Source organism: Pyxicephalus adspersus, chromosome 4 (genome assembly GCF_032062135.1).
Source record: "Pyxicephalus adspersus chromosome 4, UCB_Pads_2.0, whole genome shotgun sequence".
In the NCBI taxonomy this organism is placed as follows: Eukaryota; Metazoa; Chordata; class Amphibia; order Anura; family Pyxicephalidae; genus Pyxicephalus; species Pyxicephalus adspersus.
In genome coordinates, this window is record NC_092861.1 from 133,249,881 (window position 1) to 133,316,945 (window position 67,065).

The following is a 67,065-nucleotide window of genomic DNA, read 5'->3' on the forward strand; positions in this document are numbered from 1 at the left end:
CTATTCTGTCCTTTCTAAATTAGTAATGCAGTCAAACAACCAACAAAGGTCTCAAGTACAGTAGAACCGCGGTTAGATAACTGGAAAACTTAGACAAGTCTCCCCATTCAAGTCTAGTGCTGAATGGCTGGGAAAAGGAAACCTCAGTTATCCGGAAACTACACTTATCAGGAATCGTCCATTCCCTGTGGGTGCTGGGGAAATGAGGTTCTACTGTAGTATATAAGACCAGCCAGATTCCCTATCAACCATGTCAGGTATATAAGTAAACTATGAAAAGTAATAATACAGGCTGGAAAGTATGTAAAATTTCCTGAAAGCTGTCGCACTTATGGACGGCTTTAGGCCTTTCCTTTTCAATGTAGCTCTTATCAATAAACAGTGACCCCCCTCTAGAAATAAAATCAATAGATAAAGATTTAGCCGGTCAATGTAAGAGAAGCAGAGCACACATTGGTCAGTTCAGGAGAAGAGAAGCAGCACTTACAACAAGCGATCTGGAACTTTCTTCTTCCTGGCCATATAGATCTCCATGGTTTGGTACATAGTGCTGCACTCCCAGGAAATCACAGCAACAAGATCCCAGGAGTTCCACTCATACAATCATACACAGCTGTTACCTGGCAACCATTGTCTACACATGCGCCAGGCCCTTCCCTGTGACTCTGGGGAACTTGCTTTGAGACTTTGCAGGAGGGATCAGTCATTAGGAAGACTAGCAGAGATATACAAACCCCTAACATAGTTTAAACAATATTTAGATTCTATACAATGTATATTGTATACTTTAATTTACCTATTGTTGCCAGCAAACAGGATAAATGTAAATAGTAGAGAGTGACAAATTACACCTATTTGTCAGGGACAGTTTCTGGTGGGACTGGTTTTCTCTATTAACTCCTTTGCTGCCAGAGCAACTTTTTTTTGAAAAAAAAAATGGTAGCTGAAATTTGTATGCTGCACAATGTGTATTATTATTATTATTATTATTATTATTAATAATAATAATAAAAAGGATTTATATAACGCCAACATATTACGCAGCATTGTACATTAAATAGGGGTAGCAAATGACAGACGAATACAGACAGTGACACAGGAGGAGAGGACCCTGCCCCGAGGAGCTTACAATCTATTAGGTGGGGGAAGTCTCACACAATAGGAGGGGAGATATGTAGTGGTGGGAAGTAGTGACAGTTTTAAGAGACAGAAGAAGATGGGTAGGCAAGTCTGAAAGAGATGGGTTTTGAGTGCTTTTTTAAATGAGCAAAAGGTAGGAGCAAGCCAAATAGGACGAGGAAGGCCATTCCAGAGAATTGGGGCAGCTCTAGAAAAGTCTTGGAGCCTTGCGTGTGATGAGGTCATGAGTGAGGAAGTGTATACTACTTATTACCAAATCTGTATTGTTAGAAATACATTTAAATCATTTCTGCTTGCAAAAAGCATGTAATCTCCAAAATGAATGTAAATTATAAACTATGGCAGTAAATTGAGTAAACACAAACTTAGTGTCGGGCTGTCGGTGAGATTGTAGTGCGGTTACCACTTCCTCAAACTGCTGCCTGTTGGGAGACACTACTAGTAGCTTCTAACTGTAGCAGCGCCATGTTGAATGAAGGGGAAAATTAATGAGGGCTTCAGTATTGCTTACTGGTGCCCACTGTCAAATCTGCAGACATTGGTTCTTTAGAAACACTACTGCAGCGTAATTGACCAAGCAGCAAGGTGCCAGCCACCAGGGAGCACCTGGAATCACTTAATTGGTCTAAACCTAGCCAAAGAATGCCAAGTCTCAACATCGTGTGTGAGTAACGGGAGCAAACTATAATACCAAAAATTGGCCATAGAAGATGCTTTAAAAAGCTTTATGGATTGTCAGCTGCTAGGACCCTTTCCCACTATATGCACTGAAATGCGATTCACTGTGTGCAGTGTGCAAGGACTTCGGACATTGTTCTCTCTGCCCCATTTATGAAAGTATTTCTGTCCATTTTTGTGGGCCATCTATTCAGTGTAGTGAAAGAGGCCAGCATTGCAAAAGACAGCTATGGTGCCTGTAAGATTTCGTATAATAAAAATAGTGGGGATGAGGCCTTAACATTAATTGAAGAGCCTAGAATGATTGCTCTCAGTCATGCTCTATACCTAATGTGTGTTGCACAGTTGCTGCTTACATGTGTGCCCTATGTGTGCATTGGGTTCGTATATGCAAGGGTTGCTTTAAACATTTTTTATTTTTAACAAAATATTTTATTATTAACTAGTATTTATATAGCACCAACATATTACACAGCGCTTCATAAAGTCCATAATCTTGTCACCAGCTGTCCCTCAATAGTCATATGTCATAATCATATTCTAAGGTCAATTTGTGTGGGAAGCCAATTAACCTAACCACATCTTTTTAATTATTATTTATGTCAAGCGTAAATTGTTTTAGCTTTTTTTGTTTTGTTTTTTTCACTCATTTGTAAGATCCAATGATATAGAGTTACCACGAACAAAAATCTCTCTAGCTGACACGTGGTATAAGATCATAATGAAAAAAAGAATGCAAAGGATCCTGCTTTTTATGTAGTGGGTCAGGTTAGAGGACCAAGAAACACCCTTGCTACACCTGCAATTCTTTTAAAAATTACCTCCCTACCCCAAAAAAAGTCCCAAATCAGTACTCAATGTCTCAATGATTTAGAGCTATACCTAATGCCCTCCCATGGTTTCAGCCACCACTCTAATTCAAGGTTGAATAACGCCCACAAAAAGTGTCAAAAAATGCCAGCTGGAGGCTTGTTATCAAGTCACACAATGATCATAGGAGAATACAGGAGAGAATGGTACCCATGTTATTACATGGCAATGTTCCTTGAGGATCACCCACTGCCACAACAGAAAGAAGAGGAACAAGACTCCACGATAGTACCGGTATGTATTTGTACTAAAGACAGTGCCAAGACAGCTTTATGCAGACAAAAATGTAAACACCGTAGTTTTTGGATGTTTTCAGATTTCTATTACTTAATAGTTTACATACAGTTTAAATTGTACTTTTTTATACATATCACTACACCAGGGACTTGGTATAAGACACAGACAGGCAGAGATTTAGGAGTATTGTCACCTAGCAGTACTGTGGCCATGGGTTTAGCTCAAATTAGAGATTTTCTGATGCTAGGTATGTTCTTTTTGTTTATTTGGGTTTGCTTTGGGTCAATATGCTGTCAGGTTGACTGGCTACTACAAAATTTTGGCCCCAGTTTGTGTACGGAAAAGGCATGAAACTGTTTCTTGATTGTGAACCAAAGCAAACAAATAAATGTTCTCTGTAAAGTGACATAGAATATATTAGTTTAAGAACAAATAATCTTTGACCCCCAACTCAAATATAAACATAAAAAGTCAGTCTACATTATTCAATTCAGGATACATGTGTGCTGCAGGTCAGGGACTCAGTTATGGGGGTCTCATCGGGGAAACATATAAGTCTGTCATCTTCACAAGGTTGTTTAAAAGCCAGAGGATATATTACGGTCACACAGGGACAGTGTAAATAAAGAAGGGGCACGGCCCCAAAAAAGGTTGTTATTCAATGCCCAAGGATTTCCAGGATTAATATTTAACAAAGTGAATTAACTAAATGACAAAAATAGCCATGGAATAAATCAGCTGATTCTATTTGTATCATAAGAAAACTTGCATTGAGGTTTTAGCGTGGAATGTTGTGTTACACTGTCATCACATAGCTAGCTTGTAAAAGCACTGTTTCCTTTTGTCTCTATTTGGTTCTGTGAACCTGTTATGCTTTTCCTCTTGGTAGACTTCCAGTCTCATTGTTACTGAATAATTCCATTAGCACCAGCAAAGGTAACTGGAGCATGCACTATTCAGCAAATACAGGGTGATTGAAAACTACTACTCAATTACTGGCATAACATTCATTCACTTAGTGAACACACACAGTGCTAAAACAATAAAGCAAAGTATGTTCTGTTAATGCAGCATAAAAATATATTGGGTAAAGAAGGTAAATAGGCTGATATTTTTACTTAAAAAAAATTTTTTATATATATATATATATATATATATATATGTATATATAGTATCTTCTAATGAAAGAGTTAGTAAAAATCTTATACAATAGCTGTGTATTATTGATTTTTTTTCTACTTTCAGGGTGTCGATAAGACTTCTTGGCCTTACAAATTTAGATTTTGGCTACGTGTTCCATGTGCCAGTATAACTGACAGCAGCTAGTTGAATCACAAAAAAAGCAGAGATACCAGGTAACTGCTACACCAGTGTCCCATGTCATACATCACATATACTTTATGCTAATATCTTACAATTGTATCCTTTAATGAGCAGATGTGGGAAGAAGTAACTTGTGTGGAACCATGGAAATTGACACTTGTTGCTTACCCCTAGGATTTTGAAAGAAGATTCCTTAGCATCTTAGTGGTGTTTAGTGGCATGAGCAGTAGGAAAGGATTACCTGTCTTCTCTTACAGATATGGCCCAATAATTAAGTTTTTTTTTAAACAACAACATAGTTGCTTTGAACTAGCCATATACAAGTTAGATGTATTCTATATGATTTGAAAAATGTTACAAATAACTTGTTAGTGCAAGTATGTAAAAACCCAACCTGACCAGACATTCAACAAGCATCCTTGATTCCAAAAGTTCCCAAAAGCAACAAGCATACCATACTTCTCGGAGGTGGGCCATCAAGGCTCCCAGGCAAGACAGAACATCTATGTTACATTCTATGTTCTGACAGGGTCTATAGGGTACTTTGCATAAAAACAAATGCAGCAAATATGCCCCAGAGAGAACTGACCTCCCCCAGTCTACCATGAAGATCCACAAGCCCAACCCACCACCATACACCCCTGATGACCCCTTCACTTTACTTACAGGGTTCTTCCACGTTCCCTGTAACTACCCACTTGGGGATTTTAAAAAAACAATATTCTGGCACACCATCCTGAAATAAGAGGTATTCACAGAATGCTGAGTGGCTCGTTTCAAGTTGGTCATAAACATCTTTAGTCCTAAATATCCTAAAAGCTTTTGTACAGCGCTATAAAACCTGGGGAGCACAGCAAATACATATCATTTACCCAGAAAAAGGTTTCCTAAAAGAGTGTCCTATATAGGAAAAGATTTCCAGGTCAGAAGCTTTTAAAGTTTCCTGCCTTCCACTTTAATCCTTGACAACCTAGGATTATAAAAGTGGCTAATGGAGTTGGACCTCATTCAATCTCGAAGAGGATCGGTGCTGGAGACGAGGTGAGTATGGCAGTGAGTTTGCTTTTATATTTTCCAATATTATATATGCCCTGCTGAATATTAGATTTTACCCTGGAGTTCCCCATTACAAAGTTCTTCTTTCCAATTCTTCTCATCTAAGGGCACAGTATGCCATGTTGATAATGCCTCTGATAAAAGTCCATACTGAATTAAATTATTATATTCATAAAAAATCTAGCAGTGAAGACTGTAGTACAATTACGTTGTAGCATGATGTTCTTTCCAAAATCTAAATCTCTTGGACATCTAAAACAATCTCGGAATGTTCAGTGCTGCTTACACTGCTAATTAATCATTTATATGTAGCTTTTTTTGTGAAGGTTGGTGGTCAAAGAGAGCCAAGAATAACCAAGAGTTTAGGAATCATGTTCATTGCTGAGAAAAGACGGCAGAACACAGTTACCTGGAGAGCCGATATGAAGGAACAGGATTAAAACTCTTTTTATAATGAGATGACTGCTAAAGATTTTATATCACAGCCAAATGGAAAATAGTGTTGTGTGTAGAGAAAAAGAATCAGTAGCCTCTCATTTTTGCAAAAGAGATTTGATGGGTGATCAGGCTTTTAACCAATAATGTGGCACATAGCCTTATGATTGGTATGTGTTATCCTGACAAACAGTAGGTACCCCTATAAGTAAACACTGTGTATCACAAATGTAAGGCATGATCACCTAATATCCCCAACTTGTAAAATCCTATTGGTAACTGTAATGCTACAGATACTACAGAACTGCTAAAGGAGATGGTTTTAGACTACAGGTATATTCTAGGATATTGTAGACTAAGAACATGATTTAGGACACATTCATAGACTGGGGATACAGTATATATGACTGCTAGAAATAACCCCTGTCTTCCATCCCATTACAAATAATAAATAGTGAAAAGTAACAGACAGCTCAGAGAACAGTAAGATACTGTAAAAGAAACAAACTTAACCATTTAATTGAAATAATATACCCATATATATATTTAAATTTTTACATACTCTATATTTTTGTTTTTACTTTACAATCCCATTACAACATGAATTTTGGTTTATACTTAGATCACCCCAGTAGATGGCACTGTGTCTTTATAAAGTTTGTTACACACTTTACATGATGACACAGCACTATCTACTGGTGGCACAAAAAAAACATGTCAGTGACCCATCATAACCAAGTCAAAAATACAAACTAGGCTAAAAAAAAGCTAAACCAAGATAAAAAAACCAAAACCCACTTGATTTAAACTTTTTCCACTTTCAAAAAAATGTTTACAAACAGCACACCAAGGATGAAATTATTAATATTCACATGGCATTTCCATTGATCACTGTTTTAAATGGTTTGTACTTTGGGTTTATACTCAATTCAATGTAGTGTTCCTTTTTTTTTTCAGGTAAAAGTAAGTACCTCTGTTTTTGTTCAAGTCAGTTTATTCACTTGAATAAGCACCTAGATAAACATAGACTGCTATTTACTACTATGCTCTGAAGGGTTCACAATAAATGCCAACGGCCACATGTCCAGGTTGCGCACCAGGACCCTGGACCTACCCTAACTCTTAGAGCCTGTTTGAATATTTATGATGTTTTTAAGCATGTGTGTTTTAGAATGGCAACTTACTAATTTTAAATAGTCTGCCGCAATGCATGTTAAATCACTCTACCATGCTCAGCAAAAGCACATGACCCTCTTTATTAAACATAACTTACCATGTTGCGCTAAGACATGCTGTGCCTTAGTGTGTTGGGATGTCATTCAAAATAAAAGGCACTGCAATGTATTTTACATTTGCAGCTGTGCATTGCAGTGACTTGAGTTGGGCTTAATCTTGTAAACGTTAAAGGACAAAATCACGATAATCTAGTGGGATGGCCATTACTGCATTGCTCCACTATAGCAACATGAAATTGTTCACAAATCATAGGCATTACAATCACTGTGACATGCTACAAAAAAACTACATGACATTTATTTTATTTCATTTTATAAAAGTCAGCACAATTGAATTTGTGCGTTCTTGGCATCCGGCCATCAGACCAATGCAGCTCATATAACAATACATGTCTTGTTTTGCTATTTATTAATATGACTTTGTTATGGAGTGGGTGTAAGATGCATTAGCCAATGTTCTAGTATTAACCCTTCTACAGACTGTTATTATTTGCTTAACAATTAATGGTGTGGGGACAAATATGCTTACATTACAAATCCTGATTAATAGGGCATAGTGTAAAAAAGTATAAAAATATGTGTCACGGTGGCTAAGGCGTTAGCACTGTGGCCTTTGCAGCACGAGGTCGCAGGTTCGAATCTCGGCCAGGGCACTGTCTTCATGGAGTTTGAATGTCCTTCCCTTGTTTGCGTGAGTTTCCTAACACATTCCAAAAACAAGCAGTTTTGGTCAGGTTAATTGGCTTTCCCTTAGAACATTGTAATGACATATAACTATAGTATTAGCCCTGTGAGGGACAGTTAGTGAGATGACTATGGACTTTGTTCAGCCCTGTGTAATATGTCGGGGCTATATAAATACTATGTAATAATAAAATAGGATTTAAGTAAGATAATATAAATTCTTATTGTAATATCATATTGTTTTGTTCCATCTATAAAATGTGCCTTCACAGTACAAACTACAATTGCTGATTTCTAAATATTTATATTAAAACTAAATATTTTTTAAAGCATGTTGTTATTGCCAGATTTGATTTGCAGTTATTTCTGCTGACAGTGAACCTTGCTTCATGCAGAGCAAGGTCTAGAGCCAGAGAATGGGCAGAGAGGCTCTTCTGCAGCATGGACTCACCTTATAAATTATTCACACACTGAGTGCATTATGCTTCTCTTGTTCTCTAGCTGAGGCAGACAGAAAAAGGCAAAGAACTAGATGGATGAGTGCTCAGGATGTGTGGCGCCTTACAGTCACCCATGCTTCTGTGGATGCTTCTCTAGTTGTACAGACATTGTCCTGTAGACCAGGGTCACCTGCTACCTATGCTTCATGAAAGGTTCTTGGATATATTTACGTCTTGTATCTTTTTAGGTAACTGGGTCAACAAACAGGAGTGATAGTGTGCCAGAAATAGATCAGAAAGCTTAAGAAATAGATCCCTTTAGGAATGGAGGTGACCTGCAGCGTTGTATATTCTGTTCTATTTCCTTGTGTTCAGTAATTTATAATCATAATTAGACTTGGTGTTTGTCAATGGCTGCCAGCTGTATTCACTGAGCTAAGCGCTGTACTTGTCCTTGGCTGGTGACATTTAAGTAGAATCAAGTAGAAATTTTTCCTGTAGAATCAATTTACTGCTTGATTCTACCAAAATTCTACATAACAGTGGTCAATTTATATTATTATTATTATATTACTGTAATATGTGTTCCTGCGGTTAAAAGTTCTAATTTTACAATAATTCCTCTTTTAAAAAAATGTATGCACCTCACTAAAGTGTGAGTATGTGCACTCATTTGACTTTTTTCCAATATAGTCTATAGTTTAAGCTACCCCACAGCATCTCAATAGCCAATTTTCATTTGGTAGAGATGTTTAAAAGGTCAGTTTGTTTAAAAGCAAAAAGTGGATCCTGGTAGATTGAGTCAGGCCCCAGTTTCTTTTCTTTGATAGTTCAGCAGAATTAAATCCCTCTGTCTGGGCTGAGCCAATGGGTGGCAGAATAGGTAGCATTTGTATCCTGCAGCATACTGCTAATGTAGTTCACAGCTTATATTAAGATGCATACTGCCTGATATCCTCCAGTAAGCAAATGGCTGAAAACACTGAAAATTGTGAACATCTTTATATGCATTAAATGTTTTAAAGGGCCAGCCTATACACAGGAGTCGGGGTCCTCACCTGGATCTCTGGCTGCAAACTGGGCTTGGTTTTGACCAGCCTGCTGCAAGTTTGTCTTTGGTTCCAATGTGCATTGATCAACTTGGATGTGTTTGCATATCTACACAGTTGCTATAAAACAGTGGTGGTGGTGGGGTGTGTTGGTCATAAAGCCAGACCTTAATGATGAGCTCCTGAGATCTGGAGTCATAGCAGGCAGCAAGAATTCAGCACTCCTAGAATTGTCATATGCCAAGGTCTCTGACTTTGAAAGAGAACAAAGACTGGATGCAATGGAGGTGCTAACTATAAGCATTATATAAGTATTTTACAATGTTCTCTCCAATGTTTTCTCCAATGTCATGTCCATGGAAGGATCCATTCACACCTCACACCTCAACACACCTGTGTTTTGCTTTCTTTTTTGGTTTTCTTTTATTGCCTTAATGGAAAACATTAAAACTTTGACCTTTGCACTACATATCAAGATCTTATAACATATATAATGTGTAAAATAATATATATGATGTGTGTTTTAAAGTAAACTTGTGAAACCAACCCAAATGTAATTCGTAAAAAGATGCAAAAAACAATTACCCAATGATACAAGATTTAACTGAATGATTAAATGCTATAGGCCTACAGCTTTTATTTTCTGCCCATTCAAACTTTATTCTCATCATGTTCACTCTCTGGCATATGTGAAGTATGTGTGAGTATTGGACTATTTGAGGCCTATTTGAGGCAAAACTTCCAATGACCCAAGAATCTGCAACAAGTTTGATCTGCTCTTTTGGCTGTGAGTAGCCTTAGATTTTTTCAACTGCCATGAATTAAATTAGGTTTTAATAATTTTGCCCAACACCCCAACCTAACTCTGGAGACAGGTGTGTTGTCTCATTACAAGCTGGTGTTAGTAACTGGAATTTTCAGTTTTTTCAGTACCTGGCACCTAAAATGTATGTTTCTTTACTCCTACATTCTGCAGTTTTGCTGTTACATAATATCATAATATGAACAGAAACTGGTGCTAGTATTTTAAGTAGGTAACTACTATAAAGTTTATATTCTTGGATTTTATATATATATATATATATATATATATATTTCTAAAATCCAAGAATATAAACTTGTGGAAAGTCTTTTAAAGATGGAATTTTGGAAGACACGAGAAGCATTATTTTTTGTTTCAGATAGTGTGGGGAAGATTTAGAACCTGTCAGGTTTGTATTGCCTGTGCCCTCACTGGGAGCTTTCTTTCTACTTCCTGTCTATTTGATGGGAACTAGACAGGAAATGAGAGCAAATTCCTACTATTTAGGATGCAGGCAGCAATAAACAAATTCACTAGTATAGTAAACAAGGTTTAAAATCAGGATTTTATTGCTGTCCGTGTCGCTATGAGGAAGATTTACCCGCAATTTCTGTCCTGGTGATGGTAGTAGACTGAACAAGAAAAGAGAACATATATCTAGGGATCACAAACAGACTTTAAAACCTTAATCTTACCAGAGCCTTGCCAGCAATTAGTGTACTACTGATTACCCCCATCCTGGAGAAACCAGCCCTTTTCCTCCTTCACCACAATTACAATATACCCTCTGCAAAATTTGGGGGAACCAGGATCAGTGCATCAGAACACAAGACACAGCTGTATAGCCCAAAACAGTGTTGCAAGGCCCAGCATCAGCACTCACTATATTGCCAGTCCCCCAATCTAGCTCTGTACTCCTCACCTATAACAAGACCCAGCTCAGCCTCAGGTGACTAGTTGAGCTGTCCCAGCACACGGTTGCCCCTGGGCCTTCTGTGCACAAGGTATGGCATCTGGGGAAAGACTGACAGAGGACCATATGCTCATAGATAAAGCAGTACTGAAGAGTCCAGCCCAGGTAAATTCGGGAATACAGAGCCAGAGGTCAAAAACTAGAAATCAGTCCACCAAATCAGATATCCCAAGGTATGTCAAACAAGGGTAAGGACAAAGGAGAGTTGGGGTCACAGGCAAAGTTCAGTCCAGGCAGCATACAATCTCTCGGGAAACATGCAGAAGCAGCAACAGTAAATCCAATGCGTAAACACACCAGCAGCAGGTCAGCAAGCTTAATGCTACAACAGGCAACTGATGACTGTGAGCAGAAAGGTTAAAAAGTCCTAGCAGCCAATGGCAGGGCAGGATCAAACCAAGGACTGATCCGCTCCATAAATCTCCTCCAGCTGTTCACAGCCTCAGAGTATGTGCTGAGGATGCTGAGAAGGTTCATCTCAGGCTGTACGGCTAAAGGGAGCCAGGAGATGCTGTGAGCTGCTGAGCAGAGGAAATACTAATTCTGTTCTTGTTGCTGCAGGAAAAGAAACACTGGAGAGAATAAACAGGGCATGTTACACTGAAATAGCACACAGCATGGGATCGGCCAGATAAGCTCCTAAGTGTTTGTTAAATGCCTAAGCATTACCAGCATACAGGAAAATCCAACTTTACCTCACTGGTATAGTAACCAAAATATACAAGTTTCAGGTCGAAATAATAAAAACCCAGACTTGCAATCACAGTTCTATAACTCAAGGGTAAAACTTCCATTGGAGGGATGCTTTCCACTGTGGCCCCAAAGTCTGTGCTCCAAACTTTGCTGCTGGTTATCACACCTGAACATCTGTAGAACTATCTCCGAATCCTGGCCTGGAAAAAGGATTCTTTTCATCCCACCCATCCCAACCAATACACTTCAGGTTCCAAATATTGATTTGTAAATCTTCAGTTCTACCATTAACCACATCCATGACCTTTATCCTCTTCCCCCGGTAAAATAAAGGCATATGCTGCTCAATACCAACTACATTTGGCCTCACAATGCTGCACCTCCAACGTCAACAGAGGATCTGTACAGGCTTACCTGGTTAATGCTGCCCGTGCATGTATACCTGCACTTTGGAAACAGCTTGCCATCCTTTCTTTTCTGATTTGGTTTGGTTTGGCTGGGTCAAACTGATAGAAGACCTTACTAGCTCACTCAAAGGCACAACTGAAAAACTTTTGGTTAAAGTTTTCACTGTCAGCTAATTACAGGTCCTATTCGGAATTTATCCCCTCCTCATTTTTCTCCTTTATCCTTCTTCCTTCCCTCCATTTTTTACAAATTGCACCTCTCCAATATCTGACTTTTAGCCCATTGACTTTACTGGTACCCTACAATTACCCTTCATTTTTTCCAAAAGTTTATACAATCTTTACACAGGTTTTCTTTTAATGCCCCCTGGTGTATTACTCTTTGGAACTGCTCCCTACGATCAACGATTATGCATGATTATATTTGAACGATCGCATTGTGCACAATTCTGTACATGTTGTAACAATACGATCGTTCAAATATAATCCACCAATAGTGTACACACGCTAGATACAATCATTTGAACGATGCAGGGAGGGACATGTAGAAGAGAAAGTGTATTGCAGATACATGCACGATCGCGGAACCGACCGTACACACGATAGATAACAAACGTTTGTTGGCCAATCAGATCCGCCATGATGGGTGTTCATTAACAACAGCAATCCTCGTTCGTCGGCGTCGTTGGTCATCTTTTTTGTGAACGATTTTCGGCTGATCGGTCCTTCGTTTCCAACGATAAATATTGGAAGTGTGTTCGCAGCTTTACTTATCAGCATCTGTTTCTTTTATCCCTAGTTATTGCATAAAAACATGATAATTTATATAATTACCTGATGTATTTTTGTCAACTCTAGCAACTATATATCATATGTTGAATTTTTGTTGCTTATTTTTCATTCTTTGTCATGACATTTCTTCTTTGATCTAAATGAACAATTTAATAAAACCTCAATATTGTTTTGATGCCGAGAAGCTCTGGATTACTAGATATGCTCTATATAATCAGGGATTTTCTATCAGAGTTAGTTGGCAGCCTTTCTTGGATTCTTGTTAGTGGTCCTTCAGTAATTATGAAGTCAGGATACAGAGCATAAACTCCACTCTGCATGTAAAAGTTCAGAAAAAGGTTTTATTATTATTCACCAGAAGAAAGCCAATAGGTTTAGGGAGTCGGAAAGGGGCCCCTTCTTTATGGCTAAATAAATACAAAAGAATGGAATCTGGACCAGAAAGTCAGTTCTTTGCTATTTAGATAGTATATTGCTTTACACTAAATCCATGGCCTTTTGCAGGGGCACATTTCAGACTCGACAGAAATTCTCAACTTTCCTTGCTCTATCCAACACAAAAAAGGGTTTATCTTGAGCTAACCAATGCTGTCCAGGGATCCATACAATTGTGTACTCAGTTGGCTTTTTGTAAAGGTATCCATTTTTGTCAAAATGTGAAAATATACATTGAGATGCATAGAGATAAGTCATATTCCTCAAAAATTTGGTCTTTTATCCAGAAAAGGGTGGAATGCACCAGCCCACACCATACCTTTCTTTAACCTCCCATATGCGGTATGCATATTAGGTATTTTTAAATGTAAAAGTGTTACATTTAAAAATACTTAGTATTTTAAATTTCCCGCCTAGTCCTGCCTCCCAGCCACACAGTTCACCACACGGTATTTGCTTCCCCTGGCCTCGCGTCCCCAACTTTCACGCATTGGGGGTGCAGATGCCGGCCGGGCATCGCCAGGTTACACAGATGCCTGGCCCTGCCAGGGGAAGAAGATGCCAGGCATCACTGGAGGACACGCGAGCACCACCTACCAGGTAAGCTTTTTAAACTCCCTGGTAATTCCGAGTGTGGCTCGAGGTTACCGCTTTTGGTATGGATAATTCCCCCCGAGCCACACTCGGGATTACCGCTAGGGAGGTTAATAATTTATTTGATCGGGGAACTCTCTTTTCTTACTTGTTTGAATTTGTAGGAGAAATATTCCCTAAATACACCAGCAGAGGACTCTTTGCTGTCCCTAATAAAATGGAGGCCATCTACCTTGGGGAATTTATGGCTTAGGCGTCAAAAAGGAGATTGCACAGCCCAAGCTTCAAGAAGATGGCAACCCTACCCCACACGTGAGAAGCTCTAAAACATCTGCAGTAGAATAAAAGGAAGCTGAGGTTAAGGCAAAATTAAGAATTTTTTACTTTAGCATGGCTGTTGTCTTTTTTGATGGCATTACCAGGTCACTGGTTGAATTCATTGGCTGTTTTACCTTTTTAACGGGTATTTAAATCCTAATCATTTAATTTACGCCAATGCAGCCTGATTTAGAGTCGGACTTACTCCATGTAAGGCCACTAAGGCTTGGTGATTGGCTTAGTGCTTTTCTTATGGGGCAGGAAGAATACTTAGCTTTTTTAATTATTTGGGGTGCGGTTGCCACTTCCTCACGCCACTGAACAAATGACTTGGGGTTGACACTATGGGCCTGATTTATTAAAGCTCTCCAAGGCCGGAGAAGATACATTTTCATCAGTGAAGTTGGGCAATCCAGCAAACCTGGAATGGATTGCTTAAATTATTTGCTATTTGCACATTTTTTTAAATCCTGAACCAGATCCATTATTATTTTCCTAAAATAATTTAATATTAGTTGGTAAATGCTTTCAGTACTGGACCATTCCCGGTTTGCCGGGTTCTTCTATGATAGTCTACCATCTCCAGAGCTTTAATAAATACTAAGTCTAATAGAGAATGAATGAGGGTGTCAGTGAGCAGTTCTGTACAGCCCAGTACCACCTGCTGTCATATCTGCAGATGATGGTTCTGTAAGACCCAGCACTGCTGTGCAAGCAATGTGCCAGCCACTGGGAGCCGTGCAGCAACATTTGTTCTCAGCGGGAGTCTGAACCTGCTCTTTATTGGTTTTTTGAGTTTTCAGCTACAAACATCAGAATGTATGGAAAGATTTTCAGTATTACTACCTATATTTTCTAAAAACAAACATTACAATTCTATCATTACTTACAATTAAATAGAAAGTTTTTTTTTCTTTAATCCTCACAAAAGTCCCACTAGGCTGAGCCTAAATAATAAGTGATTTAGAGGGGGCAGTGAGATAATGGAACAGTAACCAGCCCTGGTAAAACATTTTCATTTAGAGTTTTACAGGGCTTTGAGATAAATCAGGAGAGCTGTCTCAAAGTACACAAGGTTATGTTTATGTATGTAGAAATTCTCATATGTTCGTGACAGGGAATCAGTAATTACTGTTTGATTTGCCGCCAGCCATTGTTTTACAAAGTGTAACATTTTGTGCTGAGCCGCCTGGAAATCCATCGCTAACAAGGGCAGGATGACGGGTGAAAGCACTCACAGGGCAGACCTAATTATTAAGGTTTTTTATTTTTTACAGAAATGGCATCTTATAACATTTCATAAAATAGTTCTTTAAATAAAAGTATTGACCTGGTCAGGATAAATTAAAGTAGATTTAACCTTTATCACTAAAGTTTCATAAAAGCTTTAATATAAGATGAACTTTAGGATCAGCAAAATAACATATCCTTGTCTGACAGGGCAGAAAACTTGCTGCAGGTAAGTAACAGTAGAGGCCTTGTCCCACCCAGATGTGTGAATGGCCAGTGAATGGAGAAGCAGCAGACTGATGAGCTCATCCCATTCACTCAGCTCTTTTTAATTTTAGCATGTTCCTTGTTAGCACATAATTACTGCTGCACTAAAGGTTAATAGAAGTTCACATTCAGGTAACGAAACTTAGACTGTTTGCATTTAAAGCTGAATCAGTTTGCCCCTGGCAGCCCTTTCTCCGTTCTTGTTTGTTGCATTAAACCGGTGTTAACCCACATCCCCTGAAGCATTAATGTTTTGTGAGTTAAAGCAGAACTATAACTATTCTAAAAAAAATACTTACCTTTACAGATGGAAAGCCATCAATCCCTTGGTGATCCTAGTGAACAGTCCCGCACCACCCCGTCCTCTTCTTCATCCCATTGTGGGCTGCGCCATCTTCCTCTGTCTTCTTTCTGGTTCTTCTTCCTACGTCTTCACATGTGACATCATGTATATTTCCTAGGAGGTTGTGGGATTTCCATTCAGTCTATACCACCACTGTGGTAAAGCCAGTAGCAAAGGAATCTCCCCTTTCATATGTTAAAAAAACATGTTTTTTACCCCATGTAAAAGGGTTATCCACCCTTTTATATAAAGAAAGAAATGGGACGATAGGTCCTCTTTAAGGCAACCCAATAATTTGGAATAGGCTGGTAATGTCCAAGACCAGACCTAAACATGGTAGCAGTTTTTCCGGTACAGCTCACTACAACGTAAAGTAGAGCATGTGCTCTGTGTTCTAAGTAATGCCCTGCACGATAGGTACACTTAACGGTGACATTGTCATTATGTAAAAAACATTATTATTATTGTTGTTAATAAACCGTCGTTTTAAAGTGCCAATAAAATACGCAGTGCTGTACATTAATCAGGGGTTGCAAATGCAAACAGATAAAATGACACAGGTGGAGGAGAGGACCCGGCTCCAAACAGCTTACAATCTAAGAGATGGGGGGGAAGTAATACACAATAGGAGGCAACAAATAAAAAAACAGTTGGCCATTAGATAAAAATTTACATTTCCTTGTGCCACTGGTCTGGCTGAATTGGCCGTGGACTGTATAAATGGCATATGACTATGGTTGGGACATTAGATTGTGAGCCCCTTTGAGGGACAGTTAGTGACATGACTATGGACTTTGTACAGCGCTGCATAATATGATGGCGCTATATAAATACTGTGTAATAATATTAATAATTAAAACTGGAGACCTCAGCTTATTGAAGAAATGTACCATAAGCAATGGGATCAGTGAGGGCGCAGGCATTCCCTAGCAAGCAACATAAATATGTAAGAATTATATTTTTTTATTGGCTGCCCTACTTTTCTACTTTTCAATATAATGATAGAGTTGTTTTATTTATTCATTTCTGTCTGGAACTTATAGAGATGAATCCCAGTCCTCCAACTAATGAGTCTATAGCAGTTTTACAACTCCAATCTAATCTTTGAAGTTCTTCACTACTTAGCTAATCTTATTGAATTACCAGTTCAACCAATGATGAGTACACATATGCTAGTAGCATTTCTTAACAGTTTTATTATATTGCATTCATTGACTGTATTTTATACAATTTGTATCAAAAGAAAACTGCACATTATCTGTTACTCTCTATGGATAAAGAAAATACCATAGCTATTTGATACTGCTGTTCTTTTGTCATATCAGAGTTTAAATCAGGATAAGGTATGATATATTAATAGAATATCAAATTAGATTTGTTCCTTGTTTGTATGTGAAAATAAAGAACATTTTTCTGGAAGGTGTGTTAGGGCTGAAGCAGACAACACATGGTGGCAGGAAAGGAGTGTGCATGCGGTTGAATAATACAAGCACCATTTTAAAATGGACCTGATTGCAAAGATAAAGCAGCATTTGAAGGTGCTGAGAATAAAAAATGAAAAATAAGTTTGGTTCATCTCACCTAAAAAGAGAGAGCTGCAGAGATGATTAGTGGGGACCAGTCGTTTACAATATTATAGCCACGGAAAACCAAGAAGGGGTTAGCAAATATCAGCCTATATTATTTCCCTAGTACATAAGAATAATAATTTAATTCCACCATCCCTAGTTAAGTCTTCTGTGTATTTACACACCGAAATGTATATATTATAAAATCTTTAGATATAAAGATATTTTGGGAATAGGTAATTAAAGACCTTTTTTTTTTAGTTTCAACATAAATAGAGCAGCTGCAAGAAAACAAAAAGCAGTCATTATACATTGTTTTACGTAGTATTATGTTGGACACCTAAAATTCCAGTAGAAATCAGATGTGTTAAAAAATATGTATTTTGTGTTATGTAAATGTGAAAGCTGTTTGATCACAGCAGCAGCTGTCATTGATATTGAATAAAAAGTCATTAAAGCTAGAACTCAACTCCACACCTGAACCTCAATGGAGAAAGGCAGACAAGTATTGATCATGGATGTGTTTATTGTAGGGGTGCTTAGCCGACATGCTCCAGGACTATTACAGTGCTCCTTCATCAGGGCTGTTTTTATAAAACAGTGAATTTGTTTCTTAGGAAAGTAAATCAAAGGCTATCATATGTTAAAAAAATAGCTGTTTCTATAAATTTCACAGAATATTTGGAATACAGAGAACAAACATTTGTTAGCAACAACAGCAAACATCACATACTTATTAGCGGAAACATATACCTGGCGATGTATGATGTGTAAAGCAAGCTACTGAGTTTCTTCATTAGTGCATTAGGGCATGGGCCCTGATTTATTAAAGTTCTCCAAGGCTGGAGAGAATATACTTTCGTCAGTGAAGCTGGGTAATCCAGCAATTCTGAAATGGATTTCCTAAAAGTTATTTGTTTTCAATCCTGGATCACCCAGCCTCACTGATAAGAGTGTATTCTCTCCAGCCTTGGAGATCTTTATTAAATCAGGGCCATGCTTTGTACAACTGAACTGCCCCATTAAAAGCAACTGAAACCTGCTAACCTGTGTTTGTCGACCTGCTGACCTGTGTTATAATAACAGCTTGAATACAGTTTTGTTCTGCAGTTAATTAGTTTTATTAGCATGTCAAGTTTTGGATTTATTGACCTCTGGATCACCCACATCTGTAAACACCTCCATCCGCCCCTCCCTATGCCCTGGGCCCCTATGTCAACAACATGTTATTGCTGAAAGTAGCAAAACATAAAAAACTCAGTGGTAAAATCTGCAAATAGTATATGACAATAATAAGACAGTGGTTGTGAGTGCAGTGGGTACTAAAAACTCAAAGGTAGTGTTTCTTGAACTTTTTAACACACTGGAACCCCTTGAAATAACTTTCAGATCTTCAGGGAACCCCTACTACAATTATTAAATCCACAGCTCACAGTATATTAGTGGGGTGGTCAGTAGGAAAAATGCATCTTACATTCCTGACCATTGGAAAGAATGCTACCCAAACAGATAACCAAAAAGATTGGTGTTGGATAAACTGACCAAAGATGCATAAATTGCCCCACGGAACTCTATTTGAGAAACACAACTCTGAGGCTTTCTATGGAGTGGCTCCTAATGCAGTGCAAAAGAGGACTAATGTAAATAAATAAAGATAAATAAATAAAAAGATAAAGATAAATAAATAAAAAGATAACCAGTGCCAACTGAAGTTATGGCAGAATGGGAATATAAATTCTTGTGCAGCCTTAGACCTACAATTTAGCTTTCTTTACTATGACTCCTTTGCTTGTGTAGGGGTCATAGGTCTATTTAGATTTGGCAGTTGCTGCCATGTCCTTGACAGTTATAAAACATCTATTTAGGTGCAACAAAGAATTCTCCACAATATATTTGGGAAGCTCTCAGATATTTTGCTACATCCATTAGTAAATCTATTATTTGATAAATAAGAAATCCCATACTAGTCATCAAAATGATTTGTTGTATCTGTGTTAATGTAAAATGTAAAATAATGTAATGTAAAGTTTGCTGTTAATCTATAGCAGGGGTGTCAAACTCAAATACACAGTGGGCCAAAATTAAAAACTTAGACAAAGTCGCAGGTCAACCTTGAAATTTATTGAAAAAATGAAGGTGGGCTAAATCTTATGAGTGGCCCGCCGCTGGAACTCCTTCTTCACTGAAATAGCACCGCTATTACAATTCCTGGCATTACTTGTGTCTATAAAACAGTCCAATGAGGGGCCATACATGGGCAGCGAGCTCGCTGGTGTATAGATGAGAGTAATGCTGGGAATTGTAGTAGCAGCGCTATTTCAATGTAGCGGCGGGCCAGCTGCAGTTTATATTTAGGATTCCTTTGGGGGCCAAAAAAAAACACGTATAGGGCCAGATTTGGCCCTCGCCCCAGAGTTTGACAACCCTGGTCTATAGCATTTCCAAATATGAATGCAGATTTTAAGCGCTCCTATTTCCAATTAAACATTACCTCTATCCCATCATGAACAAGAAGTGTTGGTAGCCTTCAGATAATTAATTCAGGAATGTAACATTCACATCTGGTTTCTTTTAGCATCAGTAAAAAGCTATGTAGATAAAATCAAGAGATGTCAGCCTGTCAGATATTTTCTAGCACGTATATTGTTGAAAGAGTCTCTACACATCTTATTACAGGCTTTCCCTCTTCAGTGCTGTGGATTATGCAAAGAAGGACTGAATTAATGCTTTGTGCAAAGTGTACAGATGAGGTATATTGGTATTCCAATCTCAGAAAAAAAAACTATTCTGACATTAATTAAAAGCAGACTTGGCCTAAAGAATCCGAAGCAACACATTTTGACTGCATAAGATAGCAAACTGCTCACTTTCAACCTGCATTCCTCACAGTGCTATGGCTGCCAAACTCTGTACGTGCTCAGCACTCCCACCTAGAATTGTTTGATGGAGAACTTGTGAAGAGAGGAGCAGGTTATTATTAATTTTTGTAAATACCATTGGGAGGCTGTGCATTCCTCAAATATTCTCCTGCACTGCCAGAACACTTCCTTAGCAACTAGATGACATTCCGAATTAACCGTGTGCAACTCGGGCTGTTTTAAAAATAATAATGTGACTTTCCTTCTGGAGCTACTCATGGGGGGTGAGTGAGCGCTAATTGGATTGACGTTTATACATCCTAAAAAGTAAAAGTACTGATATTTTTTTTTAGGATAACATATAGAAACAAAAAACGGTAGCATCAGAAAAAAATGGTTCCTCAAGCCTATCTCCATAATTTTGTTGTTTTTTTTATACTTTGAGTATACATCCATGTTTGTCCTGACCATGTTTCTATTTCAATATTTTTATTATTTTCAATATATCAAAAGTTTACACACATCCCTGTTACATATATATCCCTGTTACATATATACATATATAGTACATATATAACAATCATCTTCTCACCATTCCAATACAGCAAAACAAAAAAAAAGAACAGCCCCCATACCACCTCACTTTAGTTACTGCTTATTGTAGTTCTGCCAAGGACTCCAAGTCTAATCAAAAACACCAAGGCTTTTATTTCAGATACAGGTTCATTTTTATCAATTGAACTATCATTTATCAAAATCCAATCCATTTTCCCTGTCATCGGAACCACAGACATGTAATTAGTTTTCTAAGCCTTTGCAATGCTTATTTGTACTGCTAGTAATATGTATATCACAAATCTTTTCACTGAACTGTGTCCAGAGCATGTTTGCAGCATTTCCATGCAATTTTTGTGACGTTTTGGCTAGGATGGGATTTTCTTTGTTGTGTATGTCCCCATTGGGGAGATTGGACTCTCTCTATTTATACTGGTGACCATTATTACTGAGAAAGAAAATGAGGGGAAATTCAAAATTTTAGAATTGTACCCATAAATAAATGTAAGGAACATATTCAGGGACACCTGTTTCTAAGTGGAGAATTTCCTTTGGTTTAGGAAACTTCCTGTTGCAGGTACCTTCCTGTAAAAGGTGAATTCCTTTCTGTATCTAAAACGATAAAAAAAATCATTTAATGGCTATACCTACAATTTAAATATAGTTAGGGTGCCTTTATGAATTATACCCCTGTCAATTAAACTTAGATTTGTCCCTATATTCATTAAAAGAAAGAACAAAACTATTGTGATCAACTTTCCTTTGTTGGTATTATATAGTATATATTGCTAGATTCACTCTTTGAAAAACAAACCAAAACAAAGTTTGCACCTTTCACCTTCCCTCTGCTCCCTATAAGCACTCTTTTTGGATCCTCAAGGTTATCCCAGCTAAGATGTTCTGGGCAGTTCATCAGCAGAGATAAGCAAACATACAAAGTGAACATTCCTGGCATAACTCTATATCTCCTTGTAGGAATAAACAATATGCAAACCTATCATGGGATGCTGACCAAAATGGGCAATAAGAATACCATCCCAATTCCCCTATTTTAAGATTTTCTTTTGTCCAGAACTAGCTATTGCTGTTTTTAAATAATTTATCAAAATTATGATTTTAAGGTTGGGAAAGTCAGAAACAGCATTTAGTAGGCTGAGTTGTATCTACCCTGACTTACCTCTACTAGGTTTTATCAGATCAATGGTGGTATCTCATAGAATGCACCCATTGCTAACAGAAGGATCATCCGGTTTACAAGCAACTATCATTCGATCATTGAATGCTAATATTGTATTCTGGGATGTGAATATACAAGTCAGTGCCTCCTATACTGGTCTTACTGCTCCAAGCTCTGACCTTCTCTCAAAATTTACCAAAGATTTCCTATACATCGTCCACTTTTCTTTAATTGCTAATGAATATCATTAAAACAAGTTTTTTTTTAACCCCAGGCAAAAAACAGGGGAAAAATGTGTATCAAAAGATAAAATTTAAAAGTAACAACATTTGCTTCACTATTCCCCCTACATTCCAGAGCTGTACTATGCAGTACCACATTTCTGCCAGTAGATGTCCTTACTGTAAAAACAATTTACCCCTCAACAACTCACCAAAATTTTCTCGTGGACCACCAGTGGTCCATAGACCACTGGTTGGCAACCACTGCCGTAGTTTATCCTAGCTCTTCTACAGAAAAAGTTAAATAATAAAAAAAATGAAAGTAAAAATCTTAATATTACCTGTGCAAACTCACAGAGTCTTCAGTTAGATTCTCCTCTTTAACATGGTTTACCCAATAGGGTCCCCAGTCTATCAGCCAGCATGATTCCTCTAAACCCAGGTAGTGCAGTAATAAGCTAATTTCTCTGTCCTTCCAAACACTGTTTTTTCTATCTGTACGCTGCTTATCAGCACTGATTGACTCCTTGTGCTGCTTCTTCCTGCTACAGCCCATCCCTGCTGTAGAGGCACTGCTGGACGCTGAAGCATATTAAGTAAATATACCACTTCAAAAATGTATTCATGGTTACAAAGTTTCATTAACTTGTATCTTTAATATCTTCCTAATGGTAAGCTTTAAGGCCGAGTCCTCTGGCCAGTGTTAGTTACTTACAGCTAAGGGAACCACAGCCATGTGTGTATTTTAAAACATTCATTAGCTTAGATTGTAAGCTTTTCAGGGCAGGGTCCTCTCCTCCTCTTGTGTCACTGTCTGTCATTTGCAACCCCTATTTAATTTACAGTGCTGTGTAATATGTTGGCGCTATATAAATCCTGTTTATTATTATTATTAATATTAATTATAATAATAATAATAATTGGCTTCTGCAAATTATTTAAAGTTATTTAAAGGAAAACTTAACCTAAAAGTTAGCAGACAGGTTCCTTATTGCAGAGGGGACAGGCTATGACTCTTCAGCAATAAAACAAACTTACCTGCCTGTTCATAACATACACTGCACATGCACAGCTCAATATACAATCCTGGCTAATAGGAATAAATGAACTCCTGTGAGCATACACAGAATTTACATCATCTCGGACTGGATCAGGATGGCTGAAGATCCCAAACCTGGAGGAAGAGAGGTGAGGTAATTACAATTTGGGAAAAGACAGGTTGTTATTTTGCAGAAGAGATATCACCTGTCCCTTCTGCAATAAAGAACCTGCTTGATCACCCATTAGTATTATTATTAGGCCTAGTTCCACTTTAATATTCTAACCTAAAAAAAGATTTTGTGTTATATTGTGTTGAAATACTGGGTACATTGTTCAATGTTCAATTAATCACTGCAACCGCAACAAGACAATGCTGAATACGGCTTGGCGCGAGCAGAGGGAACCTTTCTGAGTTATGTCAGGAAAGAGGAAACGTCTGAGATTTAGATTTTTTAAACAAAGGATTAAACAAAACCCCACCTCCAGCAGGTCAGGAGACCGGACAATGGAAGTAAACACTTGTGAATTCCATTATACTTTTATAGTCACTTAACTCCTGTGATTCCACCAGAGAGAAGAACAAGCAACTTTTAAATGGGAATCTATGCATTTTTTAATGGTCAATCAACTAAAATTTTAATATTAATAAAAATGCCAGAGAGTAACTATTAGGCGAACATGGAACCCATTACTGATAGCAACTGATGTCACCTTTGCAACACTCTCAGGTGCATAGAAAAGTGATAGTCCTTATAGCTGCAACCTATACCAGAGCAAATGTTTACATTATGAAGAATTCAGCAAGAAAAGTAACACACCTTCAGCTGGGCAGTCACAGCCTAAATTTATAGCTGTGTGATCGCAGGCAAGTACCAATGTATGGAGACTGTGCTGATGGGGAACCACCTGGTGACCTGGCCCATCAGATTCTGTTTATATAGGCAGCATGGTGGCTCAGTGGTTAGCACTCTGGCCTTTGTGGCGCTGGGTCCCAGGTTTGAACCTCAGCCAGGACACTATCTGTAAGGAGTTTGCAGGTTCTTACTGTGTTTGCGTGGGTTTCCTCTGGGTACACCGGTTTCCTTCCACATTCCAAAAATGTGAAGTTAGGTTAACTAGCTTCCCCCCAAAATTGACATTATACTGTATTAACCTCCCTAGTGGTACATTTCTGTCTGATTTTATATGTCTAAAAGCGGTACATTGTTTTTCATGAAAAACTATTTTACAGTATAATATAATAGTATGGGTATAATAAAGTTTGAAACACAAAATCATGTAAAAAATAATAAACTAAAAAATAAAAAATATATACATATATTATATATAAAAATATTATACTTATTATATATACTGTAAAATAAATGTTTTTGAAAGTAATGTACTGCTTTTACACATATAAATCCAATGTATTGCATTCAATAAAGTTATTTTGTATTGAATTCAATACAAATGGATTTTGAATTTCCCGTCCCGCCTCGCAGGCAATGTACACACGCACCGACGTCACTGGGTAGATGATCCCTTTGTTTAGATATAGACAGAAATGGCAATAAATCAAAGCGTGGAAAGTAACACAGCCTGCCTATAATCAACTATTATTGTAAGTTATCAATCCCCCACATTGCTCTTTAATTTTGTAACCCCTTTGGTTTTCCTGTGTTTATTACAAAGGATCTCAAGCACACTTACCTAGGCTTTAATATATCAAAGTAAACATAAAAACATTGCAACTGAAGCAAGTAAAGTGTGTAATTTAAGGTCATAATATGGTTGTGTATGACAGTACAGAGGAACTTTTACATAATATAATTTTACATATTGTACTGTACTTTTTTGCATAACCTGTTTTCAAACTTACATTTTACAAAGAGTCTGTCTTATGGTGTACATTTGGGGACACTATTCATGTAACTTGTTGTTGCTGCTTTATAAAAAAAGGTGATAATAATACATGACATTTTTCTGTGCATAAACCAGGCAGAAGAAGAAAGATAAGTCTAGTCTGATCAGTAATTTAACATTTGTAGGTGGAAAGATGTCTTAGCTAAGAATGAAGATAGAATATAAACTCACACACACCATTATGTGGGAGTGATGCCAAAAACATTACACCTCAAACTTTTGGAATAGGGTCAGCAGCTGTTTATATAGAATGACATTGCTTTGAAAAATGCAAATTATCTATATAACAATTTTTCAGAATTTGCATTAAAATGATTGATTAAAGAGACATTGCCTCCATGCTAATAATAACAGCAGAAATCTTCCCATATGATTTGTCAAATGTCATGCTGCATGATGATATGCTGATGTTTGCACACCGCAAAGCTCTGAACATCACTATGGACTCCATTGTAACTCTGCACATAATACAATCAGTTTCAGCTTTGTTTCCAAATTTGGTGCACCGATGGCTTTGCTCCAGTCGGCACTCATGTTTAATTTTTTAAGGGTGCACAGAAAATAAATTGCTGATCTATCTTCAAATCCTAAATTGTGGTTAGAAGCATCTGAGCAGGTTCTTGCTCTATGCAGAAGGAATGGGAAAGAGACTTGTTATTTGTCTATCATGACCATACTTCTTTCCTATATTAGCTTCAACATTTAATATCTATTTCTAATACTTTTAGTGCCTGTTCTATACATTATTAGTTCAAAATGGCTTTGTCTGAATGTTTTGCATTCTTTTTCATTGACTTTCTAGCACTCAATCCTACATACTACTATATATTAGTACAAAGACATTGTATATTCCCTTTAGGGTTCATATACACAATACTAATACCCATTACCCATTTACTCCCTCCAACCACTTTTAAATATTCAAAAATTATATACCAATTATATAGTTACGCTGATATAATACAATGCTAATATTGAATTATTTTATTAATAATAGATAATAATATGATACTGGTTTATATGATCCAGATCCAAGAAAAAAAGGAATTACACTTGTTTTTCAAGATTTATTGGATTGACCTTATTCTGGTTACCTGTTCTTTTCGTTGTTTTTTTCTAATCCCCTGCATAACCTCTACAATTATTTGTAGTGCTCTAAATTATTCTTGTTAAAGTTTGGATAGTAGAGAAATCAATCCCTATTAACATGTGACAGCACTGGACCAATCCCCAAGCCCCAACAGTCACATGAGAAGAAGGGGACTGAGTCATTTGGTCCGTATATTTGGATGTAGTTTGCATTTTTTTTTTTGTGGGAAGCCTCTATGAGACAATGGCCAAGCAAAGATACCCCTAAAAACTTCCCTGCAGAAAACAGGTGTTATAGCTTTCCATCTACTCATCTGTTATCTTTTTGTTCTAACCAAGCAAGGATAGACCACAGCATTAAACACCCTTTTCAATCCATGCAACCCATATTTTCCTTAATCTTGTAGCACTATGGTGTCACGCTTGAGGGGATAGGCCACTAGGGGGCGCTACGGCTTGCACAGAAATGGTGTGAGCCCTGAGAAGGGCCAAGGCGCAGAGTCTAAGCAGTAACTAAATCTTCTCCAGAGCCTCTAGTGGTGAGGATGTTGCACTGCTGGTTACTGCCAGGTTGCACTCCTTGGACACACCAGGGTAGGCAGGATGATACACGGTGCCGAATCAATAGGCAGAAGAATTGTCAAGGAAAGCCAGGCAGCAAGCAAGAGAAGTCAGGTCACAAGCCAGGGGTCAAATACCAGGGGTCCAGAAAATAGACACCAGTGACACGGGCCTACTGCAGACACAGGGAACACAGGAGACACTGGAAGCAACAGGAGGCGCAGGTGACAAAGGCACAGAGAGAGAGGAACACTGGAACAGCACAAGGGAATTGGCTGGAAACAACAGAATGGGCAACAGGGAGTGTAATACTGGAGCTGGATAGAGGAAGTAATGAAATTAACCAACAGGTGTAAAGGAAATGCTCAGCAGAGCTAGGGGGCTTGGCATTCCTGGAGATACATTGCATGAACGCTAAGTGCTGTGTCTGAGCTAGCCAGGTATGATTAGGAGGCTATTTCCTGATTGGCTGGTGGGATGGGTGAAATTGATAAAGCTTAGGAGGACTGGCACGCCCAGAGCCAGAACTGCCCTCATGCGCCAGTGAGAGATGCCTACGCTTTAGTGAGGAAGAAGTAGGTGTAACATATAGTCAGTGGATCTAGGTTTGTCAGCTTCCTGAACCCCCTTTGTGGCTCCATTCACCGGTTCCTACATCACTACTGTGTCCTTGTTATTTTTGTTTTTAAAACGTTCCAAGTATCTTTTGGGTCGTCTCTTTTAGAAAATGTTATGAATTTTCACACAGATGTTCAGGCTGTTTACTTATACCCCATTCTGTTCCTGAAAGGTAGGTCTGCCCCTTTAACACATTTCTGTTAACACTTCTCAGGCCATATGATCTACATTAAATAATTACATAGGGAGCACAAGGGAACTCATCCAATGGGATGGAATCCAGCACATACAATGTAAAATACATTTAATTCCAGAATAAGCTAAATAAATGATTTCCAGACTTGCCGTAAATATTTAGAAAATCTACAGGGGATAGGAAATCTTATAGCAGTTCAATTGTCATTACATTTCACCCCGCCCCGTCAAAGAGGGAGAAAAGGTGTATACAGTAAGTATATATATATATATATATATATACACATATAAATGTATTATATATCCTTATCTATATTATCTGGGTATCATGTATAAATATTTCAATATGTTAGAAAGTTTTTTTCAGATATTTGCTTACTATGTATATGATTCTTCCTAATGAATGTTTTAACATTGTATTTGCATATAACAACATGTTGTAATTGAGGCTGATTGCAGTCATCGACCCCTAATCAACAGTAATTGATAAAATCTGGCTGTACATCCAGAGGCGCCTTTTTAGGAAAAAGGGTTTCTTATGAGGATGTTATAACCCATAGGTCATTTAAAAATGTAAATAAACTGAAACATTATCTTTACGGTTTATTATGTAACCACCTATGATTTTTTTTTCAAACTTCTCTTCCTCAATTCTTGTAATTGCCTCACTGGCTTTTCAAAAATGTCACAGATGCATAGAGCTTGAGGTTACCTTATGGGTATCTCTTGCAGATTTACTGTACTGTGAGTTTCTCCTTCGGTCCTATGCATAGGATGGAATATGGCTAGAATGGGGAAGCACTGGGAATATACCAGTAACTATACAAAAGTAAGAACATTTCACTTAGCACAGGGAATCTAATCAAATACATTGGCATTACTGACCTCAGTGGCTACAGAACAGGAGCAGGTAAGAGATTTTTTTGGAGGTCATTGCTGGAAACCATGATGGTTGTGGCCAGAACAACCCTATACTAAGCACTTTTATGTATTATAATTGATAATACTACAGCCACAATAACAGTACAAATACCACCATTATTGGCCATTGCACTCCTGGTCACGGCCCAGGGGGCCTTGTGAGAAATCCTGCCCTGCCAATGCAACTGGTGGGAATACGACCACCATGAACATTCCCACATTCTTTAACTATTCTATATGCAACTCCAATTTATGGCAGATGAGTTCTAAAATTGCTAAAATTGCAATTTTTAATTTTTAATTTAAATTTTTAATTTTTTTTTTATACATAGACATTGTTACATAATTGTTTCCTATACACGTACATCAAATGTAGGTGCTGTCATATACTTGGAGTGTTTAGAGCTATTTGGGAATTCTGAAGTCTGGAAACATTTTGGAAATGATTCTCTATTATTATGTTCCAAAGAAGAAAGTCAAGAAAAGTCCAGTTCTGTTTATATGATCAGTCGGTTCAACCCAGGATGTTGATAAAGAGAGCTTAATGATTTTGATGGGGTGTGAGCCTTGGCGAAAACGGCTGGATTTTTTTATTAGCATCTGATATACACAGTATATAATACAAGAAAATAAACAATCAAAATAATAACATTTCACATTCTGGTAATAATTCTGGAACTGCTTTCCAACTTTTTTTTTCTGGGGAATAAGTTATATCACATGGGGAATACATATTTCCTTCATAACAAATATTCTATATCCTTTACTTTTCATAAATTCTCTTAAATCAGACATGAATATTGTGAATTCCATCATTGCTGGCTCAGTGATGCCACTTTTTAAGAGGGTTGACTGCGTCCTGACTGGCCAGTAAGGGATAAACAGAAGACTGATAAAGTCATCACTTTAACCCCTTTGATCACCCCCATTTTTTATTAAACTTACAAAGTTAGAGGGGACAGCTCTGTGAAATTCTGTAAAGTCTACTTTAGCTCACATAAAGACAAAAGACAGTTACAAATGCTGGTTCTGCTTAATCCTTTTGATTCCAGACCAATTCATTCATTCCATGGAAAAATGCATATTTTTGCCTTAAAAAGTTTTTTTAGCATTCTACATGCAGACAACCTGTAAACTTAATTTCAGCTTCATTTCTGCTTAATATGATGTTGAATACAACTTACCTAAATACAATTGTGTTTGCCAAAAAACCCGAACATTTTCCTCTTCTTTATTTTCATGTATTTCCCCCAGTGGGGTTGGCTAACTATGATGCTGATACAATTTTTTACCTTTTTACTATTCAACTTAATTTCAGTGCATAGAAACTCAATAGAATCCCAATTTTGTTGCCGAACTATACAAGATGACATTCTGTTAGGTAAGTAGATGTCATAAATGTCAGGCCTCAAAACTGCACAAACATTATACATAGCCAGTGTATGTGATAGTATTGTGCACAGGTCCTCCTAATGAAGAAATTAGGAGTTTGTAAGATCTATAGGGTCTCTGCTGTCCTTTGCCTAAACTTATCAAATGAAAAAAAGGTATTTCATTTGATGGTTTTCTAGCCAGTCATCATTTTTCAGCCGTGAAGCCAAATTCCTGGACTTTTCAGTTCCTCCCAAGAGGAACACAATCTCCATGCTCCATGATGGTTCTAACTTTCATCCTGTCATTATTCTTGCCCATCTAATTGCCGCTAATCCTATATTTTCATAATCATCTGGAACTTAGTCTATGGGTTAGCAGGCTATGTGTTTTCTGGCTCATACATTAGATGTGAATGTTGTTTCGAATACATTATACAATATACCTGTTAGTTTCACAGCCATCACTATTAATGGAGCTACCTCTGTCAGGAAAAGTCTTAAACAATCCTTTATCTGTTGGCTATTACTGCAGCTCAGGTTAGAGTGCACTGCATACCTTTCATAATCAATAGTGCTCACCTCTGTTTGTCAGCTTGCACTAAGTATGAATTCCATGAGTTTGACTAAACTGAATATTTGTTTTATGTTTCTTCTGACTGACACTGCTGTTGTCTGCTCAGATCACCTATTTCAGGGGTGTTAAACTCAAATATACAGAGAGCCAAAATTAAAAACTTAGACCAAGTCGAGGGACAAACTTGAAATTTATTGAAAAAATTGAGGAAGTTTACTACTTCATCAATAACTAATAAAAAACCCCTCTACACACACTTTAGGGTTGAAAAGACTAACTTCTATCTATCTATGCAGGCTGTGTGTTGTTATCCTCTCACATCACAAGTTTGTCTGACACTAAATATTACACTATTCAGTCTCCAATGGATTGAAACAAACACAATGCCCCTTGTAGGCAGGCACCATGTGATCATTGCCTAGGCTTTGTGTCACATGATGGGTGTAAAGGAATAATGTATATGTATTGCATGTATTGAAAATGATTATGTGAGGTGGTAACGAGAGTGGGCGGGCCAGATGTAGTTCATTTTCGGAATTCTTTGGAGGGGGGCAAAAAAAAGGACCTTAAGGGCCAGATTTGGCCAGAGTTTGACACCCCTGATCTACTGTGAACTTTATTCCTGCTCATTTTATTACTTCATCACCTGTCCCAACTGTTGGATTTCCCTTCTAGTGATATTGCAGGTCAATTGAAATCCATGATAATTCTGTACCAATGACTATTACTTTTATCTTAAGTTGATTATTGAGGTCAGATATTCATATAGTGGTGTGTTTGTAAATTGGTGAATCTGACATTCACTGGAAAATTACCTGGTGGAGAATCCATTGCTGCCATTGGAACACATGAACTTGGAAGATTCTTCATCAGATAATGTTTCAGTGAATGTCAAATTCACTGCTTTATAGGTGGACCCCAGGTACACTATGAAGATAGGATTTAGAGTGTAACTGCAGTAATGAGATGTAGGTGGGATGGGTCCAACTAGTAATGCCAAAAGAGAGAGAATTCACACCCGCAATTCACCACTCTAGATATGCAAAGACTTAATGAGGAAAATATTTTAATACATTCAAAGTCTTTCATCATGCTAGAAGGTTTATGTTCTTTACAAATGAATGTTGTGAAAGTTCTGATGTGACCCTTTATGGAGATGCCTTTTCTTGGAAACGTTATATCAGTGCATAATCTTACAAATATTTGCCTACTGTTCATGGACACATTTATTCTATTATATATTTAAAGAAAATGTACAATGTACAATGGTATTGTATATTATTTATTATTTGTATATTATTAGTATTGTATTTGTAATATATAATATTTGTTTGAGTTTATGTTATATCGTTACAGCAAATAACACTTTTAATAATTTTATTATGGTTTTATTTAGGTAAATATAAAATATTGCATGTGAATGATGGGAGTTCTAGGTTTTGCCCTTCCCTAAAGCAACCTTCTCCAGCTAGCACAATATCTTAAAAAAAAAGGTGCTCAGAAAATGAGATTTTAAACTTGCCAGTATTCACATAGGTGTCAATAGAAGTAACCATAGTATGCAGCAGGGGACACAGGGACCCAATAGAGATTATAGAGATTCAGTCATAGAGATTCTCAAAAGATACACTTCATTCTGTCTTTCAACTTATAAAACCTGTAACACCAATGAAATTACCATTACTCTTTAAATAATTTGTTAATAAATGTGATAATACTGTATCAGTTATATAACTGGTTCACCTACACTACTAATTGCCTTTGTTATCATATAACAAAGCAATGGGTCTTTTCCCACTCTCATCTTTGGGCTAGGCAGTTCTCATTAATGGAAAAAACAGCACAGACATGGCCTTTCATTGAATCAATACAAGTTCCCTGGTGCTCAGGGGCAGCCCCATGATGCCCTGCACTCTCACAATGTCTTTGAGTTGTTGGGCTCTTGGTGTCATTTAATCTAGCAGACTGAGGACATCTTGTGGTGGAGAAGAAGAGTACAAGGGGAAGCTCTGTCCAGAGGGGGTTATTTGCAGCCAGAGTGGATTTTTTTCCCTTTAAACATTGCTTGGAGGATCTTTAAAAAAAAAAAAAAAATTACCAGGAGTTCGGCTTCAATTAAGGTACTAATACTTTTCGAAACAGAACAACATTTTGGCTAGAGCTAACATCCTCCATAGTAGAAACTAAAAACCCCTTCCATGACAGTAGGGGCACCTGTCCTATGGATGGGTGTCAATGTCACCTGATACCCCTGAAAAAAATCCTTCAACTTGTACGTCATTGCTGATAATTTGTGGAGTGACTAAGTTAAGACCAGAATGTTCTCAAACAGTTAGTTTCATTACTCAATAAACCTTTACGTACATCAGGAAATGAAAGTGATTGATGTTCTTTACATAACTAACAATTAAGCTCTACTGGCCTTTTAAAAATAAAGTTGAATATAAATGGATGTGTTTTGTCAAGTAACAGGAAAGGTGGAGTCAGAAAGAGTCATTTGGGAATTTTAAACATTGTCAACGGTCCACACTGTGGAGTCAAAAGGCTATTCCATTATTATATCATAGAGAAGATTTGCCCAGTGATTGTCCGGGTTGGGTCGTTGTCAAACATATTGAAAGAACTCTATTTTTTGCAGTCTGATTTTGTCTCATTTGTAGCTAAGTTTCTCCTTGAGTGAAATCAGATCTTGTACGCAATGTTCTGTAATAATTTGGAGCTGGAAAGGTTCTCCACCTATTGAGATCACTCAGGAGAGGTGGAGGACAGTTCCAACAACATAGAGTTTGAAAAACAACCTATGAGAATAACAGGATGCTGATATACTGGCAATCTCATTCATCTTATCCAAATGGGTGTTTGAAATATCAGTGTTGTACCATTGGAGATCTGCTTTAATTCCACCTAATTGCCCTTTTATTGATCCTTCCAATAGTCCTGTTATAAATACTATTTCCTAGAAATTATGATTTATAATTCATCAATAGAATCCATCATGGCAAATACCTTCAGTGTCAAAGGAGGTTTTGGGCATTTAAGGTGGCAGAATGGGGTGATACTAAGATGGGGCTCTTGAACCCAGGGTTGACTTGGTGGTAGGTGGGGAAAGGAAGGGGTAATATATGGAGGGGGTGTTAATTGCTGGGGAGATGTAGGTCATATCATGTGGTTGAATAATAACAGTGTATATAAGGTAACTGACAAGTATTTTTCCTAAAGTAGACTCCAGGAGGTCAAGAACGGGAACAAGAAATTCAATGACCTATTGGTGGCACCATGATTCTATGGCAGGTGATCCCCTGTTCTAGTAGCCACCAGTGAGTGTCCCTCAATAGTCAGTAAAGTGTTGTAATTAGGCACTACTGAAAATCTATTTATTATCCAATTGCCATAATTTAGGTATTTCACATTTTGCTCTGGTGTCCATTGTATCCTAAATAAACTCTGGCCTTGCTCTTGATCCAACTTGATGTGATTTCTTCAGTGCCTTTTCTACCCTGCTCATGTACATGGCTAGATTAGTTCTTCTCTGCATATGTTCCAGGTAGAATGTATTTGCCAGTTATTAATGTTTATGTAACCTACATGGTTTTATTTATATGAATTTTCAGATTGTAACTTAAGTCAGTATCCCTTGGTGAAGTCCCATCCGTCTGGTCATAGCATTTACTATCCTGACAGTGAGCCTCTGACTGGTTGTCACTTTAATCAAAAGACAAAACTATGTGAGGAATTCATTTTTTATATTGTATCCAAAGCCAAACATTATTTAGCAACCTTGTCAGGTTTTTATTTCTGCTGAGATTAATTACTTTCTTTGTGTGTATCATTACATTTGTCCTTGGGACTGGAAGTAAGGGGAAAATCCAAAATTTTGAGTTGCCAGAACAGGAATAGAGGAAAAATCTTCCCGAAAACTAAGGGGGACTTTTTCCTCACTTCTAAAAGATAGACATGGGCTTCCTGTTGTGGCTAAAGGACAGGGGATATTGGTAGAGCTCCCTAAGAAGACATCAATGGAGAAGGGAGCATATCAAGAATTTTAACCCTTCCCTTTCTAAAACTAAAAAAGCTATCAGTTAAAAAAAAATATATATATATATTTATATATATTTTTACATTTGAGACAGTTTATCCTTGCAGCTTTGAGTTACAGATATTGTGAAAATATAAATGTAAAATTTATGGCTCAGCATACATTACTTGTAATAGCATTTTTTCAGCTTTTTAACATTTGTGTTTGTCATTTTTAATTAGTCATTTTTGGGATGATTCACGCATTGTTTGGAACACCCTGGTGAAGTCACTTTCTGTCTTATCTACTGATGCACCTTTCTAAAATATGGAAAAAGCTTATGATGAACATTAACAACAACCAATTAACCCTGATAACTAATGTTGCTGCTAAACTCAGCAATCTGTAAATCTGTCCTATTTAATCAAGGTGTTTATCTATTGTTTGCTGATTCTTTTACAGAACATTTCTGCTTTGAGGTCCAGACTGGTATATACTGTAGGTTTTTGTATGTCAAAGCAAAATGTTCATCAGCAAAGCATTTTATTAATATGCTCTCATCCAGCTATGAATGTGGAGGGATGGTTGTTACTAAAAGGTTGACATCTAGTGTATAAATGTGGAATTGCAGGAAAATATTAAACCTAATTCTCAGTCTGGGTTCATAATAATACCATCAATTGTGTAGCACATTTTTGCCAAAGGACTCAAGGCATTTGTATGTCATATTAGAGAGGAAATCCACACAAACAGAGGATAAACATGCAAACTTCATGTGTCCTGGCCAAGGCCACCATCAGAAAATTCTGTGCTTCATACTAGGTATACAATGTTGATTGCAAACTGGAAGTTAAGTGGAGTGTTGCCCAATGGATATATTCACGTTGTTTAAATCAATTTTAAAAGGTTGTTCCCTTTCCCTGCTCTAGTATCCCTGTAACTTATTCCACTGTAGTTTGTAGAAAATTTAAAAAAAAAAAAGACATGTAAAAAAAATAATCATTTCAAGTACTAAAATCCCAACTTCAGCTAGTGGGTTAGAGTTAGAATATCTGTGGGAATCTGGGAGAACCTGCAAACTCCATGCAGATAGTGTCCTGGCCGATATTTAAACCTGGGACCTAGCACTACAAAGGCCAAAGTGCTAACCACTGAGCCACTATGCTGCCCAATACTCCCCATCATAAGTACAAAAAAAAAAGTGTGACTGAAACAGCAATACAAACATAACTGACATTTCAATCTTTTCAACTTTATTTATAGGGCAAATGTACCTTATTTAGGAGGAAATCCCCCAAAATGAAGGAATTACCAACCTAAACAGTTGTCATCAAAACAACTTGTTCCGTTAGAAGATTTACCCTCACCTCTTGTTCTTATGATGACTCTAAAACTTTGGATTTCTGATCACCGTCTATCTTGTGGACAATGGATACAGGATGAATAGAAGGGTGAATGCATGCACTTCCGAGTTTCTACTGGTTCCGATTCAGATTTCTTGCAGAAGAGAAATAGCATGTCATAATACATAGCTCATCACTTCTGTAAAAAAAATCTCTTCCGGCTCCCAATTATTTATTTTAGGGCCACAGATCTGGTTTAGGATAATAGAATAACATCCTATTGGTTGCTATGTATTACTCATGTTTCACATTTCTTTCATAAATAAAAACAAAAAAAAAAAGATAAAAGCTAATGTACGTAACAGTTTTGTGTTTTCTGATGATTTTGATGGGTAAAGTGGATGGAAGACAACAAGTAATTCATAAAGAAATCAATTTGAAATGAGCGTTTATTTCTCTGCACAGCCAGGCAGCTATTATGTGTATTTTTAGCACTGCACGGTAATGGTTATTTGCTGCAGCAACAGGATACGTTCTGCTTTCCTCCCACTGTAGGTGGATTTGGAGCCGTCCCAGGCTGGTGAACAAATAACATTGCCACTCTATGTATAATGGAAACATTACAGACATAGCAACCTAAATAAAAGGTGAGCCTCACCCCTCGACCAAAATAAAAATCAACTAAGATCTGATAATGCTCTGACAAAGAGAAGGCACATTGTCTGGTGAAGGGCCAGTAAACACAAGCAACATGGATTAATTAGAATAGAATTTTTTAAAGAAGTATCCGATTTAGTTTTGATATGAAAAAATGCAAAATAAAAAACAAATTACCAGTGGGATCAGACAGGTAGCCAACCCAGCTATAGCCTAAGGCTGTTAGACTTTTGTGGTTGGAAAGGATCTTTCACGCTCCTTTCCAATGACAAAAGACTGAAAAATGCATGAACAAGCGTTGTACATACAACACCGTTCTGCTCTATGGAGAGGAAAGGGGGGAGAACAAGCGGGTGGTACCCCGCTGCACCCTCTCCCCTTCACTTGTATTGCAGTCGTTTGTTGTTCGTCTGTCATGGATCTGCCAAGATCCACAGCAGATTCTCGTCCAATACTAGCCCCGAAGCGATAATCAGACCAGAATCCTCTGACGTGTACATAGCCAAACTCCGGATTGCTGCTCTGGTTAGACAACAGCTAGTGATGTTAAGAGTTACCTGGCAATTAGGAAGGTTGGAGAGGATACTACCAAGAATTGCTAAAACTTTGGCCAGTCAACACCGTCAACACTTTCAAATGTCAGCAATAGCAGTCAGGGAAAACTGCAACCAGAGGCAACAAATTAAGAATAGTTTAAAGTGGAGAGGCTTTTAATGCACAGTGCAAAGTTTAAGTGGGCATGGCCGTATATTTGGTGTGGTTATAATGTGTCCGGGCCCATAACCCCCCAAAAGCAACAACCCCACAGCAGTAAGCTCACAAGCAATACCCCCCACAACATGGTCTACACAGCAGTGGACAACTCTCACTCCTACCTGTGCTTTTGGCTACCATTTTTTTGGCTGTTCAGTTGGATGCCACACACTGCTTGTTACCTATCCTGGTTCCTTCACCATTCTGATCCCTTTCTGGGTCATACTGAGGACCTTTAAACAAATATACTGAGAAGTGATTCACACCAGAATGCACAGCTTTTCTGACATTTGGTCATTTTGTAAGGTAACAGGGCCAAGGAACACAAAATTAAATTATGTGGACAAATGAGTGAAGTCCACCAACTCTGCCCAGAAGTTAATTCTGGCGACGATGACGTGGACAGCCAGCTACCATTTCTGCTCCTGTGCTGGTGCTTAGATCACCAGCTATGCAAGGGGGATGTTGTGTAGAAGAACAGATGGCAATCATTCTAATATTAGCAAAATTATACAAGAATATACAAAAGAAAAATCACGTAAAGACTGGGCCTTAAAAATATGGGAGTGCAATCACCTTGCCCTTAAGATGCCCCTGACTACAACTCTTCAGAAGCAAGAATTGCCACTCAATAAATGATTAGAGGCAATCAGACATGGGGCAACTGGATACATAAAAGAATGCAGGAACCACGTAAGCTTTTTTGGAATGCGTCCACTTGCTCATTGTATAACATTATAAGAAATACAGATTTTAAACTTACAGGCTTTACAAAGTAAACAGTATTACCCATTGCAAGAAATAAATTATAGTTGACATATTTGACAGAATGAAGTGTAATTATGGAATTATGGGTGCCTGCAATATCCAACTCTTATTAGCTGTTTGTGCTGTACTATTGACGTGTTTGAAATGCTGCTACAACTACTACAAATAATAATAACAGATTGATTCTGATCTCGTTGTTACATTCTACTCTCTTGCTAAATCTTTTACCACCTTCAGATTTGTGCCTGGATCTGCCCCCGCAGGAATGAAGTGTTGTTGCCATGGTTACCACACTGCTGCTTATCACACCGGCAAGGCCTATAGTTGAAATAAATTGGTGTAGTTTACACTGAATCCCATGTTGTGAATCGTGCAGTGCTGCGATCATTCACTGAAGATTGCTGGAAAGCTAACAGAAGACACAAATGTGTTGAGTCAGTCCGTGTCACATGAAATAATCATTTTTAGCCTGCTTCTCACATTACCGTACCATGTTTCTTACTTGTAATTTATACTCAAGGGTATGAAATTATTGCAAATGTAACACCATAAAACTAATTTTCTCGCTTGGTTCTCCTACTAGATTTAGTCTGCCTTAAATACTGCAAAAATCTCCTTTTTACTGTGAGCACCACATTACACCAGGGCTGACCGACTCCAGTTCTCCAGGACCGGCAAAAATTAAATTTTTAGGTATATTTAATAGGTTTAATTCAAAGTAGAAAGTATATTTAAAACCTAGCATCTCACAATTGCCTCCTGAACCCAGCAGGAAGTCCCTAAATGTATTTTAATCTTTTTTTTATTCCTACTTTTGATGTAGAACAGAGAGCAGCACCTGTATCATGAATGCAGAGCACCAGGAGCCATGATGCCCAAAACACATTGGATGCTCAATGTCTGAAGGGATACATAACAGTGGTCATCATTCAACTCAGAAAACTGAGGACCATTGCCAAAATTCGGATTAGAACTAAAATGGAGGTGAGTACTGCAGCCAGAATTTTTAAGCTGCTAAGGAGCCTGTTAAAAAATAGGCAGGGGCTGGGTTACAAGGTAGTCTGTACCTACGGTTAACAGAAGCTCATGTCAACTATCTTGGATTTGTTCCTGTGTCAAAAAGCAGGTATTCGTTGGCCTTAGGCTATGTACACATGACTCAGGGCTGATATCGGACGAGAATCTGCCGTGTGTACAGAGCTCATCATACGTCATCGATGGATCCGTCCAGGTGGATCCACGAACGATCCTAATAAAAGTGAAGGGGAGAGGGAGCACAGCAGGGTGCCACTTCATCATTTTCCCCCTCACCTTGTGCTGTATGTACACTGCTTGTTAATTCATCATTCAGTCTTTAGTCGTTGGAAAGGAACGTGAAAGCTCCTTTCCAACGTGAATAATTGCATATGTCAGATTTTTCTCACCCGATAATCGGCATCGGACAGATATTGGGTGAAAATCTGGCGTGTGTACAGTCGGCGTCGTCCATTGTCCGAACGACCGTCCTGGCGGATCCACGGACGATGAACGACGACCGATCCTAATGCAAGGGAGGGGGAGAGCGCGCAGCAGGGTGCCGCTCCGTCGCTCTCCCCCTCCCCTCTCCATAGAGCAGAACGGTGCTGTATGTACAGCACCGTTCATGCATCGTGTAGTCCTTTATCGTTGGAAAGGATCGTGAAAGATCCTTTCCAACGACAAAAATTGCACGTGTGTACGCAGCTTTACTCTTCACACTTTGTTTCCACAATTAAAATAAATAAATAAATAACAGTAAAATGCAAAACAACATAATGAACTTTTGCCCAAAGAAACACAAAGGGTTCTATTATTAAAACAGAGAATCTGGCATTGCTTCAAACATTCCCTGGTGGGAATCAATTACTGCCATTGAAACACATTGAACAGGAAAATTCCCACAAGTAAATGTTTGAGGGAATCTCAGAAATCCTGTTTTCTAAACAGGGGTGTAGTGGGGCAGGCACACGTGGGCATGCCTTGCCCTCTCTTTTTTCGGGAATTAGGCGTTTGTATAACAATGATGCGCATTCACACTCGCCATGGATAGTACTGTGCCCCCTCTTCTTTTTTAAGACTACACCCCTGTTTATAAATAAAGCCCAATATGTCCTATTAAACACAACATAATTGTGCTTCCATTAACCACCATTCTAAACCAGTTTTTGGTACTTACTTGTACAAAGCATGCTCACTACTAAAACAACCTACTCTGGAAAGAAATTACCTAGGATGCATAGCTAATTTTCATTTATTATCCCTTGGGCTAGTGTTATGTATGTCACCCTATATGGTCATTAGTGGAAAATCTTTAGATCTGGCACCTAAAAAAGGCAAAATTGTAGTTCTTGATATGGTAAATAATAATTTAAACGTATTTCTGGTTTATTTTACTTTCCGTGGCCCTGTTTGGAACAATTTCTTTGAACATTTGTTCTGGTGATGGTCGTCCCAAACAGAAAGTGCGGAGTAATCTAATATTTTACAGCTGTCATTAGGAAAAGGTTGTACAGGCTATTTTTCTGTGCTGAAATGACTTGCTTATATTTCACTGCACACTGTACAATGGGCATTAGAAGATTTAGCAAGTCTCTAACTGTCTCATTTCTTGTCTGAAGGACATCCAGCATGATCTAGCCCTTCTAAGCCTGTTCATGCCCATTCCTTCCATTGGATTCAGGTAATTGATTGCCATATGCTTCACCCGTCCACCAGCCATTATCTGCCTGCATTGCATAGATCAGCCATTCCCAACATTTTTCCTTGAAATAACTTTTAGATCTTAGGGAATCCCCTGCCATAATTACTATATTCACAACATTAGTATAGCGGCCAGTGGGAAGAATGTAGCTCTTACAGATAGCCATTGGTGCCACCTAAACTGTCCTAATAGGCTCATATATCTCATTGCTTTAAGAACCCCTAGCAACCTCTAGAGGAACCCTGGTTGAGATACACTGTCATAGAGAATCACTGCATTGTATAACTGAATGTAAAACTTGATAAGTAATGTATACAGAAAAATAAAAAAAACTTTTTTAAGGAGTAATAGAGGCATAATAATGTTCAGTTCTAGGAACATTGCTCTGCCCATCCCCAGCACCCCAATCCCCGGAGTATTTCTGATTTAGATAAATTCTCACAATCCTGTTCACCACTGATATCATTTTTCGATACTTCAGGCTGCTTTCATTTATTCATCCTTCCTGCTTTTGGAGTTTAAAGGGGGCAGGTTTTATGGGTGGCAAACATGTGCAAGAATGTACTAAAACAAATACAGCATGTTCTACACAGGGGACGTTCTTTTACATCCATATTTGTAAATGTTATTTGTAATTTTATGATTTTAGTTTTATTATTGCATTGGCAGCATCTCCTATAAAATAACAAACCGCACGGTTCCAATCTACTTTTTAGCCATCCTTAAACAAATGTTTAGTGGGGTTAAAACAATTCTCTCTCATCTATTTTTTACGAGGGTTCTTCAAAGGTTACAATTGGAGAACACCAGAGCATCTGTAACAGTAACAGCACTGTGCTTTGCCAGTCATCTGGAAAACAGGCCTTTTGGCAACGTGAGACCCCTGTGGAGGCCAAAAAGGAATTCTCTCATCTCCAAAAACTTCACCACTGAACCTTTTACATTTGTTCATAAACATTCACTGGATGCAAGATAGTTATTTCATAGAATTCCATGCTTTAAAGAGAACCTGTAACAATTCATTATACACATGCAAAAGTATATTCATTGGTAGATATTCATTGAAACTGGGCCTACAGATAAAAGTGAGATAGATACATAAGTCACACAACATTGACATCGTGTATTCATTTCCAGAAATGCAGATTTGTCACATAGAAAAAGTAACTACGCTCCTACATTTACCAATATTTTCTATCTCTGAAATTTAAATAAGGTCCTTCAGATTAGGGGCCAATAATTATGTTCTCCTGAATGGGTATGCAGGAGTAACCTATGTTAAGGCTGGAGATTTTTTAGTTTTGAATGGTGAAGGTGGACAAAATAAGAACAAAAATAGGAAAACCTATCAGGTTTAAGACTAAAGCTACATACACACACATCAGGCGATTCTCATTGAATACGAACTGCTTTGGCCGCCCTAGGCAAAAATCTAACGTGTAAAGCAGTTCCACGACGTCACTCATTAAACTGTCACAGTGGAATAATAAGTGATCAATCAGGAACGACCACTGTGCACTCCTAAGGAGGAGAGCACAGCAGGGTGCTGCTCACACATCCACCCCCTCCCCTCTCTATTGAACAGAGTTTGTTCATCTGTCACTGGATACATTCACAAAAGATTGTTTCCAACGACAATCCTCTGACGTCCATCTGAAATCTGTAGAAGGCTTAAGTCTGCACAGACCATTTCCGCAGCATGTAAACTCAGCATTTAAAAGTCCATGTTTGAAATTCCCAATCAATTCATGGGCCAACTCACACCAAAATGTTTTCTTGCTGAGCTGTAAAAAAACCAAAACCAAAAAAAACATTTCCTGTAGAATTTGACAAGTGTTAAAACGCCCAAAAACAGCCAGCATACACCCAAAACTGTATATAAACACTAAAAAAGCCCAAACATATTTGAAAACATACATTAACTCCAAAGTGCTCCAAACACCCCTATTAAAATAAATATGACATTCACGTGTGGTTTTTGGTCATTTTAAGGTCTTTATGGGTGTTTTAGGGACATTTGGGGGGTATTTATGGGTTTTTATTAGTTTTTTTTCTCTTTTCTGCTAAATACCTTGGTTTAAAATGCCTTTATAAATGCCAAAAACCCCATACAAAAGCTATACAGGCTATTATAGGCATTTAAAGACAGTGTAGACTTACTGCACTTATAGGATCAGCTGGAGAGTTACCTTCACTTCCTGTCTGATAAAAAGGTGTCCTCCAAGACAGGAAATAAGTGATATCTCTCTAACAGTAACAAATACAAAAGGAAAATAAGGTTTTGGTAATTATACACGTTAGTTATACACGTGAAATACTGGTTGAGCACAGTTTAATTGTAAACTAATTGCTATTCTATTGATAGCAATTATTAGATTTGACCTTTAAATATTATTTTGAGAAGAAATTCTTTTCTGGCAGGAAATGAGACATGAGAGATAGTTGTCTTGTTAAGAGATATAGTGCAGAGGCATTACATGGCTGGCTCCCAGCTTCCTGCCATAATGATGTCCATTGCAGGAAATAGATGACAGTCATTAAACACACAGAGGGACACATTTATCAGGGGAATCGGCCTCTCACGGTCTCAGAGCACTCCTATACGGCCGGTCGTTTAGTTCTGGCTTTCTGGGGTAATTGGGTTATACAATATTTATACACTCTAACTTTACCTAGTCTTGATTTTCAGGGAGGATCCACTTCCACGGCTGAAAGGTAAATGTGCTGCCTCAGTAATACTCAATAGCTTTCATTTACAACAGCTATTACTTACAACAAATGCACAAATGAGGGATCTATGCCATGCCACAATGAGCACTGCATGTTCCATACAAAATGTAATAATGCAGCTCTAAAAGTGGTTCATTTTAGAGTACATCTTGTGATTGTATTGAACCATTAAAAGCAGATCTTCTTGGCTCCCTCTTTCCACTCCCAAAGTAACTCACAAAGGCATTTGCATTCCAGCTCCCTGCACCCCTGAAATACTGTCAGTTGGAGTCCTAGAGAAGGTGGTGGCCTGGGCAATTGCCTAGTTTGCCCAATCCTAAAGTAGCCCTACACAGAGGGAAATAACTTCAACTGCTGCAGAGATCTCCACTGTGTGGTCATGCCCCTCATTACACAGTGTTTGCTTAAAAAAAGTCCCAGTTTGGCCTTACGTCTTATGTTCTTTGTCCTCATTTATGGAGGAAACAACCTCCTTACAACCCCAAACAATCCCATCCATTCAACGCCACCAACAGAAAGAAATAAAGCTGTGATGAGCCTACACAATAGGCGCAGGGCCTGTTATACTAAGGTAACCTATGTAGGAGAACATTATGAAAAGTGAAGATATCCAGTAATTAACACTAACTTTGCATTACACTATGGCCAGATATGGTGCCCCTCAACATTCACCAGAATGTAAAACACACATACACCTGGACCTAGGTTGTGATTTAAGTTTATGACACGTGACACCTAATGGTAGTAAAGCCATGGATATCAAGGAGCAAATGTAAAAGAAAAATCCTTTAGTGGGGCATCTATTCCTATGCCACTTTTCTGGAATGCAAAACAATTTTGATTTTAGAGAGCTTTTTCTCAACTCCTGTTGCTGTCTTTAAGATAGTAAGAGTAGGGAAATCTAGCCCTAGCAGGGTGCAGGGAGCAAAAATATACCCGTTAGGGTTTCTAACGCTTCCCTTTTCCATTATGCCTAATATATTATACTGTTGCTTTTACAAATAAATCTAAACTGCACAGATTGCTGGTTGCATAGAGCTAGGGCTGACTAGCTGACTATGGAAACTGTATAAATTAGACATGATTGGAATTAAAGTGATGCGTTGGAAAGAATGCAGTTAACTAATTCAACTTGGATGTATTATATTCAGGATAATATTCTCTGCTGTTCCTTATTAATTTCTGATTCTTAACATTATTATTGGAAGATTTAGGGCTCTCATTTTTTATGCAGCGGAAAACACATTCCTGATTTTGTGACAAAATATTCTGTTCTGAGTAACTATTCTTTTACAAACTGGGCGATAGACTCCAGGTATCAGATCTCCAGCACTTGAGGAGGCCATTAATGACTCAAAGTTTCTCCGACCTCCCCCCTCACGCATTCAATCAGAAGTTCACTCCATGTAAGAAAAGGTCAGGGAGCTCTCCCACTGGTAACATATTATTCAACCATTATAATTCTTCCTCTTAGAGCCAGTTGAATCCATTCTGGCACATTTCTATTTATTGGCTTCATATACATCCTTCCTGTGGACTGGCCAATTTATTAATTACTCGAATTTTAGAGAAAGTAAGTCCTAAGAGGGCAATAAACCACCAAACTGCCATGAAATACTTTCTCTCCTACTTGTTAAGTTCTGAGGAAGCAGTTTGTGTCTCCAAACCTCTTCTATAAGTTTATTATGACAGTCATGCAAGGAATGAGGTTTACATTTGTGCTTTTGTTGGGCTTGTATCGAATCCTAGGTTTTAGCCATTGGTTAGACTTATCAAACATACGTAAGATTGACTAGGATGAACATTTTGTTTCCCAAATGTGCTGTGAACCTTGTCAACTGAATGTCAGGCCAATGACATGCTTGGCTTTGTGGTACTACAGCTAGGAATCCAAAGTGACATCATTGACCAAATTGGGTCAATGACAATATTCAGGATTCCAATACCTTTTCCACAGCACAGGGAACATGTCATTTAGAAGTAATGTAACAGCAAGCTTTTCTCAGCCAATCAGAGAGCAGTGGAGGTTTTGAATGGGGAGACTGGGGAGACTTGTAATCCATTTAACCTCTAGTGCCGGGGATCGCAAACTGAGCTTATCAATGAATGCAGCCGGCGCTGCAATCGTTGATCTTTTTTTTTTTTTTAGTTTGAGCTTGATTGGCGAATTTACATCGTCCATTCTCTCTAACAATTTCAGTAAGCAAGAACAGCCGAATTTAGCGCGAGATTGAGTTTTAAAAACTTGCTTGCTCATCCCTACAGTGTACTTATTACCCCTAAAATGTTGACAAATCACTATACAAGATTTGTTTTCTATAAACTTCAATGGGGTTCACAGAATCAGGTTAGCACCCACAGCAAATTGAACTAAGAAGCACTGAGCTCTATTTATTGTGGGAATCTTCCAAATCAATGTCAGTAATTGATAGAAATGGGATGGAATAGTTTGAGGGAAGGTCAGATTCCCCGTTTTATAAATAGTGCCCTAAGTGTCCCACTTTTGAAGCTGAAGTCCCCAACTTGAAGTCCCCATTGACTTGTCATGACTAGGGTGGTTTGGAAAAACAGGGAACTCTGCTTGAGGTATCTTTAAATTAAAGCTCCAGAGATATATAAGAAGCTTGCAGTGAATTAACCTCAGTAGTTAAAGTAAATTAAAATAAAACCAGTTTATGCCTTTTTTTTTAGTTTTTTCACATTTTTTAAAAGATATTTCTAAGTTTATAATATATATATATGTGTAATCTTTATTATTTGACAAAGAATTTCCTGAGTACTATTGCCTAGATAAAGAGAGAACACTTCCTGTGTTTAAGCTCCATTTGTCTCTTTCACAAAGAGCCCTCTATTTAAATAATGAATCATTCACTTTTTGTGTGTATTCATTTCAGCTTGAGTTTTTGAGGTATGTAAACAACAAGATTTTTTAATCAAAAAAGCAAAGCTAAGAACACATAAAGTGAACCTATAGCCCCACCCTTTGCCTTAAAATTAGAATGAAAAAGATAATATCTAAAATGTAATATTGCCAAAAGTTAATCAAATAGCAAAAAAAAATATCTAGAATTGATTCCTGTAGTTAAAAAAACAAAAAATGCATATAAAAATACTATACCTTCCCTATAAGTGAATTAGTGGGGACTAACAATGGTATAAGACATATCTGATGTTATTGTTGACATGCTGTAGTATCATTTTGTATACACACAGATCCTTGGCTGCCTAGATGACTCCAGATTACATATTATTTTTTCCAAAAAATGTCTACAATGGTTACTTTTTCTGCCAGTACCATTTGCTGCCATAGCAACAGAAGTGACGTAGATGCAACCTACACATGTTCAATAATAGAATATTATTCACAGCATTAGCAATATTTTTAATGTGTTCAGCATGTCCCATAATGTAGTACTTTGCCTTACTAGACACATTTACTATAGAGTAGCATTTTTATTGTTATTGATTTGGTATATGTAATGGTTTATTCCCATTGGAGACCAGTGGATAGACCTAACACAGGTACAGTTGTACTATGATACTGTAAAGGTGTTTTATATAATGCATCCCATTAAAATGTATGTAAAACTAAATACTGAATACATTTAAAAAGCTCTCTTTGTGCTTAATAATTGTAGTATTGCAAGCTGTTTTTTATATGTTGATGTTAGTAATGCTTTAGGGTTCCTCCAGCGGTTCCTGTGCTTGAACAACATGCGCATTATACATCTCAGGTCAGTTTAAGGGACTATAATGATTTCTTGGTATCTATAATGGTGACATTCTTCCCATTGGCAAGCAGTGTAAGAGGCATTCTTCTTACTGACCACCACACTAATGCACTGGGTATAATAATAATAATGCTGTGGGTATAATAATAGTAGGGGTTTCCTGAAGACCTGAGATTTACTTTTGTTATGTTAGACAGGTCAAGCAAAGCTGCTTTAGAATATACTCAATTTCTCTGACATTTCTACTGACCCACTGTGCTTCTTGTTATAGGGTGACTACTCTAAGCAAAGGCTAATCATGCTAGGGTAGTGTTGTCACCCTCCCATGTGCTTTTGATTTTTAATAGCAGTATGCCATTCCAATGAACTGTATACAATTGCCCTATTCAGACCCTGTCACCAGGCTGGAAGAAGACACAGTGCTTGACAGTGAAGTCCAGATGCTGATGGAACAAATAGGCAACTGTGGCTTTCACCGTGCCCATAACATTGGATCTGCAGAATCCAAAAGAATTAGCAATTTTTAGGAAAACATACCCAAACTTAACTCTTTGAAAATATTCATTTGGATGGACAAGGAGCCAAGAGCATCCACTGGCTGGATATTATAATACATAATGAACCTGATTTACTATAGCTTTCCAATAATGGAGAAGACGGCCTATAGTAGGAGAACCTGGGTGATCCAGGAAACTTGGGATATTTTTTTTAGATAATTTGCAATTAGTTGGCAAATGTTTAAACATTGGAACAGATCTATACCAGGCTTGCTGGACCACCCAGGTTCTCCCATGATAGTCTATCTTCTCCAGTTTTGGAAAACTTTAAAAAATCAGGTCCAACTACCCATCAGTTATACGATTTTGTGGGAGAGTGTTTAGATTAATTGAAACCTTATTCCGGAAGGGTGTGGCCAGAGATCCTTGCATGGCCCTGCTGCAATTTAGGCCCCCCCAATCAATCTACTAGTACCCAGTTTCCTCTGGGGACACATGTACTCCTAGCGGCTAAGCAAACTATTGCAAAAAAATGGAAGAAACAAGCTATCCCATATCATAGGTGTTGCTGCGATTAGACAATACTTTTTTAAACGAATGACTAGTATTCCAGTATTCTGAATGATACCTGAGAAAAGTTTTCAGCAATATGGGAACCCTGGAGAGTACATTTGTTGCCTAACATTCCTCCATTCTGGTAATGCTAATGATATGTTCTGGTTCAAGTGGGTTTAATTTTGGCTACTAACGGGCCACTGTCTCCCTCTTTTTTTATCTTTTCTTTTTCTATAAGGATTGCTGGGATACATCCAGATGTTTTTTTTTTCTTCTTCTTTTTTTTGGTTTTATGTTAACTAGCTTATTCCAACAACCATAAGTCCTTTTACACTAAAAAGTTTAGCTCAGGTATACTAAAGACAAAATTGGTGTTGTTAATGTATGCATTGTACCAGTTGCCAATGTTTTTATTTATTATATGATTTGTTGTCAATTTGTAAATACCCTGTATTTTCTTTGTATTTTGTTTCATTTAAATTTAAAACATTTCAATAAAAATCTATTGAAACAACAAAATAACTAAAAAAATATTTGGGAATACAATTTAATTTATTTATATGTTATATATAGCAATTGTATATAGCAATAATATACCACAGCACTGGTTCTTTGAATAGAAATTCCATGTTGCATTACAAGGCTTTCACATAATACAAATGTATCATGTTGTAATGTATATGTTGTTGAATAAATGCCCTTTAATGAGATATTACACAACAGAAATGTATTGCTATCTGCAGGCTGAAGAATAATATGTGCATGAGTCTGGTCAGCTCTACCTTACATAACCTTCTCTGCCTGCGGTATGAGATGTCCTGGAGCTATAATTGTTACTCTCTGTCAACATATTGATTAATAATTGCTCTGTGAGAGCACAGATTAACATTGCAGGAAGACTTTTGCTATAGCATTGGAGGACAAGCAACACATAGCAGGAGCCAGGTATCTCAATGACAATGGTACATTATTTGCTTTCTCATGGCTTGATCTCCTTGTTCCTCTTCTTTGCATGGCAGTTCAAAATGTCAGATTTGCCATTATTTCTATCTTGGTGACAATATTCACCTAGACAATAAGAGAGGCATAATCTCCCTAAATGGGACGTAGATAGATACACTTTAATAGCCCTTACGAGGTCATGTGGTCACTCATACACATACCAATTTTTGGCACAGACCATTTATTCTTTAATGCTTTTGGATTAGGGGCTTTGTATTATAGGGGTATATGAATTATGATTTTATTGGGGTTAAAGCTGGCCAGTAGCTCAGCACCCCATCTTCTCCAGGGCCCCAAATGATAGACTGGCAGGGGTTACACATATCTGGGATACTGTACATTTGTATTATAGGGGTACGTGACTGATTTTTATTGTGGTTAAAACTGGACAATGGCTCAGGACCCCATCCTTTTCCAGATCCCCAAATGACAAGTTGGCATGTAGTACATAAAGATGGAATTCTATGCATTTGGGGGATCCACAGCATATTTGCCAAGGGATTCATTTGTCTTCAATGTCCTTACAAGGTCAGAAAGTCACTCATACTCATACCAGAGAGTTTTTTTTGGCACTGACCATTCTATATTTCATGTTTTTAGAAATAAGGGTTCTGTACTATGCACTTTGGGTATTATGAGGGTAAAACACCAGTTTGTGGTGTCAGGGACAAAAATGATAGATTGGCAAGGATTACATATATTTTGAATATTGTGCATTTGAGGCTCCCACTTCATGCTTGTCCAGGGTTCCATTTTTTCTAAAACCATCCCTGTAGGTGTAGTATACTCTTTACTGTAGGACTCAAATAGCTGTAATATAGGTTCAGTACCACTGTAATGGTCTAGGTATGTATCCATGACTCCGTGACTCAGTATCCAGTTAATAAATAGTAAATAATAGTAATAGTAATAAATAATAAAGTAATCATGGAAACATAACCATTGACGTTTATGAAGAGAAAATGTTTTGCTTTTGTGCATGGGACAAGGAAAATGTGTCACTTGCGGTGGCTGAATATATAATAAAAGTAATATGAATAAGTTTCAAGAAAAGGATAGAATTATTAAAATGCGATTATATTCTTCATATTTCAAAGCTATTATTTTTTGTACATCCTGTTAATGACCTCATCCAGGTTTTTGTTCACAATAGAATGCACACAAACATGGGTTGCCTAAATTAGTCCCTAATTTCTTACACCAACAATCTCATCTTCCATTACACCCTATTTTCCAATCCAGTCCTACATATTTTCCACCACTATTGTAACATTTAGAGATGAAATAAGATTTGTTAGAACTGGGCTTTGACACAGGTTGCTCCAATTCATGTGATGGAAATATATACAAACTTCTGCCATTGCAGTATGCCAACATGTGTGTGGGGCTTCTTTTGAGGACTACTGTTTGTGACATACTTCTGGAAATTCCGCTTAAGGATTTATATAGTTACATATTTTAAAAAAAAGACATATGTTCATAATATTCAACCACCAGGGAAGTAAATATACTACAAACCGGCATATCCAGGATAAACCATATATGCACAGCCGATCTAGAGGAAGGCAAAAAAAAAAACATTTAAAGCCTATTTTACCTTGCTCTAACAAGGAAAAAACGCCCTCCTGATCCTGTGAAGCAATCAGATGTTCCCTGGATCAAAGTTTTAAAGTATTCAAAGTCAAGAGATCTGAACAACAGCCAGGGAACCACTACAAGGGTAAGGCCAAAGCTAAATAACCAATGATTGGTATAATTGGCACATAGCCCCCAACACACCATTTGCTAACTGCCAGGGTAATGCATCAGAGACCTCATTGATGTTCCTGCAAAGTTTGACCTTTGTTAGTTTGACAAATAGTATTTATTTGTATATATTTTATACAAATATTTTGTAGTATATATTTTATTGAAATTAGGCCCATAAATTTATAGGCAAACTACTGGCAGGGCAGGGTTACAATTCACCCGACCCTTCTGTTTCTCAGTCCTGGATGTGGTTATGCAGGTTTAGCCACATATCTGCCCCTAATCCCGGTGTGTATTGTGTGGATCTGATATTCTTTCTTGTTGACTGCACTAGTAAGGAGAAGGCAGGGGATATTTAGCATATAAATAACAGTTAAGAAAAATAGGAACAAGATTCTTGTGGTCTTTTTTCAAGTCTGTGTTATAAAAAGCTTCCCACAATGGTACTCATTCTCCATTCACACTGTACTGTGTAAGAATAGTCATTACAGGAGAGAAAATAAAGACTATGCAATATACCGTATATGTAACTGTACCTTTCTTAATATATTTAAAAATTAAGAATGCTCTTTGAAGAAAAGAACTAAATCCACTGAGCAGGTAGTCTTTGCCCTCTGATGGAACATAACTGCAATTTTTTTTTCTAATCTGCACAGGAAGCAAAAAAAACATTTAGCTGCGTATGGTCCATTTTTATTGCTCTATATTTTGAGCTTGGCTTCTTCCTCCAGTATATTCCTTCATATTTCCAGCCAGTGATGACTGAGAGGAGCTGTGTTTGGAGACTCACCCTTAGGCGTACTTTGTTATTCACACTGGACTATCACCAAACCTATCACATTACATTGGACGATATCTGTACAGCTGCACAAACATCTGTGATGTTGATGAGATCCACAGCTAGCTGCACTGGCAAGACAATATTCTAGAAGGAGCAGAAGCTGGAGAGACCCCATCTTGGGTATAGTATTACTTCTGAACTAATAGCACCGATTATAAAGACCTGGAGATTTAGCCTAAATACAGTAGTACGTAAGCAGGAATATGTGTATATGGTCTAAAGGAGAACACCCAGCAGGAATGGAGATATATTAATATCTGCAAAGACCCCACCTGGGGTTATACAATGCAGACATTAAGTGCAACTTCTGAAATTAATTTTATTACACAATATTTATATAGCGCTGACATATTACACAGCGTTGTAAAAAGTCCATAGTCATGTCCTTAGCTGTCGCTCTAAGGGGACATGTCCCTACCATAGTCATATATCTTTAATACTAAGGTCAATTTAGGGGGAAGCCAATTAACCTAATTGCATGTTTTTGGAATGTGGGAGGAAACTGGAGTACCCAGAGGAAACCCACACAAACATAGGTAGAACATGCAAACTCCATGCATATAGTGTCCTGGCCGAGTTTCGGACCTAGCGCTGCAAAGGCCAGAGCATTTCACCTCTGAGCCACTATGCTGCCCATGGGTAGAAGCTACTACTTATGGTGAACACCACGAGGCAGCAGTTCACAGGCATAAGAAAGCAGAAAATGCAGAGCAAGAGCCAGTCTGGATATAGCCTTAGGCTGCACTGCAGTGTAATAATGGCATGGCACAAACATGGCAATATGGACATATTGGTATCACAACTGTACACACAAGTATTAATGCACATTAAAAAGAAATGCTGAGCATTGATCACTCCATTCTGCACCAGGAGGATCCCCGCAGAGTGATAATGAGTTGCAGAGATGCAGTAAGAAGGAATATGGCTTCTGGTTATACTGTGCACATATATAAATATAACTTACAACTGTGTGTTTAGCCATATGTTTGCTTTGACACAGGTGTGCACCACACAGAGCCATCATTCTCTAAATTACATACAGGCCAGGGGACGCAGGGATGCCACAAATTCCATCAAGCATAATATACACTGTATACCTCTGAGGGTAATTTGGGCAATTATCCCACACTAAATATTACTGATGTGTTTCAGCAGCAATATTAGAGCTGAACTGCAAATGTGTAACCAATTACAATGCAAGGGCCCTCCTGGAGCTAGAACAACAGCATAGCAGCCTGTGTGCACTCAGTGGGCAGCTATGGCGTTGTCAAAATAAGGGTGTATGTTATGTCAGGGAAAAAAAGCAAAGCACGCTAGGAAAGCAAAAGAAACATCTGCACTACGCCTTTCAACACTTGTCGCTTACTGGTTAGAGAGTCCGGCTGTTAGATTATAATTTTCTCATCCCCAGCTCTGCTCTACTGTACTATACTGCCTGTTTCTACTATTAACCCCTTTATCGGTTACTACATCTTTTCGTTTAATATGAAAAGCTAAATAAACAGATAATTACACATAATACAGAAACAAATAAAAAAGTAGGACTTTAAATGCATTGTTTACCAATTAGACTTCACAACTCTCATATTACATATAAAATATCAAACTTTTATTAACTTTTAAATATAAAAGCTGTATAAAAGCAAATTACTAGGCATATGTTTTATGCAGATGGCCCCACTAGGTTATCTGTATCTGAGCTGCACACCATTTATGCCATACCTACTTGGGGATTGCATCCGTTGTATTATAGCCAATATACGACTTATTTGTTCTCTTTAGTAAGTGATAATGTGATAGCTCTACAACCAAATGATTTTGACTACCCTTTTGTCACTGTCGCCTCCGAATAATACCAATATCTATGCCTACCTGTTGCCTGTTTTTACGAAACCTTTATCTGTCTCTAATTTGAAAGTGTGGCAAAGAGATTTTCAAGATCAGGACATGGTGGACCATGCTATATGAGGATACCAAATGGTTAGAAAATCTATGATAAGAGAAATATGGAGGGAATCACAATTTATGATACTACATAGCGGATACAAAGTATTTAGGCATCTACAATGTCCTAAGTGTGATTGCTTTACCGAATCTTTAGCCCACTGTTTTGTCTACATGTTGCGGAATTCTGGCAACAACTACATACCTGGGTGGGCAATGTAGCAGGTTATACCATACCATACAACCCATCTCTTTTAATGTTTGTTAGTTGGGAAGAAGCTGTTTTTTCTTCCATACGCAGAATAGCCCAAGCCTGGATAGGTGTATGACTACTGGCGGCTAGACGTGCTATTATGCTATTATGAATGCATGGATTCAACCCGAGCCACCAAGTATGGAGCAAGTGGCCCAGATACAAGTTGTAACAGGATCCTATTTTATAAAAGATGTGTGTGTGTGTATATATATATATATATATATATATATATAGGAATTAAAATATGGTTTGTATGCATATATAAATTGTAGATCTCAGTTCAAAGTTCCTGAAGAAGTCAATCATGTCTATGAAACGTGTCAAACACTGGGATTATTGTTTGGGAGCACTGTTGTTTGTTTTTTGTAATTTGCTTTTAAACAGCTTTTTTATTTATATGTTAATAAACGTTTGAGTTTTTTTTGTAATATGAGAGTTGTGAAGTCTAATTGGTTAACAATGCCTTAAAAGTCACACTTTGTATTTGTCTCTGCATTATGTATGATTATTGGTGATGTGGCATCATAGATAACATTTTACCCTACCTGAGTACTGATTACATTTTGGATAGATAACACGTATAAGAGTTGTACGTAAAAAAGGAGTTATATTTCCTTCCATCTAGTCCCCTGATTAACACATCTGTGTCCCACAGCCCTGCCTAGGATTGGAGGGGACCTGATTTTTATCAGTACACCAATTGGCCATTCATCTGTCACTCTGCTTTTATTAGCATTCTGCTTGTACCAAGGCACACCTGTAAAAGTTAACTTTATACTGACAAAGTTTAAAATTTTAAAGTTTGCGGCTTTGCTGCTGACATTTTCACTGCGACAAGAGCTGGTGCAGGGAAATCTCCCCAATGGTCCCACAGATAGCAATAAAAACATAATCCTTCATTACTCAATGCAAAACAAATATAAAGATTCCGGCTTGAGTGATTTTGTTTAGGTCAGATTCAGTGGTGCTAACTGTACAATTTTATACATGTCAATATCTCTAAAGTTAAACTGACCGGTTTCATGAAATGTTTTTACAATTCTGGAATGCAGGCAGATACTTTGTGCTTAATCAAGAATGTCAGTGCTAATTAGAAATACTGGAGCCTACAACAGCTGGTCAGAAAAACTACATTAAAAAGTCATCTGTAACACTAATATTATTTTAGTTATGTAATCCTGTCCTACAGTTATTTCTTTAAACCAAACAAAAGTCTAGTCTGGGAATTCATATGCTAATGTATCTTTGTGTGCTACCATTAAGAAATATAAGAACACTTTATATCACATCCAGATAAAGACAAAAAAAAAACACAAAACAACAAATATTTTTCGGTAAAAAACATTTTAAGAGATATGAAAGATAAACCAGTAGAAACCTAGACCTAGCAATGACCAGTTGAAGACAAAGTCACCAAAGTTCCCATGTGTGAAAAGTGTATTTGAGCCCCTTATTCAATTATAGCCCAAATACGATCACCTACCCCATTATAGGATCAGGCAACTATTACTTCTCCACATCAATCCCGAATGAACACAAGGAGAAATGAAGATGCATTTTGCATGGATCGGTGTCGATCATAGCAAACACCAAACCAGGAGCATGGTCAAGCCATTATGAAGTATAACTCACAATTCTCATCTCCCATAGAAGTGAGCTGTGTCTTGATCAGGCGCAGGCAAACTATGGACCCTGGCAAAATACCGCCCATTATGCTTTTTTATCCGTCCCTTTGAAATCTCTCTCTACTTCAGCGGCTCAACTGAAGTAGAGAGAACATTCAACGGGCCGGATAAAACGGGTCCCCTATACAAATCCGGGGAATGGGATTGGGAACAACCCACCCACTCTACCATCACAGGCTCAGATCTGCGATGGGAGAGTGGGCAGGGTTGTGCCATCATGACGTCACATTCAGTGGCGTCATGATGGCATAACCCCACCAACTCTCCAATCAGCCCGTCTGCCAAATTTTAGATCGGATTGTGGCCCGAGTGAAAAAGTTTGCTCACCCCTGGTCTAGATCTACAAGACAGGTCTATGAACCTTCCCAATCTACATCTGGATCCAAATGGCCCCTTTGCAGCTGTCCAGATTGCACAAATGGTTAATCCACCACTGGTGATGACTATGAGCACCAATGTGAAATGCACATTATGTGTCCTTTTAGATCAGCCATTCTCAACCAGGGGTTCCTCCTGAAATTGATAGTTGTTCCTCAAACTGTAGATTCACCTCTCATTGATGAAGACTGGTGAGCTTTGGGTACAACATCACCAAGACCAGCTGCATGACTCTAATGTTGTTTTTTTTCAGCTGTAAAGTGGTTTTCTAACCACTGTGTAAGCATGCTGTAAGGGGGCACTCTTTCCACTGGCCACTAATTTAAGAGACTTTTTTCCCCACTGACCTCCAATAGGTTGATTAAAGCAGGGGTTCCCTAAGACCTGAAAACTGTGATATCTCTGGGGTTCCCCACTGGTAAAAAGGTTGAGAAAGGCTGTTCTAGATTGCACACACAATCACGGGTCATTGGTCAAGGTAAGAGCCCACACTTGCTTTACTTTAGGCACCAACAAGAGTAAATTGTTATGTTGTCTTGTGTATGGAAGAACCTGGCGAACTGGGATCATTACACTATAGGTATTAATACCCCAATGCTATCACAATGTCTGCAGTATCAAGATCTTCTATATCTGGCCATGGGATTATTATCACAGCAGGATAGTGGGGGGTCAATATCCAGCGTTCGGTAATGTCTGTATGACATTTTCACATCTTATTAGATCATTCACAAAAGTTGGTAAATTAGGTGTGCAGTCATTGGATGCAATGGAGGACTATTTAAAAAAATCCTGTGTCACAGGCTTTCCAATGAACTGCATAGAGCAATCTATGGACTTACATGGAGTTGACTCTGTCTTCAGGACCCTGTACCTGTCCCACTACAGTCCCTTGTCTGGTATTCTTAACCCATCCAACCACTCCAAGCTTCCTGGCTTCATCTTCTGTGTACTACATGAAACAAATATATGTGATGGTAAGTATACAAAAATAGGTCACTTCCAGACAAATGACTAGAATCACAAATGAAATGTTAAAAGGGAACTATTTCATCTACCAGGTAGCATTTCTGTCATTCTGAGATTTACTAGTCCCATTAGAAAGCCAGAAGGATGACACTACTTTTTCTGCTACAGTTGTTGATTTGTAAAGAAGTGGTGTCTTCCTGAACACACACCTAGCCTGCTGACTGTACAGTGAAAGAGCAGCATGAGACTGATAAGGTCATCTCCTATCCTCCAGAGAGCATGCTCTTTGTTAACATTTCCTGGCTGTACACCTAATTGGCTTTCAATCCTACCACGTCATTTGCCATACTGTGCCTCATTTAATAAAGCTCTCCACTGGAGAATAGACTACAATGGGAGGACCTGGGTGTTTCGACAAACCTGGAATGAATTTCTTGAAAAGCATTTAGTCTATCTTCCCCTGTCTTGGGAACCTTTAATAAATCCTTTACCTTTAACTAATTACTAAAATCACAGCTCACAGTACATTAGTGTGGTGGTCAGTGAAAAGAATGATTCTTACATTGATAAGTAGTGTGAAGAATGACACCCTGACAGATTACAAAATAGATCATTGGTGTCACCTAAACTGACGTGGGAGGCACACTGCTGGAGAAACAAACCGTATTATAATTGCTGCACACCGAGTACACTACACAGAAGTCATTTATAAACCATGAAATCTTACCATTCTGAAGCATACTCCTGTAAGAAAAGGAGAAAAAACATTAGTCAGCAATATTTTAATTGATGTTACCAGTTCTAAAATATATACTGGGGGATAAATATTTAAAATGTATCTAATGCCAATGTTTTTTTTTTGATTGAATAGAAAGTTATCACAAACTTTTATTGTATTGCTTTTGCCACCCATATAGGGGGATTATCATCGAGACAGAAAGAAAAGGAACAAGAGGCGCAGGTTTACCAAGAAACAAACTATGAAGATTGTGTTCACATTGGATGCCAATCCCTCCCAAGCAGCATGTTCCTCTTTACAATGCTCCATATGTGATGGGGCTCCTTGTTTTGCTTTGTCTAAGCTTTAGATCTGAGCTCAGTTTAGACTGAGAGGGAGCCACGAAATTCATCCGTACTTGCCATACCATTCAAAACATTAATCAATAAAAATGCCAAAAAAAATGAATATAAATAAATACATCCATGCAGTGTTCCCATTTTTACAGAGTACAGAGTTTTGTACTTATGAGTTGGTTTTTATGGGTCACTTGTCTATAAATGATCTTTTGTGCATTATTGTTGGTCACCAGTAGATGACGCTGTGTCTTCATATGAAGTGTGTTACAAGCAGCTTGCCTTTGAAAGCTCTGATCTGTCAAACCAGAAACAAATACAGTTCCAGGATATGCCACTAGGTGTCACTCAGGTATACACTGAGATTATTTTTCTATTGGCATTTTGAAAGCATAAAAATCTTGGGTTATATTTGAGTATATAGGGTAAAGCGTATGCAGTGTTTTTTTCAGATGGGAGATTATTAAAATAGTATTTGTAGGTACAGGGATTGTGCATTGTACTTGATCATCTAATTATCATAAAGGTCCTGAATGCCTCAATGTCCGCTTTAAAACAAAAGGTATAAAACCAGAAATAACAGTAATATTTACACATTATGGGAAGACAAACACTGGTGACAGATGTCCCCAGCAGGACGACGCAATAAATTGCTTTATTAGAACAACAGTGCAGTTTGGTATACAGACCAGGAGGATGACAAGTAATAAATGAAGCCCACCCAGAAAACATCATCCACAAATCCAACAGTTACAAATGTTCTGCTGGATGCTAGAAGCTTGCAATGAGTTCATTTCCTCGTTCTCACTTCTGTATAATAATATTATTAAGAGAGGCTCTGCGCTCCCCACCCAGAATATTAATGATTTGTCTGGATGGGATAGGTTGTGCAGAGGTTATGTAAAAAGTGCTTCACCAGGCAGATCAAAATAATGGAGATTTTCATTTTTATGTAGAAACATCTGAAGATAGCTAGAAAATTAAAGTGTACCTGTAGTGAGGATGAAAGGATTGAGATAAACTGACTGCAAGATTGTAAATGTTACCTCAATTAGAAACAGCCTCCTAAAAGCAGATCTAAACATACAAGACAAATAGCTTTATAGTAGCTTTAAGTATTCCCCCATTAGACAGTGCTTGGTCCTGGTGTTCGGACATTTAGATTCCAAGTTCTATAACTTGGTTTTATTTTCATGTAGATTTTTTTTGGTTATTTTATAGCAGATTCGCTGGGGTTTAAGCACTGCCTTCCTTAACCACTGCAATTGCAGTGTGAATTTTAAGACTCTCATTATGAGAAAATCTGATGCTGCTGAACTGCTTCCATAGATGTTAATGGAACATCTTAGATTTGCCAGTAGTTTGGAGTACCATAGTGAAGAAGTAGATGCCCCATGATGCATTGGGACCAGTGCATGACAAATGGGAAAAAATGCAATTGCATGCTGCAAATGTTTGAAACCTGTCAAAAAAAGCCAGGAAATGTTCCTGGATTCCAAGTAAATGCCGGCAATGGTTAACCCTATGGATGTCAAATACCTGCGTGAACTTAGACTATGAGGCGTAACCTAGCTATTGTATACATAACCCAGAAAAGAGGATTTATTCTGGGTAGTGCATGCAATACATGTCTCCAGCACAGCAGTAGTGGAGGAGATTTGTTTTTTTTACAGTTTAGTAACATTTACAGGTCTGCCACCCACCCTGTACAGTGAAAGGAGAAGCAGCAGACTAATAAACTCATCTCTCTGCATGTTCTCTCCTTCTATCAGCATGCTTCTGGTCCTGCAACACAGCTGACTGCAAAAAGCTAATTGTCAAATTCGGTATTTATACTGCTTGCATTTCTAATGCATTTAATGTTGTAATATGCATACAGAGCTGCAATCATTCGGTTATTTTATTATCTGCCTGGCATTTAGCTTTAAATTGACATTAGAATGGATGGTTTTCAGTAAGAATATGTGCGCTTCTACAGCACCAATTATTTTCTACTCTTCTGTATTCAGCATGAATAGCTCCCTACAACAAGCTATGTTTAGACATTGGCTGACTTTTCCTAATCTGTTCTCGCTCGCAGGAATGCGGTGAATGGCAGCCTGTTCTTTCATCGAATGAAAATGAAGCATAAAAATTCCCACCTACCCTGAACACGGCCAAAAACTTCATAATCTACAGATTTCAGAGTGTTTGAGGCTTTGGCCAGGCCAGACATGGTCCTACAAGTGAAAACCAGAGCCAGGATCAGGGCTGTACGCATTGAAGCAGCAGCTGAGCTCCACAGGGTGACATCTCATCTTACAGGTGTCACGATGCAGCAAATCGACCAATCAGAGAGAAGTGTGAATGCAGCCAGGCCTGCAACCATCTGGGCGTTCGGTCGTCTTAACCGCTGCTGTTCCAGACCGTTCTAAACAAAGGGCTTCATCAAAGCTGACCAGAACAGCTGAGATCTGTTCTTTTTTTCAGTGATTTGGAATTCATCTCCTTAAAGGAGAACAAGATAATAAATACAAAATGCAGCAATTAGAGATTGCAAGGCTGCGATAGATTTCGGTAGATATTTTGTGATCATTTCCACTGACAGTAGAAGGAATGAGCATTGTACACACAGAACTGTTTTATTCTATGGGCGGAAGGCACCCTGCTGCGTCCTCCACCATAGGAAATAACAGCAGTCATCCCCAGGCAGTTATCGAGGGAATGCTATATACACGTTACATTTTGCCTGAAATGATCGCAATTGCTTGTCTCCTGCAAATGTTCACAGCTTAAGAAGAGTTTCAAATCTGCATCTGTGTGTAGAATTTTGCCAGAAAAGCTGACACTCCAAATAGGCATCTAACAAGCTAATATTTCAATGACCCTTTCCCACCCCAAGGATCACGCTGCTGAAATCTTGTGACTATGCAATTAGATCTGCACACCCAGCTTCAGCAATAGAAATCAGTGTAACATGGAGGTGCTAGAATAGTAGACCCCCATGTGTGCATTGCAATAAAAAAAAAATCTAATCTTCATTTTTAGTATTCATGATCAATTACCACCCCTGGTAAGAATGTTTAAGACCTATTTCATGTACAGCGCTGCCTAATATGTTGGCGGTATATAAAACCTGTTTTTTTTTATATGTTTTATTGAGGTTAAACAGTGGAAAAATAAAGTACATACATTCCGTTTTTCAACCAATAAACAAGAACAAAATAAAGAACAAATGATGCAACATTTTCAACGTTAGTTCAAATACTATACATGTTTTCATAATGGATAAAGAGGTAAGTCAAGACTTTTCAATAGAACATGCATCAATTATACAGTGTTGGTAGTGCAAAACATGGACATAATTAATAAATCCTGTTTTTAATTATTATTAATGTTATTATTATTAATAATAATAAGAAGGACCTTACACAGGTTTCAACTTCTAAAAAAAAAAACTTAAAATCAATAAACATTTGGGTTTAGATACAAATTTACATCTTTATTGGGCTGCCAACACACAAAAAATATGGCATGATTTTTTAAAACTTTTTAAATTTGGTTTATGTTATGGTGTGATGAAATGCAAATACATTTACCGGTAGTTTGTGTAAGGTTATCATTTTAAGTATATTTATGCTTTTGTCAAAGAAAAAAACAATCACACTCTGGGTGATCAATGTACATTACAAGGATATTAGGAATGTTTAAACAAATCTATAACTTTATGTGTACTAAACAAAGTGCAGTTTCACCATATCCTTTGCCGAATCCTAAATAGGAGGGTCGTATTATTATCAGCTGGTGCAATTCCTGTGCTCTAATAAAAATCCAATTGCCTCACAGGATCAGGAGGCATGCTTTTTTCCCATTGGAGCAAATTGAACCATGCTTTATAAAAGTTTTTTTATAGGAGTTTTCTTTTGCCATCCCCTGGATCATCTATGTCTATAGATATTTATCTGGGATAGGATTAGTTCCCCAGTAGTTGAACCTAATGGACTTCAACCTAACCTAACTATGTAATGTATATCTGCATCTCTTTAAATGTAATTACCTCTTATGGAGTTTCCCACCAAAAATGAAATTTCTGTTGTAGGGGATGGGGAAATGTGACTTGTATTTTGTAGGCTGTAGTAGACACTTCTGGGGGCATTTTGTACATCAGCAGTGTGCAGAACACATCCGGTTCACCATATTGGATTGAACCTTTACATTACAGTGCTTGCAGATTGCAATGGAATATTTAATAACAATAATATACAAAATGACTTCTGTTACAATTGTAATAAAGAGGATAATAAACAAAAGAAAGATTTCATGGTGTAATTAATATACACTGGAATCCATAGATATTGTGCACTGCCAAGAATTTCACACTGTAGTCCATTAGGGGTTGTTTACTTAGGGGATACTGACATCTAGTGGTAAGAATATAATATGCAACTCACAATAATATGTGCTTTATACTGTACTAGCTGATTACCTGGCATTGCCCGGTATTTATTTATTGCAATCCTATATTATACAGGAAAAGGAATCAAATAAAGCTATAGTGATTTTCTTGTCTACGGTGTTGTTTCGTTTTTTTTGCCTTTGATTGCACTCGGCCAATTGCCTTACGTTTTCTTAAAGCTAATATTACAGGCCAAAAATTTGTAAGAGTGTCCAAAAAAACGTATGTAAAAATAAAAGCAAAAGGCACACTGTCACTGAGCAATACTTACAAACATACATACATCCAAATAAAGCTCTGACATATAGCACAGTGCTGTACAAAGATGACCGGTGCACTCACATCAGTGTGAGTCATGTGTCTAGCAAGTTTGGTTTAAATGTCTTTATGCGTTTCCTAGTAATGACATACAAACATTCATACATACATCCATTTTTTATATATAGATTTATATAGCTCTGACATATACTATAGTGCTGTTCAATGAAACACTGAGCTAGACCCATCAGTCTCTGTACAGGGGAGCTGACACTATAATGTTCCCCCACAGTCACACACTATTATTATACATTTATATACCTCTGACATATACCACAGCGCTGTAAAAAGATCAGCGGTGTCATATGTCTAGCAAGTTTGGTTTAAATGTCTCTATGCGTTTCCGAGTCATGGTGGAACATTGCAAGTTTGGTTGAAATGTCTCCATGCGTTTCCTAGTGATCACCAAATATAGCTCTGACATATGGCACAGCGCTGCACAAAGATCAGCCGTGCACTCACATAAATCAAATGTCTAGCAAGTTTGGTTGAAATGTCCCAATGCGTTTCCTAGTGATGACAGACATACATCCAAATATAGCTCTGACATATAGCACAGCGTTGTACAAAGATGACTGGTGCACACACCAAAGTCTCAGTCATACGTATGGCAAGTTTGGTTGAAATGTCTCCATGCATTTTCGAGTGATGGTGGAACATACACACCCACACACATACATACATACAATTTTATATATATAGATTATTTCAAAGGATTGCTAACAGATAGTTTATTTTATTTTATATCATTAGAGCTATCAGGGTTTTTTTCCTGTGTTATTTGTACTTAACATCTAAAACAGCAGTTTTCAGTTACTGTACACATAACTGTCAGCATCCATCATTTCCAGGAATGCTTTGCTTTTCCCTCGATCTAACAGAAGAAGAAACACTGTATTAGGTGAAAGTATTAATAAAATCATAGGTTAAGTATTTTTTATAAGGAGCAAACTTATACAGGGTGATGAGCAATTAAGAAAATATTTCCCCCTGTGCTTTAAAAAATTAAGTACGAGTATATTTATATTACACAATGTACTAATTTAGCATCCGATACAGTAAGATCATATTAAATATTTATTATTACTAAACATAGGACTGTTTTCATATGACAAGTGTTGTGAGGTGTAACATTTATTTGGATTTATCTGTCTCGCCCTGTAAAGGCAATTGACACATCTTGTACTCCTCCTAACCTCGTCAACTGGCTAGCGTCTGTATCACACTAACAAAATCAGATATCATAGCCACAAAAGCATCCAATACTGATAATAGCTTGTAGTCTGATGATAACATTCTATTCTGAGATTTCATTGCTTTTAGTATTTTATGATACATTTTTATCATGCTAATCCATGTTAAAACTGTATAATTTCGCTGTATATATTTCCGTTTGTATATATTTCAATTTGTATATATTTCAATTTGTATATATTTCAGTTTTGAATATATTTTCATTTATCCTTATTTAATAATGAGCCTATCTTTGTTTTGAGCTATCAGTATGATTGTTGGTGTCTTTTTTGAATGCATATGATTTCATATTTTACATACATGTAATTCATCAGGATAAAGTATATCTTAGCCCTCAAGTAGAGGATAGAGATCTAAGAAATCCTGAAATCTATATGAAACATTCCAAGTGTTTAAAGTATAGGACATTTTTGGAGGGACTGCTAATTCAGACAGATAGCACTGCTGGCCAGGGTGTCAGTCTGTGACTTGTTTCTATATATTGGAATGTGTTACTGGCAGCCAACAATGTGATGAGTGAGTGGCACCCATGGCAGTCCCGCTGCTATAGATCACATTTAACAAAGAGGAAAATATAAGGGAAAAATATGGAACATATAGTCTTTTTGTCACTTCTAGTTGCCTGTATGTTTGCCAACTGACCTGTTGAGTTCTTATCTGCATTCATTTTTCAAGTCTTTTATTTAAATGTATCAAAGGGGGTCAAAGCAAACATTACAACCAGGTCTCCATCTTTCTCAGCAATATTAATCCTCATATTTCTCTCAAGACTGGTTCCCCTTTAAATAGCAAAATGTACCTTCAGTCATTTTATTTTTGTTTAGTTTTAGATAAAGCTGGTAAGGTTTAGAATCTTTGTTATGTTTCTACTGCAGTCATTTAGGGCCATTTCAGACCTGCTGTGAGCCACCGAAATCTACCATGGGCTCAACTGCTGTCCCCACCTCTCCTATTCAATTGAAGGAGAGAGGTTGGAAACCATTTTTTGCGTGCACAGCAACAATTTGCACCACAAGGGCCCTATTAAGACTTTAAATTAAAGGAAAGCTGAAATTTGATGAGAATGAATGCTGGGGATATGAAAGTGGGTGTTATTAATGTCCACTGACCTTGTTCCCTGGAGGCCAGTAATGTGAACAAACTCTATTTGGAAAAGTTGGAGTGAAACTATTGATAGTGTTTCCGGAGGAAAGCAAGAACACCAACTCCATAGAGAGGCCAAAAAACCCCATAAAGTAATTTGTTGAAGGGAAGGAGGGAGGTGTGAAGTTGTGAAATCGTTCCAAGGGAGGTAAACTTCTTAAGTTTCAAAAATTGATATAGATGATCCCCTACCTGGGAGAGGTAAAAATGAGTGAGGAGGTTTTCAGGCAATGTATAAATATCTATGACCATAAGCATCAATGGGATACCATAGACTAAGAGGCGCAGGGCGTTAGAGGTAATCACCCTAATAATGGGAGGAGCAATGCCCTGAATTTTGCTATTACATACTTGTAGTGGTCATACCCCAGAACAGAATATCCTTGTCATGCTTGGGGAGACATGGCCACTAGGGGGAGTTACAGCTTGCACAGAAATGGTGTGAGCCCTGAGAAGGGCCAGGGCGCAGAGTCTAAGCGGTAACCAGGTCTTCTCCAGAGCCTCTAGTGGTGAGGATGTTGTGCTGCTAGTTACTGCCAGATTGTGGTCCTTGGGCATCCTTGTGGAGAAGGAAGGCTGGGGTCGATGCAGGCAGCAAGCATGAGACGTCAGGTCACAAGCCAGGGGTCAAGGAAATAGACACCAGTGACCCAGGGGCCACCACAGACACAGGGAACACAGGAGACATTGGAAGTAACAGGAGGCACAGGTGACACGGGAGACACAGGGATACTGCTGACACAGGAGAACACTGGAACAGCCCAAGGGAACAGGCAGGGAAACACCAGACTGGGCAATAAGGTGTTAACACAGGGGCTTGACAGGGGAAATACTGAATTAAACAGCAGTTGTAGAGGAAATACTCAGCAGAGCTAGTGGGCTCAGCACTACTGGAGACATGTTGCACAAACGCAGAGTATTGTGTCTGAGCTAGCTAAATAGCCAGGGATGATTAAGAGGCTATTTCCTCATTGACCGTCGGAATGGGTGAAACCGATAAAAGTTTGGGGAGCAGGCGCGCCCAGGGTCAGTACTGCCCGCATGCTCAGGAGAAAGGCGCCTGCACTTTAGCGAGGAAGTGGTAAGTGTGACAATCCTTTAATGAATAATGAAAAAAATGCCTTCAACCACAGTGATGATCCTTTCTCTCCACAAAATGGTCAGTTTCTTGTTTTTTTTGTAGATGAATGGGATACAGAAATCACAATAAAGAACATAAAATAAACCTTTCTAGACTTTTACTTTACTTTCTAAACTAGGGTAATAGAGTACTGAAGACAAATAATATGGACAATGCAGTAACTTACAGAATGCAGAATTCACAAATTTTCATACACATGTAGCGATCACATAGCACACAGGTCATGTTATTGGCAATATTCTCTACTGCATGTACTGCATGTACTCATTACGCATGTACCCCACCCAAAAAAATGTAACAGTATTTAGGGATGTGTTGGAGGTCTGTCCTTTAACTATAGGTAGTCCCCGGGTTACAGACATCCGACATATGGACAACTAGATACGAACGAACAGGGCTTCCCTGCTCCCTTGTGTGCAGGACAGAGGCTTGGAGGGGGAGGGGGGCAGTT

At 37.9% G+C, this 67,065-nt stretch overlaps 2 protein-coding genes across 2 annotated transcripts in view; both read right to left on the reverse strand.

The window, feature by feature from the left end:
* The window catches only part of CIMIP6 (ciliary microtubule inner protein 6), a 20,637-nt gene extending 20,057 nt beyond the window's left edge, over positions 1-580 (reverse strand). The window contains exon 1 of the mRNA XM_072409690.1: positions 488-580. Coding sequence (XP_072265791.1) covers positions 488-546 — 59 coding nt within the window. The 5' untranslated portion in view covers positions 547-580. The remainder of the gene's footprint in view (positions 1-487) is intronic.
* Positions 581-32,121: 31,541 nt separating this feature from the next.
* ACYP2 (acylphosphatase 2) lies at positions 32,122-60,732 on the reverse strand. The gene is made up of 4 exons (XM_072410460.1): positions 60,469-60,732; positions 57,977-57,993; positions 57,123-57,232; positions 32,122-32,731 (listed from the first exon to the last, which is right to left on the reverse strand). The coding sequence occupies exons 1-4, from the start codon at positions 60,581-60,583 to the stop codon at positions 32,458-32,460; spliced, it is 516 nt and encodes a 171-aa protein (XP_072266561.1). The 5' UTR covers positions 60,584-60,732; the 3' UTR covers positions 32,122-32,457.
* Between the last annotated feature and the right edge of the window lie 6,333 nt (positions 60,733-67,065).

Coding starts and splice junctions, on each gene's coding strand:
- ACYP2 (XM_072410460.1), bottom strand. CDS start 60,583: ATGCGTACAGCCCTGATCCTGGCTCTGGTTTTCACTTGTAGGACCATG. Junction 32,732..57,122: donor GAAGACAGAGTCAACTCCAT/GTAAGTCCATAG, acceptor TTTTTTTTAAAG/ATCCTCCAAGCAATGTTTAA.